This window comes from Microtus pennsylvanicus, chromosome 1, assembly GCF_037038515.1.
Source record: "Microtus pennsylvanicus isolate mMicPen1 chromosome 1, mMicPen1.hap1, whole genome shotgun sequence".
NCBI lineage: Eukaryota > Metazoa > Chordata > Mammalia > Rodentia > Cricetidae > Microtus > Microtus pennsylvanicus.
Window position 1 is genome coordinate 145,469,551 of NC_134579.1, and position 72,089 is coordinate 145,541,639.

The following is a 72,089-nucleotide window of genomic DNA, read 5'->3' on the forward strand; positions in this document are numbered from 1 at the left end:
CTGCTTGGCCCATTTATATTAATGTGTGCAGCACCATGAGGTGGTGACTTACCAGGAAGATTCTAGCCTACGTCCATCCTGGGATGGAGCTTCATTGCATCTGCCCTGGAGAGGGGAGGCATGGAGTCTGCCTCACTTCCTCTTCCTCCCAGCATTCTGTTCTGTTTACTCCACCGCACCTATGTTCTAACCTATCAGGCAAAGAAGTTTCTTTATTAATTAACCAATGACCTTCCTCCATCATTTTCCCTTTTTCTGTTTCAAACAAAACAAAATAAAAGGAAGGCTTTAACTTTAACATAGCAAAATTACATATAACAAAACAGTTATCAAGCAAGAATTATAATTACAATATTTATATCTACTTTATCTTTTATCATAACTAAGGAAAGCAATAACTATCTATATATTCTTCAACTCCATCAAAGACTCTCGATGGATATACTATTACTTAAGCAAACAAGAAATAAGCAACATCCAAACTCTAGAAATGACAGAGACATCTCGCTGCCTGGACAGTCATCCAAAGTTCGTCTGTACCTTTGGGGCATCCATCTTTGGCCTACAGGCCCATAGTATCCAGCAGACATTTCAATGAAGCAGGAAATTTCAAAGGCAGTTCAGTCACTATCTGCTGTGCCCCGCAGAATGTCTCGCAGACTCTTTCATGAATCAGGAACCCCAAAAGACCATCTTACCTTTATTAAAGTTCAGCAGTCCTCTTTCTGTGGGTTCCCTGAGTCCAGTTTATGCAATACTCCAGGCAAGGGCAGTTTCTTGCCCAAATGGCTATCAAACTCCATAAGGTGCCTCTTCAATGCCCATCATCTTCTCGAAGTAGATTGGTGCTGTCAGGAGCAGACGTGTCTCATTGTCATGAAAAACCCTAAGTTATTAAAACATTAAATGTCATATTCTGTAGTCTTTGAAAGATATGAAGAATGTCTATCTAAAATATATCTATGTACATCAGACAAAGCCTATTCCTGATTATGTCTTGTACCTGGATAAACAATGAAGTCAACTCTGTGTCATCTGCTATAAATTCAGCAGTTTCAATATGCATGATAACTCTTTCTGCATATTGTGAATTTGTAACTATATTAAAAGGTTCTTTAAAATCCCTTATCACCATAAGAATGGCATAAAATTCTTCCTTCTGGACAGAATTATAAGGGCTTTGTTACACCTTACTCAATTCATCTGACTTGTAACCTGCTTTCTCTGATTTATTTGCATCAGTATAAAATGTATGGGCTCCAGTTATTGGAGCATCACGTACAATTCTAGGAAGAATCCAAGAAGTTCTCTTTATGAGATTAAGTCTACCACTTTTGGGATAGTTGCTATAAATTTCTCCCAAAAAAATTAGCACAAGCTCTTTGCCATGGTTCATTTTCTTCCCATAACTTTTTCCTCAGTAGTAAAAGGCACTATAATTTCAGCTGGGTCTATACCTGCTAGTTGACGAAGTCTCAGCCTACCTTTTATAATTGAATCAGAGACTTTTTCCACATAAGTTTTTAATTTTCTGCTTTGTTTATTAGGTATAAATATCCACTCTAAAATAATATCTTCCTCTCTTGTGTGTTGTGTCTGTTTGTCTTCAGCCAACCTCATGCCTTCCAGAACACCAAGACCCTGCTTCTCCCACGGTTTGAACGGCTCCACTGAGCTGGTCCATGGCATATAACCATCATGGGTAGACCTGCACAAATAAAGACAAATAATGGTCCAGCATATGTATCTAAGAAAATGAAACAGCTTTTTCCCCTATTATATTATAAAGCGTATTACAGGTTTACCAAACACTCCTACAAGTCAGGCAGTTATAGAAAGATCAAATAAAATTATAAAGGATATGCTTACCAAACAGAAAGGGACAGAAAATATCCCCAGAAATAGATTGCAAAATGCTTTATTAACCTTGAATTTTTCACACTAATGAGAAAGGAACAACAGCAGCAGAGAGACATTGGATAATAAAAATATCTTCTGAATTAAATCTGCTGGTGTATTTCAAGGAAGTGTTGACCTCACAATCGAAAGCAGGAGATGTGCTATGTTGGAGAAGGGATTTTGATCATTTTTCTACAGAAGAAGAATAGCTATTTATACCATCAAAATTGGTAAAGATTTGGTTTGAAAAAGAGAAACCTCTTGAGAAAGAGAAATGATGGCTTATCCACAGAGGTGACAACCATACTAGTTGTAAGGAAACCTTATACGGGTTGGACAGGGTTCTCGTCTTGTCTTTGCAGGAAAATACTCATCTTCAATAAGTCAAGAGACCCTAAACATTTGAATGCCTAAAGAAGGAAAGATAACTATCCAGAGAGGATCACCAAGCAAAGAGAATTATGACTCACAAAGACAGATCATCTGACACTAAAAATCACTAGATAGATGAGAGAGAGAGAGAGAGAGAGAGAGAGAGAGAGAGAGAGAGAGAGAGAGAGAGAGAGAGAGAGAGAGAGAGAGAAAGAGAGAGAGAGAGAGGGAGGGAGGGAGGGAGGGAGGGAGAGAGAATTCTACTGGGCAGCATGCATTCATATATGCATATATGGAGAGAGAATAATAGTCATGAATCACTTAAAAATCAAGTTGGCTTTGGAATTGGATGATGGCTCTATCCTTCTCTAAATCCAAGCATATTGTTAAAAGAAAAATTCAGAGTTTCTCTCATGTCAGGTGTCATCTGGTATGGGATATAAAGAAGAAAGAATTTGAGAAAATTTTTACTTTTCTCCATACCAATTTTTGTCTCTGTCATAACTTTGGTTGAATATATATCTATATAAATAATGTTTAAGTCTTTAACAATGAAAAATAAATTTTCCTGCAGTAATCTTTGAAATTTCCAGGAAGAAGATGGGGCCCCACAACAACTACTCCACCTGGTTGATACAACATCATGATACTGACAGCACTTTCTATAACACTGGTTTTGGGTACCAGATGTTCAAGAAGATTCCAACTTGGTTAGTTGAAACGGTGCACCTTCTTCCAATGTTCTGTCCAGAACTTCAAATAGGAACCTCAGAAAAACTCTATCGAATACTCAGACTATTTGCAATTATACCAGACAGTAATCTTGAAACTTAACCATCATTTTACATTTACAGATCCCATAGAAAGAGCATTGCCCCATGACAGCTGCAAGTAATTCCAGGAGACAATGTCCCCTCTCCCAACATAGTTGTCTTCAGGATTAGTTACAACAATTAGGGGATGATTATAACTGGTACAGGGTTGGGGGTTGGGGGGGAATTTATGTAGGCTCAAGGATCTCTTTGAAAAAAAGGGAAATTAGATGGAATAATAGGTAGATTAGTGTGAGCTTATTCACACAAATAATAATAGTGAGGAATAGAGTAAATACTTGTGAGATATTATTTTAAGGCAATTCACGTTGCTATAGATTTTTGCACATTGATACAAATTCAAATTATATTTGTTATATTGAATATGCCCCTATTTACCATTACAATATTTGTACACCTAGACAAAGTTATTTTGTCATATGGTATTCATGGCACTTCTACCTCTGCTTAAGACATTTTGTATATTGATATAATTTTAGGATATATTTATTATATTGCACTATACATTTCTAACTCCGACCAAGATACTTATACATTGTTTACATTTTAAGGTCACTGTCCTCATTTGTTGCACAGTTGCATAAAGATTGTTTAATATTCTAATATAAAATCTTAGTCTTTAAGATACGTAGGTATTAAGAATTATAGGTCAAAAGTCATACATGTTTATCATACTTATAATCAGACTAATCAGTTTTTTTAGATACATAGAGACTATATTCTGCATAGATGAGGTAATCTTAAACCACTTCCAAGAGCTGTAGAGTATGACATTTAAATAGCTTAGGGTTCTCTTGGTGTGAGACACAATTGCTCCTGGCAGAACCAATCTATTCCCAGGAGAATGTTGAACACTGAAGACACTCAACTTGGAGCTTGTCTTTTTCTTGCCAAAACTGGCCTTTGGGCAAGAAAATGCCCATGCCTCAAACACTGACAAAATGCATAGCGTCTGGACTGGACCAACAGCATACAAGAAAAAAGACTGTCAAATCTTGCCAAGACAGAATAAGATGGTTTTGAAAAATTTCCTGCCTCTGAAAACAGTCTGTCAGTTACTCTAGGCCTTAGCCAAAGTTGGTTACTCCAAAATTGCAAATGAGACTTTGGATGATTGCCCAGGCAGCCAGTTGTCTTTGTCATTTATTGCACATTTTGGAATTGTTTGATTGCACTTCTGTTTACTCAAGTAACATTTTTTCCCTTCTCAGATCTTTGATGGGGTTGAAGACTAGATAGTCATAGTTACTTTCTTCTCATGACCTGCCCAAGCTATTTCTAATACAAGATTTAGACAACTTAGAATAGGATAATTATTGAAACATTTAGCATATGTTTCTTTTGTTTCTTACCATATAATGTTTATGCTAGTTATAATTCTAATTTTTATACATGATATTCGTTCTTATTTTATTTAGTTTTGTATTAGGCTTAGAACTCTCTTATTTAAACAGAGCGAAGAGGTCCTGTATTAGCCAGTAAAGTTTAAGATAACAGCCCACTTGGGCATGGCTTCTTATACTATAAATGCTGATGTAAAGTAAGTGCTCACTCTCTTCTGGCTGACGTATTTGGTTTTTGTGTGTAGAGGACTGTGATCTGTGAGTCTACCCCCAAATAAATAGCCCTTTATTATACTCAATTCTGAGCTATTGTGGATTATTTTATAACTTCCATCATCAGCCTGGCCATTGACTGCATAGACATGTCTTCCTTGCAAATGAGATTTTTTTTTTGTTATATTTCACACTATAGATGGGGTTGGACACAAAATCACAGTGAATCCTTATCTTCTACCTCCTTGGTGCTGAGGTTGGTCACCCAATTTCATGGGGAAGGACCTGCTCATCATTAGAACTACCTGTCTCTCACTCTTTCAGCAGTGGTGACCCCAACCAATCCATCTACCAGAATCATTCATCTAGAATCTCAGTCTGCTCCTGCAAGTCAATGGAATCCCAGGTATTCAGAGATGCCACCTGGAAAGAGCTACATGCATAGGCCTGATGGTAGCTTAGATTCTGTTCACAGATTGGCCCCAAGCTAAATGGGTATTTAGTAGACAAGACTGTTGGCTGTGTGACGAACTGACCTGCATTTAATCAGTAACAAGGAACCCTCAGTTCACTTCCCAGGGTAAAGCTACTCCTGTTTTTAGAAATACAGATTCACCAACTGACTTTTTACTTATTCAGGAAGTCTGTGTCAGTACAGACCAAGTCCCAGAAAGCTATCTTGACATCTACAAATGATGTGAATTAACTACAAAGTCTGATGCAAACTTAACCAAGCAGTCCCAGGTGAGACTCATTGACAAAGCATTTGTTCACCTTCTTAAAAGATCAGTAGTTAAGCCCATTTAATGATTCTACACACCAGGTTGTTATAGCATGTCTGTATTGACAGAAGTGGAGAAAGAAATATCAGGACTTGAAGGCCAGGCCTGCCTACAACAAAGCAGCTCCAAAGACTGTCTGGGTTACGGGAGACCTTACCTTCAAAGAAAACAAAAACATCAAGAAACAAGAGACAAAAATATTTATGTAAGTATCTCGGTGTTCAAATGAGAAGAATAATCCCACATTCTTAACATTATCAAAGGCTACATAACAGTCAGACCTGGGTCTAAAGACCTGTAATGATAGCTACTTAGGAAGTTGCACCAGCAGAGATGCACCTTCAAAACAGCCTAGGCTACAGAGTGACTTTGAGGTCAACCAGAGAATTGTGACCAAAATTGTCATTTGATAAAAGAAAGAGTGCAGATGTAAAATTTCTAAGTTGGATACCACTTACCATTTTTACTACAGACAGGTATCTGGTTCAATCTCTAGTCTTGAGGAGACAAAGAGAAAGGAGAGAAAATGGCATAAAATTAAGTTATTATGTGAGGAAGTAATACCTTATGGCAATAGAGGGCACATATCTGGTGAGTGTGGAAATGAATCTTCAGGCCTCAACCTTGTTCTCATGAGTGAACCATACACCTCAGAGACACACCCAGTATGAGGGGAGTAAATTAAAACTTTAAAATTATATTTTATCTCATGTAAGCACTGTGAATTCACAAGTAGATGACAGTGAAAATTTGCAGAATTATTTGTTCTGCTAATGCTGCCACCTGATCAGTCCGTTTGGGTTACACAGAAAAGTAATTACTGGCTTTAGAGAAAAAGATTTTATACAATATATTTTAATAACCTTGGCATATGGTTTACTTTTAATCATAAGATTCAAAAGACAGAAGCATTAGGAACTCTTTGACATTCTAGCTGCCATTGTCTACATGAACCTTATGCGAACAACTGGAGCTACACAGAAAAAAAAGTCCCTAAATACTCACATGTGCATTTAGAGATGTGTATATATGTAATTTCATTCTTCCAGTCTCCCAGTTCCTCCCCACATTGTGTTCCCAGTTCTTCCCTAAACTGTGGTCACGCAACTTTGGGGTTTTTCTTCTATATAAAAATAAGTAATTGGGTATTGCATTAATAAATTCCACACACATACACATGCAAAATCATATGGAGTACAGTTAAGCCAACTACTTTTAACTTGAACATTGTGCCTACATTAAGTTATGATTATTTTTTCTTCAGATTTAGCAACCTGTAAGGGTCAGGTAGTAGTAGCACACACCTTTAACCCCAGCACTGGAGAGGTAGGCTGATCTCTGAGTTCAAGGCCAGACTATTCTACAGAGTGAGTTCCAAGATAGCTGTTGGGGACAAACCTCAACAAAAATATCTCTTTCCAGGGTAAAGGCACAGGGATTTAGAAAATATTAGTAAAGAATATGAAGATCCTAATGTAAATAATAAAATGGAGAAACATATAGAATAGCATCAGGAGGGAGTTCCAGTGAGTACTGGAATTCACCCGTGTTTAATTTCCAATTGCTTAAAATAACCCTGACCCCAAAAGGTAGGAGTAAGATAAAAACTACATTAACATTATACAAGAAAATGAACAAACCAGTGGAGTTGCGGGCTACATTCATAGTTAAACATTCTGTTCCTAGAACAAATTAAGTCCTGCTCATACCCTAGACCAAAGCATTCTACAGGCAAACCATGCCCTAGGTGGAATCCAAAGTTATCTCCTTAAGGGAACTGAAACTTGTGTGGGTCCTTATACTTTTGTTTGAGGTAGTAACATATATATTTCTATATGCTCGAAATACAAGCTCTGGCTATTAGCCACATCTGTTGACAATAACCTTGAGAGAGGAGAGCTCTCTGATCTAAATCTAGGTGGGATCTTTGTATGAAGTAGAAGCACTTGAAGAACAAGAGGTAAGTTCAAACTCTCTGATCATTGGTCAGTGTGGAAACATGCTCACATTGTTGGGCCTCCACAGACAGTCAGAGTTACACAGAGAAATTCTGTCTCAGGGCAGAAAAACTTTTTATGGGATGTTAAGAGTAGAACTAATCTTCCAGTTCAATTCTCCACACCGACGGTATCACCCAGCAGTTGGCAACTAATGCCTGGAAATCAGGCTGACTTCCTAGAAAAAAAAAACCCACAAACAAAACACCAAAATATTAAAATTAACTTATCTTTAAAAGGTGGTGAAATTTTGCTGTAAGGAACTCCAATAAAAGTCCCTATTCACAATTTGGATTTTGGTGGTACTGTGCTCTTTTTCTGTCACTAGTTCCAGGCCTGGAGTGAGAAGACATTGGTGTGCTGCATCTCTACAGGAAAAGTGTGGTCACAGAGAAAGATCTGACAGTAAGGTAAAATTTAAAATATCAAACAAAGTGGTGCACACCTTTAATGCCAGAACTCAGGGAGATAGAGGCAGGTGAATGGTGTGGGATTTCCCTCTCTATGCATAAATATGTTTTATTACCATTGGTTAATGAATAAAGATGCTTCAACCAATGGCTTAGCAGAGTAAAGCCAGGTGGGATATTCAAACAGAGATATAGAATGTAAGTAGGCAAACTCAGGGAGATGCCATATAGCTGCCAATAAAGAAAGACATGTGGGAACTTTACCCAGTAACCCACAGTCTCATATTAATATGCAGATTAATAGAAATGAATTAATTCACGATATAAGAGCTAGCTAGAAATATGTCTGAATCATTGGCCAAAAGAGTGTTATAATTAATATAGATTCTATAAGATTTTTCGGGGCACGAAGAACTTTGTGAATTGAGGCCGGCCTGGTCTACAGAATGAGTTCCATTCCAGGACAGCTAGAGATACACAGAGAAACCCTATCTTGAAAAAAAAAATAAAGAATGAGCATCCATAAAAAAGTGTGGTAACACAAAAAGCTTTAATCCTAGTACTAGGGAGGAAGAGGTGAGTGGATTTCTATGGGTTCTATGCCAACTTAAGAGTTCCATGACAGCCAGTGATACAAAAAGAAAGCCAGTTTAATGAATAAAAGAAAGAAAATGAAAAGTCAAGTTTTAAACCTAGTATAGTACAGCCTTGGATTAACAGGCTGGGTGTGGTGGTTAACACTTGAATCCCAACACTCAGGAGGCAGAGCCTAGAAGATCATTCTGAAGGTCAGTCCATCCTGATCTACACAAAGATCTCTGTACCAGCCAGGTCTATTTGTGGAGAGGTTTATCTCAAGACAAACAATAGGCTGGGCAGTGTTTGCTCACACTTTTAATCCTAGCACTCAGCAGACAGAAGGAGGCAGGTCTCAAGTTCAAGTCCAGCTGGGTCTACCTGGTTTATGGATAATTTGCATTAGTATAGATTTTGCTTTATTGATAGAGATTTACGGTCAATTTTGTTATATGTATGAATGTTTCTGATGTAATTTTTACTTGATAACTGTTTTGTTATATGTAATTTTGCTATGTTAAGGTTAAAGCCTTCCTTTTTTTGTTTAAACAGAAAAGGGGAAGTGATGTGGGAGTGTCATATCAATCTGTTGATTTCTTTGGCTAAGCAATAAAGAAACTGCTAGGCCCATTTGATAGGCCCACCCTTAGGTGGGTGGAGTAAACAGAACAGAACGCTGGGAGGAAGAGGAAGTGAGGTCATACTCCGCAGCTCTGCTCTCCGGAGCAGACGCAGGAGAGACGCCATGCTACCTGCTCCAGGGAAGACGCACGCTATGAAGCTCCGACCCAGGATGGACTTAGGCTAGAATCTTCCTGGTAAGCGCACCTAGGGGCGCTACACAGATGATTAGAAATGGGCCAGAGCAGTGTTTAAAAGAATACAGTGTCTGTGTAATTATTTGGGGCATAAGCTAGCCGGGCAGGGCAGGCGGCTGGGGTGTTTGGGGACACAGCCCCGCCGTCGCCACTATTACTACAAATGACGCCCAGACGTGTGGCTAACTGAGTCCACAGAAAGCCTGAGAAAGCTTGGGAAAGAGTAAAGCATGTTTTCTTGATTGTGACAATTTCTCTGGTCTACTCTGCTTGCCAGAGGCAAGCAAGCGCCTCATCTAAGAGAGGCTTCCTGACTCAGAGCTCCCCGCCTGCTCCTGGGCAGAAGGCAGAATAAGGCTTAGGCAGGCAGAAGAGCATGGCAGGTTCCTGCCGCCATACAGGGACGTGTTTTCAGACTGCGCAGTGCTCTGCATGTCAGATTTGGATGTAACTTGGATGGAAAGAATTTCTGTGCTGCACGCTCAGTCTCAGAATTAAAGTGCTGAGTGCCGCTCCTACCTGGCGGCCCCAGAGCTAGCACAAAATGGTACGTCTTCCATTTTGAAATTTTCCTGACTCAGCTTCAGCTGCAAAGCCTGCAGCTCATTAAGAGGTCCTGCCACAAAACACTTAAATGGTGTTGATAAAAAGCTGAACGCATGCTTTTCGGTTTTCAGCCGTAGCAGGAAAAAAGCTGTGCAATTTAAAATGCCGGCTTTCTGGGCTGTCCTGCCAGGGCAAACTCTGACTATTTGAGGCAGGAGAGCCGGCTACCGAGAGAGGATTTGAGTGTTGTCTGTTGTAGCTTGCTGGCTGGCAGGGACCTTGAAATGCCAGTTGTGGCTATAAACATGGCTACAGCCAATACCTCAGCCATGAGGCTGGAAAGCTAAGGATCCAGCCGGCAAAGCCACGCCTTTAGTCCTACTGATATTGCTCAGTAATTTAAAGGCTCTTGTGGTCAGAAAAAGAGAGATATACAGTAAAGAGAGATTCAAAGACAGAAAAATTTCTGAATGGTTTACTGTGTGTTAAAAATATATGCAGACTAAAAGTTAAAATTCTTAAAGTAAACCTCTGTGACTTCAAGGTGTGGTAGCACACGCCTTTAATCCCAATGCCTGGGAGGCAGAGACAGGCGGATCTCCGAGAGTTCAAAGACAGCCTGGTCTACAGATATACGTTCAAAAAGCAAAAAGTTAACCTAGGAATGTCACATCTTAGATTCTTAAGTGCCTAGTGATTTAAAGGTGCAAATCAAAAGTGCTCCTGGATAGTAAAAAATTGCAGATTCACAATAGGACAGATTCAGACCACTAAATGAGTCACACTGTTGGATGAATGTACGTTGGCTTGGGAGAGAGAAGAAAAAGAATATAGAGAATAAAGTTAATGGTTTAAAAAGAAAAAAGTAAAAGTAAAGTCTTTAAAGAGACAGAGTACAGATAGTTATAGATATAAATAAAAATAAGCCGCGTAAAAATGGAAAATTCACAGAGAGTCTGGATTATGTACATTGTGTTTTCTTTAAAATTTTTGACTGTGAAGGAGCTAAGTACAGAGAGACATTTCATTACATGGGCTGCCAAGCTAAACCAGAATGGATATAAGGGTATTACGATTTCAGAATTTGGGTCTAAGGATATGATGCTTTGGAGAGAGTCTTCTTTTGTTTTCACAGAGGATGAGACTCTATGGATTTCTTCTATTCCGATTTGGTATGATGGACCACGTCCTCCTGAAGGGTTGCTGTGAACATCTTCAGAAAATTGCTTTGCTCAACTGCCAACTGAGATAAACCTGGCACACAGGTTACACCCTAAATAATCTGATTAACGACGCCCCCATTCAGCAGGAAGCAGTTTGGAGTGAAAAAACTGCGCCCATGTTCCCAAATATAGTTTATAAATGTTCTTTTACATTTAAAGGGGGAAATGATATAGACATGGATAATTTGCATTAGTATAGATTTTGCTTTATTGATAGAGATTTACGGTCAATTTTGTTATATGTATGAATGTTTCTGATGTAATTTTTACTTGATAACTGTTTTGTTATATGTAATTTTGCTATGTTAAGGTTAAAGCCTTCCTTTTTTTGTTTAAACAGAAAAAGGGGAAGTGATGTGGGAGTGTCATATCAATCTGTTGATTTCTTTGGCTAAGCAATAAAGAAACTGCTAGGCCCATTTGATAGGCCCACCCTTAGGTGGGTGGAGTAAACAGAACAGAACGCTGGGAGGAAGAGGAAGTGAGGTCATACTCCGCAGCTCTGCTCTCCGGAGCAGACGCAGGAGAGACGCCATGCTACCTGCTCCAGGGAAGACGCACGCTATGAAGCTCCGACCCAGGATGGACTTAGGCTAGAATCTTCCTGGTAAGCGCACCTAGGGGCGCTACACAGATGATTAGAAATGGGCCAGAGCAGTGTTTAAAAGAATACAGTGTCCGTGTAATTATTTGGGGCATAAGCTAGCCGGGCAGGGCAGGCGGCTGGGGTGTTTGGGGACACAGCCCCGCCGTCGCCCCTATTACTACAGACAGTCAAGGCTAAACACAGAAAGCCTATCTCAAAAAATAGATATACACCATATTGTGCAAAAAGGCCAATGCAAATTAATACCATTTTGAGATTTTACCTTACCTAGTCAGAATGGCCAAGATGAATTTAAAAAAGACATCCTATGCTGGTAAAGATTCTAAAAATAGAAGCTATTGTAGTAGGGGGAAAAAACACAGAAGCTCTTCTAATTCCTCCCCAACACTCAGCAGCTAGTAGTACAGCATTAAGGGGAGAAAAAAAGAGAGTTCAGTAAAATGGTCATCCATCCATGCTGAAATAGAGTTGGAATTAATGTTAGAAAATAACTGATATGCATGCAGTAGCAACTTCTGCTTTTTACCCTACTGTCTGGAAGGGTAAGGGAGGAGAAACAGTAGCTCTAGGAAAGCCCCATCCATATAAAATAAATAAAACCTCAGTGAGTAATCAATTAAGTCATAAGGTAAAAATTTTCTAAAGTACAACTGAGCATTGAATCTATTTACAAACCAAAACAAAAACATGATCAGTAGTATTTAAGATACAGGAGCACCCAACCATCAACCCCCACACATTCAGAAATCTCCTGAGCCTTGAATACATGACTGCCTCTTCCTTAAAATCAAGATTTTTTTTAGCTAGAACCAAGGGTTCTTTTTCCATGGGTAAGAGGGGCTGTGTGACGCCAGAAAGTAACTCTAAGTCTGCAAGTCCCATGAAGGGTTCAATTTTCAAAGGTGTGTTTCTAGAGCTGCTCAGAAGATGGTTCAGAAAGGCGAGCATCCTTCTTGACTGGTTCTAGAGCACCTGTTGCAACTGGAGCTTCAGCTAATGCTGGATCTTCAGTTACTGCATGGGACAGTTGGAACTAGAGTTGTTTCAGGTTAATCAGGCTCTGGAGCTGCAGATGGGTCTTTAAAATCAGGCAGGTCCCTCTGGAGACAATACCTGGTACCTTCCCAGGTCTGATCACCATAGAGAAAAGTTTCCAGGCTGTGGTTCACTTTGGAAATAGAGCCCAGAGAGAATGTGTCTGGAGACATGGACTCTACACTGAGAGAGAAAGGGACACTTGAGCAACCACAGGGACAGATTGACCCAGCAGCTGTTTGTGAGCTTCCACTTATCTCTGGCAATCATTACAGAACCTTCTGGAAATTCTTTTGTTTGTAATTATGCCTTGGTTCCTGAACTATGTCTGCAAAACAAAAAAAGACAGTGGAAGACCTGAGTGTCCCAAACTTGGCCATAAGTTGAATACTGAAAAAAAAAAAACATGGTTACATCAATACAGACACACACACACACACACATACACACATACATACACACACACACACACACACACACACACACACACACACACACACACGTCTGGAGCTCTTGATGCCAAGAAGGAGGTAGGAAGGAAAGTTGAGTAGGACTTGACACCAAAAGTCTAGGGAAGCTTCAGCTAGAAAATTTGGGGTTTTCACTTGTATCTCTGATGTCTAGGTCCTTAATACTCTATTGAGACATTAATGTGGATCCATTTGTTTCCCCATTGAAGAAGAAAACTACTACAGCCTCAGATGCACATTGTTCAGTATCCCCAACTGTCCCAAGCTGCCTTAAGCACAGTAGATATGTTCAGGGTGGGACATTATAAATGTTCAGATGACTTATGGAGGATATCTATTTCAACAACAGGAGAAAGGGACTAGAGACAGACCAGGGTCTGGTACTCCATCACTCAAACTTTCATACAATTTCCACATGTTTCTTCAGGCTAGAGTACATGCAAAAATTGAAATATTTTTGCAGGAGGAGCTTTTGTTCTTAGTTGTACACACTATGCTACTTTTACTGTTTCCTAGACTTTTGAAAAAACTTTCCAAGTGCTCAGCTCAGAATACATTCACATACAAATAGAACTAAATGGACTCAGTATGTTATAATAGCATGTGATTATATGCTTGTTTCAATAACTATTAATGAACACATAAATATGGGTAATAAAGGGATGGTTGTATGGGGAGAGGGCAAGGGTTGGAGTCATATATGCAGCTGAGGAAATATGAGTTTCTGAAAAGACAACCACTATTTAAAAAAGAAATTGCATGTTGCAACATTTTGTATGATCTCTGTAATTTTTTGCACATTTGAAACCACCCTGAAAGCTAAATTGAATTAGAAAGCATGATAAGTGAGTCCCATTTCTATGACCTAGCACTTATTATTGAGTTTCTGGTTTGGAGTCATGAACTCAGGCTCAGAAATCCTGGAGAATGATCTCTGTATGAGTTCACAATTGCTTAATACAACAACATTTGACTTACGGTTACAATATCTCTTTCTTCCTCTCAGTAGTTAGTTTTGGAATGAACTATGGGCTGTTAATGATTTCTTTTCGCTGTACTATAAATATTAGCTCTCAACATTAGCTAGAAGCTGTACAGGTGGCTAAAGGTGGAATCCTAACAGCACCCACAAAGAGCTCTTGGCCATGTCAGACTACCTTTGGTATGAAGGAATACCTTTTCCTTCATTTGGGTTTGAAAAAGAAATACTTGAAGACATCGGTGATAAGTTTGTGGTTAGAGATGAAGACACAATCATATTGACTTACCCCAAATCAGGTAAGGACTGTTAGTGAGAATGATCTTGAACTGTATGAGGAAGATTGGGACATTGATCATCATTAATTTAGGCAATGAGTAGAATGTCCTGTATAACAGATGTTTAAAATGCTTTGTGGGTAGGAGAGCTTTCTGTCAGCACATTTGCACTCAGAGAAAGACTTTAGCTTTATCTTTGAGTTCGAAGATCAGTTAAGGCAGGATTATTTGGGGGTGGAGTGGGAGTGTGTGTGAAGGAAATGGTAGGAGGGGAGGGAGTGGGAATTTTGGTTGGTATTTTTTTAAAACATCTAAAAATTATTTTTTTAAAAAAAGAAAGAAAGAGAGCAATGTCAATGGATCCTAAGGCAGACTCTGGCATTGTTGTGTCTCTGTGTAGAAGAGTGAGTGAAAGAGGGAGAATCATGAGAATAAAGAAAGGAAATAACATCAATAGAAAAAAAGGCATGGACATAAGAATATGTGATGGAGAGTAAAATGTCATGGAGAGAATTACCATGGTTCTTGTTCAGGTTGTAGAAAGAGTCTCAAACTCAAGGAACCAAAAAGAAGCATCAAGACTTTTTGGGAAGGGATGTTTACTGGGTGGAGGAAACATTGACCATTAGGAAAGTAATAGGTTCCTGATAAGGAATGTGCAATAACTTGGAAAGTGAAGAACAGTGGAATTCAGGATAAAGATTCAGACAATTGCCCAGGGAAGAAAGGTAGATAAATATCCACTGATAAATGAGCATGCAAACATGGATAGAGTGTGTGTGTTAAATAGACAAGAGGGCATTTATTTACCTTAAGGACAAGAGGTACTCACAGACACACTGAAGGATGGATGCATCTCAAGGGCATTGTATTAAAAGAAGGGAGCTCGTCTAGATTTTTTCGTGCAGGCTAGAACAGATTTTATAATTTCATCCCTGTGAAATATCTGGGATATTCAAATTCACTGCATCAGAATGTAGACTGATGACAGTCCAGGACTGCTGGGTATGTTTAGGAGGCAGGTGAAGTATACTGAGAATAATCTCTGTTTTTCCAAGTGAAGCATTGGGGGTGAAGCATTGGGGGTGTGCTAGATCAATATACTTTGTGCTAACACCATGTAGACATTGTGAACACCACATGTCTGTGTACTTGGAAACAGCTGCACTGTAAGTAGTGTGACTGTAAATTCTACTTGAGGCTTTTTTAACAAATAATGTTGAAATTACTGACCATCAATTTTTCTTCTTGTTCAGGAACTAACTGGCTGATTGAGATTGTCTGCTTAATTCAGACCAAGGGGAATCCCAAGTGGATTCAATCTGTGCCTATCTGGGAACGCTCACCCTGGGTAGAGACTCAAATAGGAAGTCCAATTTTAATCAATCAGGAAGGACCACGCCTCATCAGCTCTCATCTTCCCTTCCATCTTTTCCCCAAGTCTTTCTTCAGTTCCAAGGCTAAGGTCAGTATCCAGTGATTGAGAAATGCTTGGTCAAATGCTCATTGAACTTATTCTACCATGACAGACCCTGGAGCTCTTGTTTAAATGGACTCTGATTTTTTTTAGGTTGAGGTAGGAAAGCCGGAATTCTCATGCACTAGGTGATATTGATGTGTTCCCTCCTTAGACTAAATCAAAGTACCATGATATCAATCACCATACAGTGATCCTGGCAGATATATGACAGAAAGTGGAACAACACATTAGAGCATCAAGGAACTATATATACAGGTCAAATAGAGTTAAAATTATAGTGTACAGTAGATATTACTGTTTGTCTGTCACCAAAGTAGTTAATTAATTAATTAATTAGCTAAACTTGATTCTATAAATACCCCATGCACAGTGGGTGAAACACCCAACACATACTACCTCATAGGTGAAACAACATGAACAGGCATCAAAACATGTAGATGTTCAACAGTTATGGCTCATCTGTATCCATTGTGTCTTGCTGGGTCTAGCTGTCCATTGAGATCCGTAACCACAGGAATCACCCATGTTCCGGATAGAAGAACTAGAGAAAGGTTCAGAAATATTCATTGCTTCTTGTTAGTAAGAATGTTTACTGGTAGTCTTTCCACCACAGAACTTAATATTATTTTATGCTTAAAAAGCAAAGACACTCTTAGAGGAACTATCTCTCCTAAAAATACCACAATTGAGTTGTGACCATTCAAAAATATGTGTTTGTGTCTTATCCGAATTTGGCAAACTCTTGTCTGGAGAAATTGAGCCATAAAGAGATATATTCTAGAATAATTCCACAAATGCATTGGTTCAAAATATAAGTATCCTTTTATTAAATTTATTCACTTTTAACTTATTTCTTTTATTTTTGAGATTACAATTTAATTGTATACTACACTCTCCCAACCCCTTTCTCCACACTCATTTATATAGCTCTCATTTTCCAGATTTATGGTATCTTTTTCATTGATTTTTATTACATATGTATATTTATACATATCTACATATGTATAAATACTTAAGTATAATCAATCAGCTCTCTTTGTACAATGTTCCTTGTCTGTATGTTTTCTGGGATGAGCATTCAGCACTATGTGACCAATAGTTATGCTTTTCCCAAAGGAAATTGTTTTCTCTGACTCTTCCTTACTTAGTTTCCTGTAGGTCTTTGTTTTCACCACTGGTTAATGGCACATTGGCTTTAAGCTCTGCACCATGACTGTTTTGAGGGTTATATTTGGTAGTTATAGTTACAGAAACCAAAAAGTTTTTCATATCACAGATAGATTGGGCACAGTACTCAATATTCTGTGTAGATAAGTTACTCTTTCACAGCAGGTGGATGATATTTCACACTGTGAGATATTGTTTTTGACAACTATAGAATCAGTGTTAGATTTTTATTATTGTTTTTGTTTTTTACATTAACAGTGACCTCAGTCATTTGGCTGTTATGTATTTGTAAATCAAATTAAAGTCTGAAAGAGGATCTTGATTGTATCGTACTTAAGTATGGTTTTTCCAAATAAAATTAATAAATGATTTTAGAAATGTCATGATATTTGATTGACATTTCATATAAATTGTAACAGGTAAAAGTGAAGAATGACTGTATTGACCCTCATATACATGTTTTTCCATTTTAGATGATCTATGTCATCAGAAATCCCAGAGATGTTCTTGTGTCTGGTTATTTTTTCTTTCATAAGACAAACCTTGTTAAGAATCCAGGTTCCCTGATAGAGTATTTTGAATGGTTCCTCAAAGGAAATGGTGAGTGTCCTATTAAATATAGGAGTTGCTATTGGCTCAAAGGCATTTCTTTCATTTTATTACTTTAAAAATTTCCCCAAATTTCCACTTCCTCTTCTCCTCCCACTTCCCTTCCAGTCTTCCACACATCCTTCTCTCACCTTCTCCAATATTAAGAGAGGACAAGGCACCCTGACCTGTGGGAGGTCCAAGTCTCTCCCCACGACATCCAGCTTGATGGCAGTATACATCCAAAGAGAAAAAAATCCCAAAAAGCCAGTACATGCAGTAGAGACAAATCCCAGAGCCATTGTCATTGTTTCCTCAGTCTGCCACAACTGTCAACCACATTCAGAGAGACTAGGTTGATCCCATGCTCATTCGTTAACCGGTCAGTTGGAGTTGGTGAGGTCTCATTAGCTCAGGCACATTGTCTTGGTGTGTGAACTCCTCGTGGTCTTGACTTCCTTCCTCATACTCTCCCTCATTCCACTCTTCAACTGGACCTTGGGTGTTCAGTCCAGTGCTCTGATGCGGGTCTCTGTCTCTGTTTTCATCTGTTGTTGGACAAAAGTTCTATGGTGATATTAAAGATAATCATCACTCTGACTACAGTGCAAGGAGAGTAGAGAAACCCTCTTTATTGCTTCAGTCTTAGTTGGGGTCATCCTTGTTGATTCCTGGGAAATTTTCTAGAGCCAGGTTTCTTGCTGACCCCAACATGGCTCCCTCAATCAAGATATCTCTTATCTTTCCTTCCTCCATCTCAACTATGTGATTCCCTCAAGCTCTCCCCAAAACCCCCCTTCTCCGCTCCTATTCCCCTTTTTTCCTTCCTTCTACTTCTTTCCCTCATGCTCCCAAATGTTGTCAGGCAATATTGTCTGCTTCCAATTTCCAGGTGGATCTATATATGTTTGTCTTTGGATTCACCTTATTACTTAGCTTCTCTAGGATCATGAACTATAGGCTCAAAGTCCTTTTGTTTATGGCTAGTATCCGCTCAGGAGTGAATACATACCATATACAAATTTTTGTCTCTGGGTTAGCTCACTCAGGATAGTGTTTTCTATTTCCATCCATTTGAACACAAAATTCAAGATGTCATTTTTTTTAACGCTGAGTAGTACTTTAACGAATAGATTGCCACACTTTCTTTATCTGTTCTTCCACTGAGGAACATCTAGGTTGTTTCCAGGTTCTTGCTATTATATATAGTGTTGCTATGAACATAGTTCAACAAATGATTTTGTCATAGAATTGAGCAACTTTTGGGTACATTCCCAAGAGTGGTATTGCTGGATCATGAGGTAGGTTGACTCCCAATTTTCTGAGAAAACAGCACACTGATTTCCAAAGTGGTTGTACAAGTTAGCATTCCCACCAGCAAAGAATGAGTGTCCCCGTTACTCCAAATCCTCTCCAGCATAAACTATCATTATTGTTTTTTTTTTATTTTGCCATTCTGACAGATGTAAGATGGTATCTCAGAGTTGTTTTGATTTGCATTTCCCTGATAGCTAAGGAAGTTGAACATGCCCTTAACTATTTTTGGACCATTTGAAATTCTTCTATTGAGAATTCTGTTTAGTTCAGTACCCCATTGTTAACTGAGTTATTTAAATTTTTAATATCTAATTTCTTGAGTTCTTTTTATATTTTGGAGCTCAGTCCTTTGTCTGATAAGGGGTTGGTGAAGATCTTCTCCCATTTATTAGGTTGCCTTTTTGTCTTATTGACTGTGTCCTTTGCTGTACAGAAGCTTCTCACTTTCAGGAGGGCCCATTTATTCATTTTTGCTCTTATTGTGCTACTGGGGTTATACTTAGTAAGTGCTCTCCTGTGCCCATGCATTGAAAGCTACTTTCCAATTTCTTGTCTATCAGATACAGGGTGGTTGAGGTCTTTAACCTATTTGAACTTGAGCTTTGTGCATGGTGATAGATACGGATCTATTTTCAGTCTTCTACAGGATGACACCCAGTTCTGCCTGAACCATCTGTTGAAGATGCTTTCTTTCTTCCATTGCATCCTTTTAAATCCTTTGTCAAAAATTGGGTGTTCATTGGTGTGTGGATTAATATCCAGGTCTTGAATTCTATCCCATTGGTCAACGCCTCTGTTTTTTTGCCAATACCAAGCTGTTTTGATTACTGTAGCTCTGTAATAGTGCTTGAAGTCAGGGATGGTAATGCCTCTGGAAGTTTCTTTATTGTATAGGATTGTTTTCGTTATCCTGGGCTTTTTGTTTTTCCATATGAAGTTGATTATTGTTCTCTCAAGGTCTGTGAAAAACTATGTTGGGATTTTGATGGGGATTGCATTGAATCTATAGATTGCCTTTTGTAGAATTGCCATTTTTACTATGTTTATCCTTCCTATCCAAGAGCATGGGAGAGTTTTCCATTTTCTGGTATCTTCTTCACTGTCTTTCTTCAAAGACTTAAAGTTCTTGTGAAATAGGTCTTTCACTTCCTTGGTTAGTGTTAACCCAGGATACTTTATGGTATATGTGCCTATTGTGAAAGGTAAAGTTTCTCTGATTTCCCTCTCAGCATCTTCAGCCTTTGTGTATAGGAGGGCTACTGATATTTTTGAGTTGGTCTTGTATCCTGCCACATCACTGAAGGTATTTATCACCTGTAGGAGTTCTCTGGCAGAATTTTTGGGGTCACTATCATATCATCTGCAAATAACAAATGTTTGACTTCCTCCTTTCCAATTTGAGACCCCTTGGTCCCCTTATGTTGTCTAATTGCTCTTGCAAGAACTTCAAGAGATATGGAGAGCGTGGACAGCCCTTACTTGGTCCTGATTTGAATGGAATTGCTTTGAGGTTCTCTTCATTTAATTAGATGTTAGTAGTCAGCTTGCTGTATATAACATTTATTATATTTAGATATGATCCTTGTATCTCTAATCTCTCCAATACCTTTATCATGAAGAGGTGTTAAATTTAGTCAAATGCTTTTTTGCCATCCAATAAAATGATCGTATGTTTTTTTTTTCTTTCAGTTTATTTATATGATGGATTACATTGCTAGATTTTCATATGTTGCACCAGCACTATATCTCTGGAGTGAAGCTTACTTGATCATAATGGATTATTTTTTTATGTGTACTTGGATTCGGTTTGCCAGTATTTTTACTAAGAACTTTTGCATGTTCATGAGTGAAATTGGTCTGTAATTCTCTATTGGTTGAATCTTTGTGCAGTTTTTGTATCAGGATAATTGTATTCTTCATAAAATGAGTTTGGGAATGACCCTTCTCTTTCTGTTAAGTGGAACGCAATGAGGAGTATAGGTATTAGCTCTTCTTAAAGCCCAGGGCTCAAAGATATTTTAAAGACAAGATGAGATATAGTTTTGGCTGGTCTTGAACTCTCTATATAGTCAGGGGTGACCTTGAAGCTCTGTTCCTCCTGCATCTACCTCTTGAATTCTAGGACTACAAGCAACTACACCCATGTTCTGTTTATTGAATACTGTGACTCAAAACCACAGTGTCATGCATGTTATCGAACTTGGCTACATCCCCAGCCTTTAGTATATTATTTAATATTCAGATGGCTCCATCTTATTCCTCAAAACACAAACAATCTGTGGCTTCCAGACTCATAACCATCTTTATCATGGTGATGTAGAATTTCTGTTCTCACACACCACTGCATAACAGGGTTCAGGAAGAGCTGGTCCCATGAAAACCCATTCTGGCATCATTTGGAGAGTCTGGTCTTCCCAGCAGGTATTATCCTATGTGGTGAATGAATTAGAAATGATCCACATGTATAATGGCATTTGAACACTTGTTTTCCAGTTGATGGCAGTTTCAAATTTATGAGACACAGCCTTCTAGGAAGTAATACATCATTGAGTGTGGGATTTGAGAGGAAGTAAATTCTTTTATAATTTGCTCATTTACTTTATATCATGACCACAGTTTCCCCCTCCTCATCCCATTCCCTCTTCCTACCTATCTCCCAACACTACCTCCCAATCCACTTCTCCTCTGTTCAGAAAGTGACAGGCCTCAGCATGGGTGTCAACATAGATTGACATGGCATGTTGAGGTAGGACTAAAATTCTCACCTTATATTAAGGCTGAGCAAGGCAACCCACTATGAGGAATAGGTTCCTAAATATCAGCCAAAGCAATAAAGACAGGCCCAACTTCTACAACTAGGAATCCAAGTAAATCAAGCTACACAGTGTCAAACATAAGAGGCCCTAAGTCAGTTCCATGCAGTCTCTCTGTCAGTCCATAAGCCTATAAACCCATATAAGTCATTTCTGTGGATTTTTTTGTGATAACCTTGACCCACCTGACTCATCTAATCCATCTCATTCTCTTCAGGTGAATTCCTATAGTAAAGCCAGTGCTTTGCTGTAGGTCTCTGCATCTGTTTCCATTCATCACTGGATGATGACTCTGATGACAAGGTGGGCTGTTATTGTCCTGATTACAAGAGGTGGCCAGTTCAGGCTGTCTGTCCACTGTAGCTAGTCCTTGATTTGAACATCCTTGTAGAAGCATGGGAGTTTCCCTAGCAGTAGGTTTCTATCTAACCCTAAAATACCCCCATCAAGATGTATCTCAAATACTCTCCCATTCCATACATTCTCCCATTAAAATCTGTCATGTTCCCACCCCTGCCAGCACCCAGTTAACTCAGGAAATTTTTTCTATTTTCCCCATTTTAGGGACATATCCCTTTTTGCAATCCTTGCTACCTTGCCTCTCTGGGGCTGTTGATTGTTGCATGGTTATCCTTTACTTTACAGATAATATTCACTTATGAGTACATACATACCATATTTGCCTTTCTGAGTCTGGGCTTCCTCACTCAGGATGATTTTTTTTAATTCCATCCATTTTCTTTCAAGGTTCCTGATGATGTTGTTTTTACCAGGTGAGTAGCATTCCATTGAGAAAATGGACCAAATGTTCTTTATCCATTCTTTGGTTGAGGGGCCCCTAGGTTGTTTCCAGATTCTGGCCATTATGCAAAATGCTGTTATGAATACTCGGGAGAGGATTGAAAAGGTGGGGCATTTCTGGGTCAGGTAAATCCTTGCACAAGAGAATCTCACAGGAATCTATAAGGAAGCTCCAGCTTACACTCCTAGCATATCAGATATGTAGCCTGAACTGGCCATCTCCTATGACCACACTGGTTCCTAGCCCGACAGTAATCAGAGTGACATCATCAAGTAACAGATGGGAACAGATGCAGATCCATAACCAAACATTAGGTGGAGTTCAGAGAATCCTGCAGAAAATGATGAGTAGGGATTGTAGGTGCAAGAAGGGTTAAGAACACCAGAAGAAAGCTCATAGAATCAACCTAGTCTCATAGAACTCACAGACACTGAACTGAAAACCAGGGTGCCTAGAGGGGATTGACAAAGGCCCTCTTCATATATGTTACAGTTGCGTAGAGTGGCTCTCTTATGGAACTGCTAACTTCTTATAGAATGTCTCTGATTCTTTTACTGGTTCTTGGGGCCCTCCTCCTTGTACTGGGTCACCTTGTTCATCTTTAATACGTGGGGAGATGCATAGTCTACTATAACTTGATATGCAATGTTTTGGGAAGTTTTGGGTTTTTTTTTTTTTTTGGTTTTTCGAGACAGGGTTTCTCTGTGGCTTTAGAGCCTGTCCTGGAACTAGCTCTGTAGACCAGGCTGGTCTCAAACTCACAGAGATCTGCCTGCCTCTGCCTCCCGAGTGCTGGGATTAAAGGCATGTGCCTGGCGGATGTGCAACGTTTTGTTGATATTCATGGGAGACCCTCCCTTTCCTAAACAGAAATAGTTGAGGAATGCTTGGGGATGTTAATAGAGGAGTGGGTGAGGGACTGGGAGGAAATGAGTTAGGAAAAACTAAGGCTGGAATGTAAAAGAAAGATAAACTTATTTTAAAAACAAAGGAAAAGCAAACAAAAAATCAAACTATTTCACCCATCCCTCTGGGCAAATCACCTGCTCCTCTCTCAAAGCCGATCCTCGCTCATACCCATCACATCTGCTGTGTCCAGTTTCATCATACTTGTAGTACTTTGCTACTCCATCATTCTCACCTTTCCATATTTGTTCATCATAATAGCATTGGGAGCTAAGATATGTCATGAAGTATACCCTTTTGCCCAAACAGCTTTACCTATAAATATTCATTGCAATGAGATGTGTTCGCATTCAGGGTCTCTGGCTACTGCTACACCATCAATACTGGACCCTCATCTAGACGTGGATGAGGATATTATTGGATATCTTGGATATTCTATTATTGCTCAGACTTATGATTATCCAGTGGCTATTGTTCCACAGTACCTGTCCTTTCCATCTTCTCCAGAGCTTACTGATAGTGTCTATGTTGAGGTAAACCACTCAGTGCCCTGGATCTGGACCTCAATTGTAGCTGAGTTGTTCAGTCCTTGTCTTTGCTATTCCTTTCCCTAATCCAAAAATGGCAGGCAAGGGGCAGGGTCAGGCCTGATTAATTTTAAGGTTCATTTTATTTTCTCTGTAGATGTGTTTTGCTTGCATGCGTTTGTCTTGCTGCATATGTGTCTGATACCCACAAAGACTGAAAGAGTACACTGACAACTATCATGTAGATACTGAAAACTGAATCCTGGTCCTGTAGAGAAACAGTGAATGCTTTTAACTGCTGAGCCTTCTCCCTACATATACCTGTTTATCTTTTAAACATTTTAAACATTGGAGCACAGGACTGAGCTCCCAAGGTCCAAATGAGAAGCAGAAGGAGGGAGAACATGAGCAAGGAAGTCAGGACCGCGAGGGGTGTCCCCACCCACTGTAACAGTGGGGCTGAACTATTGGGAGCTCACCAAGGCCAGCTGGACTGGGACTGAAAAAGCATGGGATAAAACTGGACTCTCTGAACATGGCAGACAAAGAAGGCTGATGAAAAACCAAAGACAATGGCACTGGGTTTTGATCCTACTGCATGAACTGGCTTTGTGGGAACCTAGCCTGTTTGAATGCTCACCTTCCTATACCTGGATGGAGTGGGGAGGACACTGGACTTCCCACAGGGCGGGAAACCCTGACTGCTCTTTGGACTGGAGAGGGAGGGAGAGAGGAATGGGGGGAGGGCAGAAAAGTGGGGGGGGAGGAGTGGGGCAAGGGGGGAGAAGTTGGGGGAGGGAGTGGAAAATGGGAAGTGGGAGGAGGCAGAAATTTTTTCAATAAAAAAAATATTTCCATATGCTTTAGATTTTCCAGTTTGGTGGAATTTCTTAAGGTAAATTCTAATAATTTTCTGAATTTCACTGGTGATTGTCATAGTGCTCCATTTTCATGTCTTATTGTATTAGTTTTGGAAATTGTTCTTCCCTTTGGTTAGTTTACCTAAGGTTTGTCAACATTGTTTACATTTTGAAGGAATCACATCTGTTTCATTGACTCTCTGGTTTGTTTTGCTATTGGGATGCTTTCAAATTTTTTATTTCATTAATGTCTGTGCTTACTTTACAGCTGCTGATTTTGGCATTTGACTTTTTCTTTTTCCAGAGAGTGCTAAGGTGAACCATTAACCAATTTATTAGATATCTAACTGATTTCTTTATTAGATATCTAAATGATTTCTTAATGTAGGTACATTGACCTTTAAACATCTCTCTTAGGTTTGTTTACATTGCATCACACAGATTTTAAACTCTGTTGAAATCTCAGTTCTAACAGACCTTCTATTACGTTAGACTTGGTGTTTCTCTCTTGACAATTTCAATGTGCTTTCTTTGTTTACTTATACAATTCTGAGGGAAGATTCTTTTTTGGTCTTTGTGGTGACCCACTTTCCAACTGTATCTGAGTTGGCTTCTGTTCCAACAGAAAGCAACTTATAGAGATGTTGTGGAATATTATTTTAAGATGTGTTACAGTAATTTATGTTGTAAAACATTTATTATAATGTTTCAAAGATGTGTTGCATTCGTTTATGTTTAATTTGTTTAACTCTGTGAAGCTGTGAAACTTTGCCTGTCTAAAACACATGATGATCTAATAGAGAGCTAAGCAGGCAATATTGAGGCAGGAAAAAAGGATAGGCAGGGTTGGTAGGCAGAGAGAACCTAGTTGAACACAGCCACTAGGTCTCATAACTTGATATATATAAACTAAAGTGTAAGAAAATAATATATCCAGGCTGAGTAACATGGTAAAAGCCTTCACCCATGACATTTATGGGATGGATACAGTGGATCAATAGTTCAAGTAATCCTTTTCTACAAAACAGACAGAGACAGCCTTCTTGACATTTACTTTGTAATCCCAGCCTCCAAATAAACACATTATCTTCAAAAATGACCTCTAAAGCAAACCAAATGTTAATTATCAGCAACATATATGTTATTGGCTTATTTTTGATGCTCTCACTAACATGCTTTTGGTTTTTTGCTTATTTTCAGACATGATCAGGTGTATCTCAAATTGGCCACTAATTCACAATGTAATGGAAAATGACATTGAAGCTCTAGTCTTCTCTTGACTCTAACTCTGAGTTTCAGTATTATAAATGTGTGCCACCACTTCTGGCTTGGCTTTTAGCCTTTTTTGATGGGCATAGGTGTGTGTATCCATGATTGTACGGGAACAAATGTGTGACTATGTCTGTTCTTGTGCCAAAGCTTGAATGTGGAAGACCAACAACAACATTACGTGTTGAACCTTAATTTCTATTTCATTCAATAGTTCCTGAGGATTCAAACTCAGGTGCTCACACTTACAAGGCAAATGCATTCCACTGAGCCATCACCTGAGACCAGCTTTCAATCTCTTTAAGTGACTTAATTCTGCCATTTCTTGTGGAATTCACTTTCTCTCTACAACTTCCCGGTAGGCCATTTACCCTCAGTTTTCAATTAAATCTTAGAATCCTTGAATTCATATATTCTACTGCTCTTACCCCGACTTCACTCTTACCTTCTTTCCTGATTTGATTCAGTTATTTCTTCAGATAATGGGTAACAGTGCAAGTGTGAAATGGAGGCTGAGACAAGAAGAGAGTGCACTAGACCAGGATCTATTGTGAACACATCACAATAGCCTTAGGAACGTAAATGAAGTTTGGATGTAAAGGTGGCTGTCTATGCTTGGAAGGTCTCTACTTGTCTATGTTTTGGAGGCTTGGGTGTTGAAGAGTGATATTGAGTAGTGGGGGTAACTTAGAGGGGGAAACCAATCGTAGGTGATCTCCCTCATAATTACTTAAGATAGTTCTTCAGACCAAGCCTAACCATGTCCAGAAACCTCTGGCTTACTGTATTGGTGTGATTGCTTTCCCCAACACATGCCTCAGTCATTGATACCCAACAGGAGGATGTCTCCTCATGGCATCAGTGGTAAAGCAGTGGGGTGATGAGCTTACTAGAGTTTTTGATTTTATCAGCTCATTGTAGTGTATGTATCATTTGTTACATTGAATATTGTAAATGTCAGTTTGATTTTTCTTAATAAAGGTATCTACCATTTGCACAAAAGTGAAGAATATCAGGCAGTGCTCACTTTTATTCTTTGTAACCAACACTTTCTTCCTCCCTTCACACAGTTATATTTGGATCATGGTTTGAGCACACCCGTGCCTGGCTGTCCATGAGAGAAAGGGACAACTTCCTGCTTTTGAGCTATGAAGACCTGAAACAGGTAACCAACATTCTTATTTCAACCACAAACCCTCTCACAAACCGACCCATGGAGCACCTCACATTCCTCAGTGTTGGCATGTCAGTGTTAGGCTCATGAACACTCAATAAAAGTTAGATTATTGCTTATGTTCTTTATTGACCTGCATCTGACATTTCCTCTCCAGCCTCCTAGTCCATTTTCCGTGTCTTCTTTATCCTACTTTATCTTGAGAAAGGGAGGGGTAGTTCACACTTGCACTACAGGTTTTTAATTGTATCTAGGCAGCACATTTGATACATCTGATAATGCAGTGGTCAGTGGTTAGTGGGGATAGTAATGTTATCCTACTGTTGTGCCAAAATGTATGTCATATACCCTTGACTGCAAAGAAGAAAACTGTCAGTGAGTTCTGGGAGAATACAAGTGCTGGAGTGTAGGGGAAACCCTGCCCAAGGGAGGGCATATTCGCCTCGGGCTAATGTTTACATATAAATATGGTGGTTTTTGCCCCACTGGCCCCTCTTTTTTGTATCTCCTGCTCATCGCTGGATCCCTGGTGTTGTAAGCTATTCCTTCATTAAAATTTGCTGTTTCATATTAAGGTAGTCTGGTAATTACACCGTATACACTGGAGTCACATGAACAGTACAGAGTGCTACACAAATCAGATTGGACATCTACAGGGTGCAGACAGTCAGGAAAGATGTTGTCCTGTGCTCTGCAGTACAGGGGGTTCTTCAGGATGGACTAGATTACACTACAGATTTCCAAAGTGCTAGTAGAGATCATTTAAAATGTTTCACCATTAAGTAATGCCATATATTTAAATAGACTTGTAGACTATACATTTACCTGATCATTGGAGGTTTCATTTCATTAAAATGTCCAATTGATGGTATAAGTATGTTTAAGTACTTTGGGTGTGTCTCAAATATCTCTTATTTTAAAAATTAAAAAAATACCTCAGCAGTGTGTCACTTGACTGAAAACCTAGCTCTGAGACATAGAGTCAGATTCAGGGGTTGTAGATCATCTTTACTTATTTGTATGGTTGGTTTGAGATCAGTGTTGGCTACAAGAGACATTGTTTCAAAAGACCATTAAGAAAAAATAATTTTGTGTATGTTATGTTCATTTAGTTAAAAATACTCCCTCTTGATGATGGAAGTTACAAAATAATCCCACACTAGTTCAGGATTATGTATTATAAATGTTTATTTATTTAGGGGTAGGATCACAGATCACAGTCCTCTGCACTAATGGGAAACAGGAACTGAAGATAGGAGACAAAAATGAGAGTCCAAAGAGAGAGAGGCAGCGCACTCCTTACAGTTGCATTTATACTATGAGACCATGCCCTAGTGAGCTAGTATATTAAAGGTTATTGCATGAAGGAGCTCCCAAAGTACCTCCCCCTTTTGTTTAAATAAAAGAGTTCCAAAACTAATACAAAACTAAGTACACTAGGAACAGATATCAAGTATAAAATTAGAATTACAATCAGCATAGACAATATTAAGCAAGGAACATATCCTAATGTTTTAATAAACGTTCTATCCTAAGGAGTCTAAGATTGTAGTAGAAATGGCTTGACTAGATCATAAGAGGATGGTAATAATGGCTATCTAGTCTTCAACCCCATTGAAGACCGGAGAAGGGAGATAATATTAACTTGAGTAGGCAGGAAGCACAATCAAGCAGCTTCCAAAATGTACAGTAGATGACAGAGACAACTGGCTGCCTAGGCAGTCACTCAAAGTCTCATTTGCAATGTTGAATCTGCCAACTTTGGCTAACACCTAGAGTAACTGACAGACCATTTTCAGAGGCGGGAAATTTTCAGAACCATCTTACCCTGTCTTGTGAATGTTCGGCAGCATTTTTTCTTGTATCATGCTGGGTCAAGTCTGGTGATTGTGCACTTTGTCATTGATCAAGGCATAGGCAAAAAGCCAGATTTGCCAAGAAGAAAACAAACTCCAAGTGGAGTGTCTTTGGTGCTCAACACTCTCTCAGGAATAGATCAATGATTGCCAAGAGCAATCGTGTCTCACATTAACAAAATCCCAAGTTATTTAAATACCATGTTCTACACATCTTTGAAGTGGTTAAACTTTAGGTAGCTATGTGGATAGATACAATCTATCTCTATGTATCTAAAGAACCTGATTAGTTTAACTGTATGTAGAGAAACATGGATGACTATTGACGTATAATACTTAACACCTGTATAACTTAAAGACTAAGACTTCATATTAGAATATTAAACAATCTTTAAACAACTCTACAACAAATGAGTACATTAACCTCAAAATGTAAACAATGTATAAATATCTTGATCACAGGTAGAAATATATAATGCAATATGATAAATATATCCTAAAATTGTATCAATATACAAAATGTCTTAAACACAGGTAGAAGCATGCATGTATACAATCTGACAAAATAACTTTGCATAGGTATACAAACACACAGACAAAAATACAGTTAAGCAGAAATCAGAGCATATTCAATATAACAAATAGCATTTGAACTTATATCAATATACAAAAATTTATACCAATGTAAATTGTCAGTAAATAATAGCTCTCACGTATTCACTCTATTACTCACTATTATTATTATTAGTGTGAGTAAGTTCACACTAATCTACCTATCATCCCATTCAGTTTTCCTTCTTTATTTTTTTCTGGATTTTTTTTAATCTTTGAGGCTACATAATTTCCACCCCAACTCCTCACGCTATATGAATTATAATCTTCCCCAAAATGGTGTCCCTAACCCTAAGGACAAAGTTTCTTGGGGAAAAGGGATGTCATCTTCTAGAGTTGCTTTCAGCTTTCATGGGGGCAATGTTCTTTCTAAGGGATCCTGTAAAAGTAAAATGACAGTTAAGTTTAAAATTACTCTTTTATATAATTGTGTAAGGTCTTTGAGTAGTAGATAGGGTTTTTTTTTAAGTTCTTATTTGAAGTTCTGACCAAAGCATTGTAAGAAGCCTCACCATTTCCACAGCTGGTCCCCCAAAACTGGTCTCATAGTAGCACTATCAGCATCATGATGTCTTAATTAACCAGGTGGAGTCATTGTTGTCAGCACCATCTTCTACCTGGAAGTTTCAAAGGTTACTGCAAGAAAATCTAGTGTTCATTGTTGAAAATTTAAATATTATTCATATAGACATGTATTCAATGAAAGATATGATATACACAAAATGGGCATGAAGAAAAGTAAAATATTTCCTTCAAATCTATCTTCTTTCTGTCCCATACCAGATGGCTCCTGACATGAGACAAAAATTCCGAATGTTTTTTTTTTTTGCAACATGCTTGGATTTAGAGAAGGATAGTCATTGTCCAATTCCAAAGCCAGCTCTTATTTGTAATTAAAGATGTACACATGTCTGGATAATCAAATTTTACCATGCAAATGATGTCAGATTTCTCTTCGCATGGTGATTCTTTCTGCTTAGATATCTTTTCATCTATAGGCATCTAAATGTCTGAGGTCTCTTGATTCTATGAAGATGAGTATTTTCCTTAAAGACAAGAACAGAACTCTTCCCCAATCCTTATGAGGTTTTCTTATGATTGTCACCTCTGTGAATGAGCTGTCATTTCTCTTTCTCAAGAGGTTTCTCTTTTTCAAATCAAATCTTTATCAATTTCAATGGTATCCATAGCTTTTCCTCTCCTGTGGAAACAAGTGCAAAAGTACTTCCCCAACGTAGCTCCTCTCCTGATTTCCATTGTGAGGTTAGCATATCCTTGAAATATACCAGCTGATTTAATTCAGAAGTTTTTTCTATCATCCAATGTCTTTCTGCTGCTGTTATACATTTCTCATTAGTGTTAACAAAACTCAAGGTTAATAAAGCATTAGGGAATGTATTTCTATGGGTATTTTCCACCTTTTTCTGTTTGTTTAGCATATCCTTTATAGTTCGATTGTAGGAGAGAGACCACTTGTTTGTCCCGGCTGCCCAGAACCGAAATAATCACACAAAAACCATATTAATGAAAACACTGCTTGGCCCATTAGCTCTAACTTCTTATTGGCTGACTCTTACATTCTTAATGTCCTACATTCTTAAAACATTTTAAGTGCCATATTTTGTTGTCTTTGAAAGGTTTAAAGAATACATATCTATCTGAAATACATCTCTGTACATCTAGAAAATCTAACTATCATGACTACAAGCTTAACTATTATAGATGATTATCTATTAGCCTATATTTCTTAATTATACATTGCATTTTTAAAATGAGCTGGACAAACACAATACCTTAATCAAGATCAGAAATACATATACACCATATAACAAAATTGACCTTAAATTTGTATCAACGAACCAAGATCCATACCAATGCAAATCTCTATAGCATATCCCCCTTTAAATGTAAAGACACATTTGTAGACAATATTGGGAATATGGGCATAGTTCTGTCTAAACTTCTTCCTGTTGTTTATTGGATGAAGTAATTTTTTGAGGGGTGTTTAAGGCAACCTTTGAGGGGTTTTGGTTCATTAAACAACATTAGCCTGGAATGAATTCACAGGTTCTCATCCTCTGTGGAAACAAAAGAAGAACTTTTTTCCAAAGCAATATATCCTTAGACCCAAATTCTGAAGTCAAGATACCTTAATAATATAATTGCCGATTTAGCTTATCAGCCTGTACAATAAATGTCTCTGTGTATTTAGCTCTTCACAGTCAAAAATTTCAAAGAAAACATAGTAATATACATAATCCAGATTCTCTGAGTATATTCCATCTTTTTGTGGTTTATTTTTACTCTATTACTTTTTCATTTTTATTTTATTATCTTTACTCCTTTAATCTATGACTATATGTACTGTCTCTTTAAATATATTGTTTTATTTTTTTAAAAACCATTTACTTCTTTTTATAACTCTCTATAGTTTCTTTTTTCCCCAAGCCTATGTACATTTATCCAACATTGTGGTCCATTTAGAGGTCTTTCATGTCTGAATGTGTGCTATTGTGAATCTTTAATTCTCTGGTGTCCAGGAGAACTTAAAATGCTAAGTGCTTCTTAAAAACTTGAGCTGCAGCATTACTAGGATATATAGAGTACTTCTGGATTGCTCAGTACAGAACAAAAATGGTAGAAGTCCTTTAGTGCCTGAGACTTCCAGGTGGGAGCCATCATCACCACCTCAACTCTGATAACCAGTTGGCCATGCTGCCACCAAGTAACTTGCAGTACACTATCCACAAACCCCATTTAAATGCTCAATAGTCAAACTTCCCAAAAGAGGCAGAGCTATTCATGCTGGCAAACTAGGAACCTGCTGTTTGTTGGTTTTATTTTAAAGAAGTCACATAGATTTTACTGGTCCCCACGACACCTTACTCACTGCAAGCCCATATAGAAAAAAAATGTGGATACTAAGAAACTGTGCTAAACTCTGTTCTTTTATGTTGAGAATTCCTTTTAAAGCTCTCTCAGGTTTTTAAGTGGATTTAGTCTGCCACGTTGGTGCACCAATTTGTAGGAGGGAGGCTGCTTGTTTGTCCTTGTTGTCCAAAACTGAAACAATCACACAGAAACCATATTAATTGAAACACTGCTTGGCCCATTAGCTCTAGCTTCTTAGTGGCTGACTTTTGCATATTAATTTAACCTATTTATATTAATCTGTGTATTGCCACATGGCTGTGGCTTACCAACTAAAGTTCCATCTGGCTCTAGTAGGGCTACATGGCTTCTCTCTGACTCTGTCCTTCTTTATCCTAGCATTCAGTTTAGTTTTCCCTACCTAGCTAATTTCTTTCCTGCTTTAGGTCCAAAGCAGTTTTTTTATTTGTTAATGGTAATCACAACATACTGAGGAAAATCCCACATCATTCACTTTGACCTTTCTATAACTACCTGACCTGTAGGATTGTTTGATATACCCATAATATACTTTATATTATAATAAGCAAAAAAACCTGTTTCATTCCTTAGAGACATATCCTGAGTCATTATCTGTCTTTATTTGTACATGTATACTAATGATAGTCATAGCTTCTAACAAATGTGTGATTACTAAAGAAGCCTTTCCTGAGCTAAAGGCAGTTGCCAATAGAAAACCTGAATAAGTGTCAATGGTGTGGTGTACATATTTTAATTTTCCAAATTCTGTAAAGTGGAACACATCCATGTGCCAGATCTCATTCCTTTGAGTACCCTTTGTGTTACTCCCTGCAGGTAATGGTATTTGGTCATAGAAAAAGAAATTAGGACATGTCTTTATAATCTCTGTAACTTGTTGACATGCAATAGAAAACTTTCTTTAAATCTTTGCTATTGACATAATGTTGCTTGTGAAACTCTGAGGCATACAGCACACTTCTAGCCAATAATCAGTCAATTTCTGCATTATTACCTTGTGCTAGAGGACCTGGCAGACTAGTATGAGATCAGATGTGTGTGATGTATATGGGACAAAGCCTATTCCCGATTATGTCTTGTACCTGAATGAATAATAAAGACAGTTATATGGTATAAGTTCAGTGGTTTCAATATGCAAGACAACTCTTTCTGCATACTGCAAATCAGTAACTATATTAAGAGGTTTTTAAAAATCCTTTAGTACGATGAGAATAGCATATAACTCTGCCTTTTGGGCAGAATTATAAAGGCTTTCTTCTAACTTACTTAATTATTTCTGATTTGCAACCTGTATTTCCAGATTTATTTCTAATTTATTTATTAAAATTTTCCATCTCCTCCCTTTTCCCTCCCACTTCCCTGCTCCCCCTCCCTCTCCAGTCCTAAGAGAAGTCAGGGAGCCCTATCATTTTAGAAGTCCAAGGCCATCTCCCCTCCATCCAGGTCTACGAAGATGTGCCAAACAGTCTAAGCTCCTAAATGCCAGGAGAATCAAAACCCAGTGTCATTATCTTTGACTTCTCAGTCATCCCTCATTGTAAGCCACATTTAGAGAGTCCAAAATGATCACATGTTCATTCAGTCTCAGTCGAGCTGGCCTAAGTCAGCTCCCATTAGATTAGTCCCACTATCTCCATGGGTGGACACACTCCTCATGGTCCTGACTTCCTTGCTCATGTTCTTGCTCCTACTGTTATTCTTCTACACCTTGGGAGCTCAGTGCAGTGCTCCAATGTGGGTCTCTGTCTCTATCGACATCCATCGCCAGAAGAAGGTTCTATGGTGATATGCAAGATATTCAACAGTGTGCCTATGGGCACCCTCTCCTCTGCTGACCAAGGACCTAGTTGGGGACATCTCTCTGGACGCCTGGGAACTGCTCTAGAGCCAAGTATATTGCCAACCCTAAAATGACTCCCTTCATTAGAATATCTTCTTCCCTGCTCCCATATCCACCCTTCCTCCATCTCAACCATCTCATTCCCTCAAATTCATCCCAAACCTTTCCTTCTCTCTTCTCTCTCTTCATCTCCCCTTCCCCAGCCCTACCCCCACCCCTGTGCTCCCAACTTTTGCCCGATGATCTTTTCTACTTCCAATATCCAGGAGGATAAATATATATTTTTCTTTAGGTTCACCTTATTATTTAGGTTGTCTAGGATCATGAACTATTGGCTCAATATCCTTTGTTTATGGCTAGAATACACTAATGAATTAGTACATACCATATTGTTCTTTCTGGGTCTGGGTCATCTCACTCAGTAAAGTGCTTTCTATGTCCATCCATTTGCATGCAAAATTTAAGATGTCATTGTTTTTTGCAACTGAGTAGAAATATTATGTGTATTTGTGCCACACCTTCTTTTTCATTCTTCTATTGAGGGGCACCTAGGTTGTTTCCAGGTTCTGGCTATTACAAATAGTGCAGCTATGGACATAATTGAACAAATGCTTTTGTAGTATGATTGGATATCTCTTGGGTATATTCCCAAGAGTGGAATTGCTGGATCCTGAGGTAGGTTGACTCCCAGTTTTCTGAGAGACTACCACACTGATTTCCAAAGTGGTTGCACAAGTTTACAATCCCACCAGCAATGTATGAGTGTTCCCCTTACTCCACATCCTAACCAGCATAGGTTATCATTGGTGTTTTTTGATTTTAGCCATTCTGACAGGTGTAAGATGGTATCTCAAAGTTGCTTTGATTTGGATTTCCCTGATTTCTAAGGAAGTTGAACATGACTTTAAGTATATTTTGGCCATTTGAACTTCTTCTGTTGAGAATTCTCTGTTCAGTTGAGTACCCGATGTTTAATTCGGTTAATTAGAATTTTAAAATCTAGTTTCTTGAGTTCTTTATACATTTTGGAGATCAGACCTTTGTCTGATGCAGGGTTGGTGAAGATCTTCTCCCATTCAGCATATTTCCTAGTTGTCTTAATAACAGTGTCTTTGCTTTCCAGAAGCTTCTCAGTTTTAGGAGCTACCTTTTATTCAATGTTGCTTTTATTGTCTGTGCTACTGAGGTTATATGTAGGAAGTTGTATCCTGTGCTCAAGTGTTGCAATCTACTTTCCACTTCCTCTTCTATCAGGTTCAGTATGGTCAGATTTATATTGAGGTCTTTGATCCATTTTGACTTGAGTTTTGTGCATGGTGATAGATATGGATCTATTTACATTCTTCTAGAAGTTGGCATCCAATTATGCCAGCACCATTTGTTGAATGTAAACCCGCCCAGCGGGTCAGTTATTCCAGGGTCCCGAAGAGGCACTATCTGAAAAAGACATGGGCTGGAGGAAGAAATGGAGACCAAGCAAGAGCCACACAAGAAGGTTCTGTTCTCAATTTGTCAAGGTCTCACTTTATTGTTGAAATGGTTGTGGTTTACCTAGCCCTTGAATGAGGAATTTGGCTTGGGGTGGGGGCAGGGATATGGCAAGGGCAGGAAGGGATCTTGCCGGGGCAGCAATGGTCACGAGTCTACACTCGGTCACGAGTCGACACACCTAGTGTTCTCTATGCAAGCAGAATCATTCCTTTTGTGATTCCAACCACAAACAATTCTCTAGATAGTTGGGATGTGGGGTGGTTCTGCTGACAGATAGCTCTCAAGATAGTTGGGTGTAGGTGACCCCGTAAACATTCTTAGGACAATAGTCCCTGCTATACTTTTGGAGGAAATGGCTCCTGACAGTTAAAGATGCTTTTTTTCTTCCATTGTATAATTTTACCTCCTATGTGGAAAATCAGGTGTTCATAGGTTTCTGGGTTGATGGCCAGGTCTTCGATTTGATTCCATTGGTCAACATCTCTATTTTTATGCCAATAGCAAGCTGTTTTCAATACTGTAGCTCTGTAATAGAGTTTGAAGTCAGTGATGGTAAGGCCCCCAGAAGCTCCTGTATTGTATAGGATTGTTTTGGCTATCCTGGGTTCTTTGTGTTTCCATATAAAGTTGATTATTGTCCTCTCAAAGTCTGTGAAGAATTTTGTTTGGATTTTGATGGGGATTGTGTTGAACGTATAAATTGCCTTTGGTAGAATTGCCATTTTTACTATGTTGATCCTACCCATCCAAGAGCATGGGAGATCTTTCCATTTTATGGTGTCCTCTTCAATTTCTTACTTCAAAGCCTTAAAGTTCTTCTCAAATAGATCTTTCACATCCTTTGTTAGAGTTACCCCCAGGATACTTTATGTGATTTGTGGCTATCGTGAAAGGTGAATTTGTGATTCCAGCTTAAGGGTATCTGAAGCAAGAAGATTATGTATGTGATGGATATATGAGTTATAGCCTAACTCATGATAACCTAACTCAAAACAGAATAAAAGCTTTCTGAAATACCCCCAAGTAATGAATATTGACATCATTCTTATGAAAGTGCTACAAAACTATATTATTTTAGATACCCATAAGAAACAGTATTACATGGTGTAAACATGAACTTCTCTCAAAATCTTTGTGCACACTGCCTTCATTCCTATGTATCACTATCTGAAAGTAACTCTTGAAGTCTCTTTAAATGCTCAGGCAAGTGGGGTATGGTGGTGAACACCTTAAATGCCAGCACTTAGAAAGCAAATTCAGGTGGTGGATTACCTATTTGAGCTTGAGGTCAGTCCAGTCTCCATATCAAGTTCCATCCCACCAAACAAGGCTGCATAGTGAGACCCTATCTAAAGGAAAAAAATATCCCAGTGCATTTAGTGGGCGTATTGGCATGCATCTGTAAACACAACTTTACAGAATTAGAAACTGGAGTATCACATGTTCCAGGTCTTCATCTACTACAAAGTAAGTTTAAGAACAGCCTTGTTATGTGAGATGCTGTCTCTAGTATCCTCTCCTCCCTAAAAGAAGTCAGTCTCTGTCTTTTAGGTCCAGACATCAGACACATTGCCAGCCCCACTCATTATAAAATGCTGTGTGTGTGACTTCTGCCATCTGTAAATGCCCTGTTTCTTTCCTCAAATCTTTCAATGCTCTTTTCATTTCATGGTGTCATTTCTTTCTCCATGCCCCCTTTCCAGTGTCCATCCACAGTTAACTTCTCTGCATCTGTTCTCTCAGATCTCTCTGCTCATTAGCATCTTTTTTGTTTCTTCTATTTTAGGACACAAGAGGAACTATAGAAAAGATCTGTGACTTCCTAGGAAAGAAATTAGAGAAAGATGAGCTGGATCTTGTCCTCAAGTACAGTTCCTTCCAAGTCATGAAAGAAAATAAAATGTCCAATTTTAGCCTCGTCACAGAAGATGTGGTTCCTAATGGTTTGCATCTCATGAGGAAAGGTGAAGAAAAATACATCTAACTTCAAAATATGTCAGAATATGTAGAGAGCTTGTTGTTTCAATGAGACTATAAGAAAGTTGGGAATGTTTCAAAAGTCATTGCTTATTACAACATAGTTTCATACAGACCTTACAATTTGAATCTTTCCATGTTGATGATGTGGCTTTCAGGAACTCTGAAAAAGAATTGACTTGTTGTGGGAGAGTATCTTGGCATTGCATATGTCCAGTACCCTCAATATAAAATGAAGTGCAGACATGTTGCAATGAGGCTCTGTAAGGCTCCCTATATCTTAGAACTTAACTCTAAAAAAAATTTCAATGCATGGGACCAAAGATATATCTGGGATGATAAACACTGAAATCACTTCCTTCAAAATGATTTGAAAAGCTGTTGAATATGTCAAGATTGCTGACTCATAGCAGGCTGACTCCAGACCCCATAAAGACAATGCAAATTATTCACCACTGCTACAATATAATGGTTTTTTCCAACTTAAATTTGAATTGTTTCAGACTCAGGGCTACTCAGTTGGTTCTGAATTATCTCTCTTGGAATAGTAATATCCATCTTCTCTATGTCTGTGCTACCTCTCTGTGCTGGAAAGAGATTGTGGGCATGGTTTCATTGCTTTAAAATTAAGGAGTAACTTTGCCAGAGTGAATAACACCTGGAAACTCACCTACACCTTTCTAGCAAATAATTGGTGAGATGGGAGTCAGTGTTGAAGAAGAAATGGATCAGATGTCAGGTCGTTGGAGATGAGTAAAGAACTAGGGTATATATGCAGGAAGCAGAGAACAATGGATTTCATTTTCTTCTACCAATAATTTAGATACTTCAGCCTTAACCTTCAGGCTTCCTCTATCATATAGTGGTGGGGCATGAGACCAAAATAGGATTTTTGCTTATTCTATTCCAAAATATAGTATGGCTCATGTATCATATGTCTCAGTAGGATATTTTTATATTCATTTACATACACATATATCAGTGTGATTGTATGTATGTATATGTGAGTTTGTGTATGAATGTCTAAGACATTAATCTTAGACAGAGACAGAAAAAGACCTACAAGAACAAAGAAAAAGAACTTTTAGAACAAAAGCTTGTTCAAAAAGTGATGATAACAAACAAGCTAAGAGTAGAAAAGGATACTTATAAGTTTCCACCATAACAGATGGCAGTATTATATCCATATACTATAGTGGTATATTATTTGAATATGGTATATCAATATTTACCATTTAATTATGAATTCTTTATATATTCTTTAATAAATACTACTAGAGGCTTAAAAACTTACATGATTCTTCCAGAAAATAATGTGATGTTCTGGAGATATGACTCAGAAGTTAAGAACAATGACTGTTCTTCTAGAGGTCCTGAGTTCAATTCCTAGCAACCACATGGTGGCTTGCAACCATGAGTAGTAAGATCTGGTGACCTCTTCTGGCTTGCACAGATACATGCAGGCAGAATGATATATACATAATTAAGAAACAAACCTTTAATAAAGAATGTAATATGATAAGGAAAAGGCTGACCTTTATTGCAAATCTTTTTCACTTCACAAGAATTCATCTATATTATGTTGGGTAAAATCTCAAGGACTCATTGTTCTGCATCTGCAAAATGGAACAAAGCCAATAGCTTCTTCACTCATTCAGGAATGCTTTCAACAAACCCATGTTGAGTATGCTCCCTTTGCCTGATGTGCTTGATTAAAGGAAAGATTTTACAATTTACAAATCATTTTACATTTCAGATATATTAGATTTTGTGCATACATACAAAATAGAAATGAGTAGAGCAGGTCAAAGTATCACAACTATAAAATAAAATACAACAAGGATAGGGGATTCAGAGTTCTGCTTGGAAGAAAGGAAGAAATGATTACAGCGTCATTACTAAAAAAACAAAAGAACAAGACATTATTGTATGGAATATATGAGCACTCCAGTGTGAAGGTACACACTATACAGTGTGAACAGTTGGACAATTTAACATTACAACTAGAGACATCTTATAATGCAGTTATCAAAACCAAAGATTGTATAAAGGACAGAGGATGAAATAATGTAGGTGTGCATACATTACCAAACACCATACTGATTGAAAACAGGAGTCCTGGGACATTCACTGCTGACTGTTTCTGTGTCTCTTACATCTTTACTGTCATGTAGTTCACAACTGTGTGTATCTCCAGCTCCAAGAGATACGCTGCCTCTAACTTCTGAAGGTACCTGCTTTCATGTGCACCTATACACATAATTAAAATTAACTTTAAAAGATGTTTTAAAAGTTGCTTGCATGCTTTTCAGAACTTCTCTAAGTAAACAATATAATGTAGAAAGAACAATTGAAGTCAGCTTGGATAATTAAGATAAAAAACTCTGTTGGGATGAACAGTGTGGGGCAATCAGGTATAGTGGGGAGCAGAAATAATTTGGTCATCTAGAGTTTGAGCTAGTGTTGATGCTGTTAGATTTTGTAGTTGACAGGATGGGACAGAATAAGGTGGGTCAATATTTCCACAGAGGTAGAAGTCTGTTTGCATATTATTGCAAGGCATAAGAAGAATTATCTAGGGAGTCACTGACAGTTTTACTTTATATACTGTTTGTTCCTTGTCAAGTATGTGAAGAGTGGATTGAGGGATATGTTAAGCATTTTAAGTTAAGGAGTGATAGTGTTAAGATCATCATTAACCCATCTTTGTGTCTGCTTCACATTTTCCAGGCACAACTGGAGACTGGAAGAATCACTTTACTGTAGCCCAAGCTGAAGCCTTTGATAAAGTGTTCCAGGAGAAAATGATTGGTTTCCCACCGGAACTGTTCCCATGGCAATAAATTCTTAAAACTTTTTAAATCATGTATTTGTACTGTGAATGACTGTGTGGTCAAAAAATAAATCCTATAATTGAATTGTGTAGTTCTTTAATAAATATTAGTAGCAGTAGTGATAATGGTAGTAAGAGTAAAGTAGTGCTAGCTTTATTGTGTGTGTGTGCTTACATGTAACATGATCGAGGCCTACTTGTTGGGGTTTTTGTCCCTCCTGGTACCCAATAAACAGGAAGCCCCAAAGAAAATCTCACAGAGATCTCTATACGTTATAAAGCTGATTGGCCGTTTAGGTCAGGCTAATTAATAGCTCTTGTAGCTTATGTAAGCCCATTATCCTGATCTATGTTATCCATGTGGGTCAACCTTTTTCAGTGGGGCAGACCACATCCTGTAGCTTAGGTGGTCTGGGCAGGAGTGGGATGGATCAATTTCCTCCTTCCCAGAATTCTCCTGCTCTCATTGCATCACCTCTACTTCCTGTCTTGTTTTCCCACCTATGCTTCCTGCCTGGCCAATCAGCATTTATTTATAACATGATTGACAGAATACAGACAATTCTCCCGCACCATTTACACATTTCTGTGTGTAGTGCATTCCGAGGCAAAAAGAGTGCATTGATTCTCATGGAATTGCAGTTACATGATGCTGTTAACCACTAGCTTTGTGACCTAGCAACTGAAATCAGATCCTATACAAGGGTAGTACAATGCTCTTGACCTCTGAATCATCTATGCAGCCAGGAATCTTGGTGTCTTGAGTCATCAAATAGCTGTTTTTCTCCATTTATTACTGGTCTGTTATACATTGTCAGCTAACTCCAATGTGCTTCATGTAATTAGCTTCAAAACAATCCTTGTAATATTTTAAACATAGAAAACCTACAATAAACTGAACTTTTTACTCTCTGACATTTAGGCAAAAGGAATAAATAAGTTGTATTTATATAGATTTTCAAACCTCATTCAAATAGTGTATGGTATAAGACTTTTATAAACTTACATTTACTTGGAATATCATATTTGAATTTCACTTTTTCTTCTTTTTGATGAAAATGTTTAGTGGGCATATAAAATTATTGACTTTATTATGAAACTCTGATATATACATGCACAACATTGTAATTTATCCAGTATTGCTCCTCCACTGTCAAGTCCCCTACTTTTGTTCCTATCATTATATTCTCTTCTCACACAGTGCCCTTCTACTTGCATGTCATAAAGACACTTATATTTAAATCAGAATGTGAAAATGGGTGAAAGAATACAATATTGTTTTTATATTTTTATGGTTAACGGGAAGTTTTTCCTGATAGATAAAATGGAGAATACAGCAAGAAGCGTCTGGGAAAGTCTAGAACAGGGAGAGAAAATAGTAGACTAAACATGACCAGCAGAATTGGCCAGGACATGATTTGGGGAGCAAGAAAGGAAGATCAACAAACAGAAAGCCAAGAGAGAAAGAATCACCAAGAAGAACAAGAGAGTCAAGAGAATAACAGAGTTATATAGGAATCAGAATCTGGGGAAAGGAAATGTATAACCTGGAGAAATTTGGGGTAGAGGTTAGAGTAAGAAGACCTGAAAGGAGCCAGGACACTGAATATCTCTGTGGACTCTCCAACAGGCACTTGGCCAGAGAGCTTGGAGGTCAGCATGCACTTTGGTATGCTAATAGGCACTACAATTCCTTATTTGTCCTGTATGTATTTTGGCCTCATGTACCAGTTTACTGTTGATGATAAGGGCCAATGTAATCTATTCTGTAACTTGCAGAAATTAGGATGTTGTCTGTACCAGGAAAGTTTGGAATTTGTTTGACCTGTGACATGTGAATCCAAGTCATGACTCCTTGAAGCTTCTATGAATCTTTTTAAGTTTCCAAAAAGAGGTAAAGGTTTTAGATATATTAGCAATAATACGGTTTATAGTTTGTACTGAAAACCTGGGTCCTGAGTTCACCTGGAGAGATGAGTGACTGGGCTCCTGGCTGGAGGGTCCTTCTCATTAATCCCTAGCCCCCAAAGCAGATCCCAAACCCAATTCCAAACACTGAAGACCCAGAGACATGCTAGCAGCCTCCCCCAAACACCCCCCCCATTGTTATCTGCAACCACCAGAGCCTTGACCTTGACCATACCTGGAAAATTGAGTGTCTGGGTTCCTGGATAAAGAGCCCTCCTCTCTATGCCGTAGTTTCTTCTGCACCCCACTCCCACCCACCAAAACCCCAGAGACCTTCAGCCTCCCCATGACCTGAACCACCACCACCACATCTGTGATTTACAGAGCCTTGTCCCTGCCTATATCCGGAAAGTTGAGTGTCTGGGTTCACAACTTGATGCCCCTACTTTCTACTCCCTAGACACTAAAGCCACATGCCAACCTCCACCTCTACCCACCAACACCCCAGAAACATTGGTTCTGCCTCCTTATGCCCCAAAGCATCCCCCACTACAATTGTGACCACAAGAGAATTGACCCTGACTGCACCTGGAGAGGTGAGTGTCTGGGTTCCCAGTTGGAGGGCCATCCTCTCTAGGCTCTAGCCATTGGAGGCACACTCCAAGCCCCACTCTCAATCATCAAAGTCCCAGAGACCTGAGAAAAATCAAAACACACTTCCAACAATCCCTCACCACATCTGTGATCACTTGACTCTAGGCTGGCTCCTACACTTGGAGGAGCAACCCTGGGGCCTTGGCCCTGCATACACATGGGTGGGTGACCACCCGAGCCTTGTGTTGTAATTGGAGCAGCGGGGCTGTGTCCCAAGCACCCCTGCCTCCTGGCTAGCTTATACTCCAAAATAATTACACAGACACTGTGTTCTTTTAAACACTGCTTGGCCCATTATATCTAGCCTCTTCTCTGCTAACTCTCGCACCTGGGCTAGCCCATTTCCAATCATGTGTGTAGCACCCCAAGGTGCGCTTACCGGGAAGATTCTAGCCTTCGTCCATCCTGGGTTGGAGCTGAATCTCATTTGCTCGGGAGAGGGGAGCATGGTGTCTCTCTGAGCTCACTTCCTCTTCCTCCCAGCATTCTGTTCTGTTTATTCCTCCCACCTATGTTTTAACCTATGAGGCCAAGCAGTTTCTTTATTACTTAACCAATGACCTTCCTCTATCATTTCCCCTTTTCCTGTTTAAACAAAAAGGAAAGGCTTTAACTTTGACATAGCAAAATTACATATAACAAAACAATTATCAAGTAAAAATTACAGTTACAATCTTTATGTTTATTTTATCTTTTATCATAACAATGGAAAACTATAACTATCTATCTATTCTGCAACTCCATCAAAGACTCCAGAAGAATACAATATTACCTAAGCAAACAAAAAGTAAGCAATTTTCAAAACTCTAGAAATGACAGGGACATCTTGCTGCCTGTACCCAAAGTTCCTCTGTACTATTGGGGCATCAATCTTCAGCCTTCAGGCCCATAGTATCCAGCAGACATTTTCATGAAGCAGAAAAATTCAAAGTCAGTTCAGTCACTATGTGTTGTGTCCTTCAGAATGTCTTCCAGTCTCCTTCATGAATCAGGAACCCTGAAAGATCATCTCACCTTTAGGCAAGTTCAGTAGTCCTCTCTCTGTGGGTTCTCTGTTTCCAGTTCATGCAATAGTCCAGGTAAGAGCAGTTTCTTGCCCAAATGGCTATCAAACTCCATAAGGATCCTCTTCGATGCCCATCTTCCTCTTGAAGTAGATTGGTGCTGCCAGGAGCAGAGTGTCTCATTGTCATTAAAAACCCTAAGTTATTAAAACTTTTAAAATGCCATATTCTATAATCTTTGAAAAATATGAAGAATGCCTAAGTAAAATATATCTATGTACATCTAGAAAATATTAACTAACATGACTACAAGCTTGACTATTATGATTATTAACAAGCTATATATATTACATTTTAAGTGAACTACACAATCAGAATACCTTAATCAAGATCAAAATACATATACATATAACAATATTGACCTGAAATTTATATCACTAAAGAAAAATCCATGTCAATGCAAATTATCCCTACCTATATCATATCCCACTTTAAATGTAAAAGAGCATTTATAAACCATATTTGGGAACATGGGCGCAGTTTTTTCTCTCCAAACTGCTTCCTGCTGAATGGGGGCGCTGTTAATCATATCTTTCATGGGGTAACCTGTGTGCAAGGGTCATCTCAGTTGGCAGTTGAGCGAAGCAATTTTTTGAGGGTGTTCACAGCAATCTTTCAGGAGGGCGTGGTCTATCATACCACATTGGGCAAGAAGCGATCCACAGACTCTCACCCTCTGTGAAAACAAAATAAGAAACTCCTTTCCAAAGCATCATGTCCTTAGATCCAAATTTCAAACTCAAGGCATTTTCAAAATATCTATGTTGGATTAGTTCAGCAGCATTTATAAACAAATATCTTTTAGCAGCTCTTGCTCCTTCCTCAGCATTCAAACAATTCAAACAGAGCATAATAGCATACAGTATCAAGATTCTCTGTGTATTTTCCATCTTTGTGCATTTTATTTTAACCTCTATTATGTTTATTTTTATTTTTTGCTTTTTGAGACAGGTTCTCTATATCTTTGAGCTGGAATAACTCTGTAGACCAGGCGGTCCTTGAACTCTCAGAGATCCCTGCCTGTCTCTGCCTCCCAGGCATTGGGATTAAAGGTGTATGCTACTACAACTTGAACTCACAGAGATGTGTTTGTCACTGCCTTCTAGGCACTTGGATTAAAGGCTTGTGCTACCACACCTTGAAGTCACAGAGGTCAATCTCCCTCTGCCTCCCAAGTGTTGGGATTAAAGGTGTGTACTACCCCCACCGAACTACTCTCTTTCTTTCATTTTTTACTTTTAAGAACTTTAACTTTTAGTTGGCATATATTTTTGACACACTGTAAAGCATTTAGAAATTTTCCTTGTCTTTGAATCTCTCTTTACTGTATATCTCTCTTTTTCTGACCACATGAGTCTTTAATGTACCAATCAATAACAGTAGGCCTAAAGCCGTGGCTTTGCCGGCTAGATGTAGCCCATTCCTTAGCTTTCTGCCATTCCAACCTTGTGGCTGAGTCCACAGTGTTTCAAGGTCCTTGCCATCAAACAAGCTGCAACAGACAACACTCAAGTCCTCTCTATGTAGCTGGCCCTCCTGCCTCAAACAGTCAGTTTGCCCTGGCAGGACAGCCCAGAAAGCTGGCATTTTAAAACAACACAGGTTTTTTTCCTGCTACTGCTGAAAACAAACAAACATTCAGTCGGCTTCTATCAACACCATTTAAATGTTTCATGGAAGGACCTCTTAAGAGCTGCAGGGTTTTGCAGCTGAAGCTGAGTCAGGAAGCCTTTCTTAGATGAGAGTGCTTGCTTGCTTCTAGCAAGCAGAGCAGACCCGAGAAATCGCTGCTACCAAGAAAACATGCTTTACTCTTTCCCAAGCTTTCTCAGGCTTTCAGTGGATTCAGTTGTCCACACATCTGCGTGCCATTCTGTTATAATAGGAGCGGCAGGGCTGTGTCCCCAGCACCCCGGGCCACCTGCTAACTTATGCCCGAAATAACAACACACAAACTGTATTCATTTAAACACTGCTTGGCCCATTTCTATCTAGCCTCTTCTAGGCTCACCAAAGTCCCAGAGACCTGAGAACAATCAAAACACACTTCCAACAATCCCTCACCACATCTGTGATCACTTGACTCTAGGTTGGCTCCTACACTTGGAGGAGCAACCCTGGGGCCTTGGCCCTGCATACACATGGGTGAGTGACCACCAGAGCCTTGGCCCAGGATACACGTGGGAGACCAAAAGCTGCATTGATGACCACCAGCAAGGCCGTGGATTAACCTGGAGGAACAGCAGTCCCCTAACCCACAGGCCCCAGCTGTACCCATTGGAAGAAGAAATGGGTAGACAACAATGTAAAAATACATTCAGCAATATAAAGAGCTATATGGCACAGTCAGAAACTAGTGGCTCTACACCAGCAAGAGCCGAGCATCCCAATACAGAGAAAGCCAAACAAAATGAGCTAAAATAAAACTTCATGAAGATGATAGATATCCTTAAAGTGAAATGAAAAGTTCCCTTTAAAAAGTAGAAATAAGAGGAAAAGACAAACAAAAAAATATTCAAAGAAAACAGTAGATCTTTAAAAGAAAGTCAAGAAAGAACTATCAAAAAGCTGAAGGAAATAGATCAAGATTTGATAACTGAAATACAGACAACAACATAAAAACACAAACCAAGATAATTCTGCAAATGGAAAAAAGATAGCATCTTCAACAAATGGTTCTGGTATAACTGGATGTCACCACGCAGAAGAATGAAAATAGATCCATATCTATCCCCATGCACAAGATTCAAGTCCAGATGGATTAAAGACCACAATATAAATCCAACCACATTGAAGCTAATAGAAGAGAAAGTGGAAAGTAGCCTTTAATGCATGGGCAACACATGGGCACTTTCTAAATATAACCCTAGTAGCACAGGCACTGAGAGCAACAATAAATAAATAGGACCTTTTGAAACTAAGAAGCTTCTGGGAATATTGCATATTGTGACCATTAATGAAAGGCCTTGTTGGACAAAAAGCAGTTGACCATGGGGCGTCCAGCTCAATGTACATATAAAACATATATAAAAAATTAAGTTTAATTACACATATATGTGATTACTAAAATCCAACAAAATAAAATATTCAATAAACAATAACAAGGGCATTGGTGGGGACATGAATATGTGTTCTGATGCACTGACATCTGACTTCTTCTCAATTCCCTGGCATTCTAGATGATCTTGGGGATGGTCCTGAGAGTATCTTGTCCTCTGGTCCCTGAACCACACCTGGAGGGAAAAAGAAGAATTGGAGAGGTCAGGGAAAGCTGCATCACACACAAGTCTATGACCCAGATATGAAGAATCCAGCTGGGGTTCACTTGGGGAATGGAGCCCACAGTGGCTATGCCTGGAGACATGGACTCTATATTGGCAGAGGCAAGAGCAGATAAGTGAACACGGGAATAGGCTGACCCAGGAGCAGCCTTAGATCTTCTGCTAGATTCTGGCAGTCTTTCTTGAATTTTCTGCGTATTTTTCTGTTTGTAATGGCATGGTGGTTCTTGAACCATGTCTGGAAAAACACAAAAGCTGTTAGAAGACCTGTGTGTCTAGGTGGAAATGCTGTGCGGAAATCTTGTCTTTAGCAACTATGCACATCAACACAACGGTCCTGGGCTCTAAAAGAAGATAGGAAGGTAGGAAGGTTTACCACTTGACACAAAAGGACTAGGGAAGCTTCAGCTAGAATTGCTAGAAGCCACAACATTATACAGTAATTGTTCAGCCATCTTTTCATGAGCACCAAAGGATCTGGTACTGGCTAAACCAAAAGGCAAGACTTTTGAGCATTATCGCTTTGGGAATAAAGTGGCTGTCCTTTGCTGTAGATTTTTCACTGTGGCTAACTCCCATTTCTGTTACATATTTGGGAATTAATTCCCACAGTTCAGAACTGTTTCATGAGAACAGTTTCCCACTGCTAGCTCTTGTTCCTCTCTCCTTGGTAAACACAAAGATCTGCCTTTCCGCAATTATCTTTATCAATGCTTAGGATCCAGGCATAGAGCACCCCATCTAAGATAGAGATCTCCAAGGACATAGAATTACTACCTTCCCAAGCTGCTGCTCTGATTTTAACCCACTCCTTTTGCTCACTTTCACCTCAGTTTACTGGTGATTTTAGTTCAGGACTCTCAAGGACAGCAGAAGAGATCATTAACTGTAAAGCAGAAAAAGACTCCCAACACCCACGATCAGAATGGCTGATAACAACATAGTCCGGAACTGATAATTTAAAGGCCTGGGTCTCTTCTTCACTTCGAGCAGTAAGTCTACCTCCAGACCTAGGTCCCTAGAAACTATCATCTGGTGCTATCTGATCAAGAGCCATCAGCTCCCCTTCAGTTACCTGGTTACCTGGTAGCTTCTATACCTCATAGAAGAGAAGTGGTGCACTGATTTAAAGAACAATCCATGCCCTATTTATGATTTTAATGAAAATAAAACTTTTAGCTCTTTTATCTACCACCTTATGAAGTAGCACACTATTCCCCATTAAGAATCCCAGTGATTTATTTCTTTTCTTAACTATAACGTTCCCCTTTATGGAGTTCACAGTGTATGTACTAGCCACTCCCATGGATCTGGTGTGTGTGTGTGTGTGTGTGTGTGTGTGTGTGTGTGTGTGAAATCCCTTATCTGTTTTCCAGTGGGGTGAAGGAATTCCTTCCTTGGGACATGTTAGGGCTGGGGAATTGCTGGTTTATGACTGGGAATATTTGTAATGTTTAGGACAAGGAAGAACAAATAGAACTAAGGACAATGTAGAAGCATGTAGAACTAAGAATATTCTAAAACAAGGAGAACAAGCTATGGGTGGAACAATGAGTAGTGAGGGATTGAAGAGAGAAGAAATAGACATGGACAGACGATTCCCATTGTAAGTAGAATTCTTTACCCTTAGATTTCTAGACCCAATTTAGCTATTTGTGGCATCTTTACTTGAGCCCCATCACAGAATATCTGGGGTTGTACAAAGGTTCCTTTTGTCTGTGTCCCTGAGACCCTGCCAAGGTGACAGATAACATGGCTCCATAGTAGTACCCCTGATTGAAGCAGAATAAACAGGTTCAGGCATGAATGCACATAGATCCACCTTACAAAACTCTCCCAAATTGCCCTAATCATTGAGGAATTGTGGAGAGTGTGGGATTCTGGTAAGGACTGAGCTGCCATGGCTATTCTGGGTCAGGAGACAGAGACGAGAGAGGAGACAGACCTTGATCTCATACTTGGTCACACCAATCTCCAGTGCCAGCTCCACACGTTCCTTCAGTCTGGGGTATATGCACTGATCAAAATGTTCTTGGAGGAGGAGCTTCTGTTCCTTACTGTAAACTGTGTGTTCTTTCTGTTGCCTCCTAGGACCTTCAAAATTGCTGATAACTATATTTATTTGAAGTAACATAGAGTTTAGGGAACCTTCACAGCCAGAACTCACTGAGGAGATTGAGGGTATTTGTTGAATATGGTACACTGAAACAGTTCTCAGTGTTTGGGAACATGGATGCACCGGGAGATTTGGTTCTGGTGATGGTCCTGGGGTCACCTGGGGACATAGGCTCCTTTCAGTGTCTGAGTGCAGTTGGAGACTTGACTGCATTAGCTTTCCTGGAGGAAGTAGCGGACATTGAGACATTTGAAAACTAATTTTGTTTACATAGGATGGTTGATTTTAGAGGCTTGATTGCATTGGAATTCATAAGTGCACTAGAGGACTAGAAGACATATGCAGACTTAATTTCCTTGCAGGATCATGAGGCATCTGGAAAATTGTTTCCAAAGGTGTATACGAATGCAATTGGAAATCTCAATGTAATTTGTGGAACTGGGGAATACAGAGACTTATATTTCTTGGTTTGTCTGGATCTTTTTGAAGAACTCCAGGCACTGATGAATGTGGAATCATACCTATGTTAACCTATTGAAGTACTGACCTCTACTGGAAAGCCTAGGAAAAAGAAAATGGATAAAATAACTTTAGTGAGAGTAAGAGAAAATGTATTATAATTTTTTAATTTATAATTTCCACCTATTATCCATTCCTTGGTGATTGAGAGTCCTGTTGTTGAGCTTAAACTTTGAGTATATTAGGCTGGAGAGATGGTTCAAAGGTTAAGAGCATGGACTGCTTTTCCAGAGTTCCTGAGTTCAATTCCCAGCAACTACTTGGTGGCTCACAACCATCTGTAATGAGGTCTGGTGCCCACTTCTGGTGTACAGGAAGACATGCTGTGTATATATAACAAATAAATAAATCTTTTTTAAAAAACTGAGTATATTGCATGTATTTCAACATGAAAATTTAATAGTCAGTAACACTATGTGAACATTCCTTGCTGCATATTCTGGTACTCTTAGATTGTTAGCCATGAAAAATAAGTGTATGGGACTACATTGAAAAATAAGAAATACACGCATGGAACAATTTCCCATTTTCCTTAGCTTCTGAAAAATGCCTCATGTTGTCATAGTAATTATTTCCACTGATATGACAATATTTTGATGCCATGAGTAATGTGGATGTTGGCAGAAATTCTGCACCTTTTGTATCTTATCCTTGGTGACTTTTTCTCTTCTGGCAGAAGGAGCAGCTGTTAATAGTTAGTAGTAAGTGACTGTACAGTGTGATGTGATTTATGCCCATTAAAAGGTACACGACTGCCTTAGCTTACCCTTTGAGCCTTCACCCAGCCAATTTCACTCTTTTCATAAAATCTATTATTTGTATCAAGACTCGAATTCTATGGACCTACATTAAAGTTAAGTAACCTTAAAAATGATTGTTTACACTGGGTTATATATTCAACTTCCATAATTATCTGTATACCTACAGAAATGTTAAACTATGTGTATATTAAATAAAATGTATGAACAGTGAAAAAAAATAGCTCCACAGTTCCTAGGGTTTAGTCATCAAATTTGCCAGCATTTGCAAATTAGTTCCGAACTTCCTGTGCAGCAGGGATAGTGCCTTATACTTTCTCTCTACCTGTCATTCTGTTTGCCGAACCACTAGTTTTCTAAACAGTGAAATAAATATAAAAACAACTACTGTGTTAATGCAAAACTGTCAATCCAAGTAGGCTGGCAATGGAGAGGAGGCTTACACAGAGTATAAAAAGTCAGGTGTCCAGGTGTCCAGGAAGATGTTCCCTGTTAGTTCCTTGGGCAGGTGAAGAGAGGGAACCTGTAATGGTCCTATAATATAGCCATACTCATGAATATCTTGCATATCACCATGGAAACTTCATCTGGTGATGGTTGGAGATAGAGACAGAGACCCACATTGGAGCACCGGACTGAGCTCCCAAGGTCGAAATGAGGAACAGAAGGAGGGAGAACATGAGCAAGGAAGTCAAGACCACGAGGGGGGCACCCACCCACTGAGACAATGGGGCTGATCTACTGGGAGCTCACCAAGGCCAGCTGGACTGGGACTGCTGGATCACGTGATCAGACCAGACTCTCTGAACGTGGCTGACTATGAGTGCTGCTGAGAAGCCAAGGACAATGGCACTGGGTTTTGATCCTACTGCATGAACTGGCTTTATGGGAGCCTCGCCTGTTTGGATGCTCATCTACCTAGACCTGGATGGAGGGCGGATGAACTTGGACTACCCACAGGGCAGGGAACACTGACTGCTCTTTGGACTGGAGAGGGAGGGGGAAAGGAGTGGGGAGAGGGGGAGGAAACTGGGAGGCGGGGAGGAGGCAGAAATTTTTTTAACAATAAAAAAAAACCTCATGTCCTCTGTGTTTTTCCTGGTGCCTTCTGTCTCCAACCAGAGTGAAGTGACCCAGGGGCATGCAATCACAGACTTCCCTAACACTCACCATTAACACCCTGGACATCAGCAGGCTCTCCCATTTTGACCAGATCCCTCCAGGCGTTTGAACCTCTACTCCCTGAACCTGGCATTAAATGTCTTCTCCATCACAGCTCCTCCACCACCCTTTATCCCATCACAGCCAGCAGACATCCCACACTATGGCCAAACCTAAGGATCGAATTGAGGACATCTTTCATCAGGTGGACAGATAAACTATATGATAGATTCCCAGGGAGCCTACAAACTACAGGGCCTTGGCCAAACCATGGGAATGGAGCTCTCTTGAGGATCCAGTCCAGAAATTAACTGGCCTCCACTTACTGCTGTCCTGTTCAGGAGATGTGTTTCTACTTAGGAGTCCTCCACTTTCCTTCCTATTGCTGTCATCCAACCATTCATTCTTTACATCTTGATTGCTTCCTTATTTCCTTACTTCTTTCTTTATTTCTCTCTATGTGCTCGCTTGCTTCCTGGCTTACCTACTTTCACCCTCCTTTCTTTTTTCTTGTCTAATTGATACTAGATTCCCCTGCATAGCCCATGCCGCCCTGTATCTCACTCTATAGACTGGGCTGCACTACAAGTGAGAGAACCCACTGCCTCTGTCTCCTTTGTTCTGAGACTGATCACCAAATTTTGATAGGGAAGGGCCTGTTCAGCCTTAGACCTTCCTGGCTGTCACTATTTCAGCAATGGTGACACCACCCAGTCATCTACCTGGGTCATCTAGGGCCTCAGTCTGGTCCCCTAACACAACGGATTTCCACCTACCAAGAATTGCCCCAAATCTCCTGCAAAGAGCTTAATGCATAGGTCTGACAGTGGCTTAGTTCCTTCCATTCACAGATTGGCCCTAGGCTAAATGTGTACTCATTAGACAGGGCTGGTGTCTTTGTGTGAGGAACTAAACTGCATTTAATCAGCAGCAAGGATATCTCAGTTTAATTCCCGGGCTACTGCAACTTACATCTATAGAAACACAGAAATTCCAACTGACCTTTTAGTTGTACAGAAAGTCTGTGTCAGGGAAGACATCTGTTTCCTGGGCCAAGACCCAGGAAGATTTCTTGACACCTAAAGGTAATTTATATTAACTATTAAATCAAATGCAAATTTAGCCAAGCAAGCCCAGGTGAAACTCATTGTTGGGATACTTGCCCAGCTTTTTGAAAGATCCTGGCATCAACCACCAACACCAAACGATAAAGAAGAAAAAATAAAAAATAGATTGATTGATTGTCTTTTGTTGCATGTGTAATTGGTCACAAGACTGCCAGGGTCAACGTGCAGAGGTAAAAGAAAATGTTTGGGAAATAATTTCCCCTTCTGTCATGTGAACCATAGAAACAAAAATCATGTTCTCAGGCTTTGTGACAAAGGCCTTGGATGTTCTATAATCCAAGTTTCTGTGATCTTGAAGGGTTCCATCTCCAGAAAGAGTAGAGGCTAACACCAAGCATCTCATTTGAAATAAAAACATAAAACGTGGGCTGTAGGCACTTCCAACTAAATGTTCTTTACAAATAATAAGTAGCTCTTTGCATCATTTTAGTTGTTGGTTCCATTTAATGCCTCTAAACACCAGCCTGATACAGCATGCCTGTATTGCCAGGGGTGGAGAAAAAAAGAATCAGGACTAAAAGGCAGCTCTGACTACACAGCAGCTCTAGTGACTGTGTTGATTACAGGAGATCCTGCCTCTGAAGGGGGGGGGCATTAAAAAAATCTGCAAGAGAGTATCTAGGTGTTCAAATGTGAAAAATAATCGTCACACTTAATATTATCCAGGGTTACATAAGAGCCAGACATGGGAGACACAGACCTATAATCCCAGCTCCTAAGGAAGTTACACCCCAAGAACTGCAAATTGAAGGACAGCCTGGGCTACACAGTGACTTTGAGGTCAACCAATACGTGAATAGAACTTTTCATTCAAAAAAAGGGGATGGAGACATGAAATTTTTAAGAGTAGGGCACCTCTTCCCATTTTTACTATGAACAGGTCTCTGATTGAATCTCAAGTCTTGAGTAGACAAAAAAAAAGGAGGGGAGGAAACAGCGCAGGATTCAGTTATGTGAGGAAGTCATGGCTAGAGGTAAATCAGGGCAAATGTCTGGAAAGTGTGCAGATGAATCTTCAGGCCTCAACCTTGCTCTTGGAAATTCACTATGAGCTTCAGAGAAACTTCCAGTACAAGAAGATTACTTTAAAATTTTAAATTACATCTTATATCATGTAAGGGTTGTGGAGTCACAAGTGAATGAGAGTGGACAATTATAGTTCTTGTTCTACAAATACATTTACCTGGTCAGCCAAATTTTCTGATACACTGAAAAGTGATTACTTGCTTTTGAGAAAAATATTTTATACATAATATTTTAATCACTTTGGCATGGGGTCTACTATTAAGCCTAATACTCAAAAGGTAAGGATAATGGAATCTCTTGGAGTTTGTGGTTACCCTTGTCTACATAATACTTTCCAAGAAAACTGAGCTACACAGAAATAAATGTTCCTAAATACTTATATGAGCACCCATGGATATATGTATACTTTCTCATTTTTTCCCCAGGTTGTGGCCATGCAAACTCGGGTTCTTCTGTTTCATAGAAATAGATAAATATTAATCAATGTCACATACATATACAAATAAATTATTATGGCATCCAATTAAGACATTTATTCATGACCTGACCTTGGGGCCTGCACTACCTTGTGATTATTTTACCCAGTTTTAACAACTTGTAAGTGCCAGGTGGTGTCGATGCACACCTTTAGTCCCAGGACTCTGAAGGCAGAGGTAGGTGGACCTAGGAATTGCAGGCCACTCAATTATAAAGAGTGAGTTTCAGGAGATACAGTGATATGCAGAGAAACCCTGTCTCAGGGGAAAAACATTATTTGGGCTGCTCTTACAGAGAACCTGGACTCAATTCACAAAACTCACAATACACTTCACAAATATTGGTTTGGGGGACCTAACACCAACACTCAGACATAGACACAAGAAATACACCAGTGAAAATAATCACATAATTTTTAAAATAGTTTTTAAGAAGCTGTTAGGAAACTGAAGAAATTGTATTTTGGGATATCTGTTCTTTATTTCTGTCACTGGTCCTCTAGGATGAGTAGATATTTGTGTACTGCATCTCTACAGGAAAATGTTTGTCAGAGAGTAAGATATGCAACATTGGGGTAATATTTAGAATATACAACAAAAAGTTTAAATCAATTGTAAGTACAAACATACTTTACATGGTGTGGTGACATGCATACCTTTAATGCTAACATTAGGGACAAGAAGGCAAGTGAACCTCTGCGGTCTGGGCCAGTCTGGTCTACATAAAGAGTTCCAGGAAAGCCAGGGATACTAAAAGAAACTTGATTTAGATATGAATACATTATAGAAAACTAGTAGTTAAAAATGGAGTATAAAACTAAGAGAAATTGTCAAGAAATAGAACACAAATGCCTGAGCAAATATTTTGGACTCTGTTAAACAGCCTTGTGTGGTAGTTTACTCCTTTAATCCCATCACTCAGCAAGCAGAGGCAGGCACATCTCAGAGTTCATTGCAGCCGGGTCTACCTAGTTTACCAGACAGCCAAGACTACATACAAATCCTGTAGCCCACCAAAATATGCATACACCATATTGAACAATAAGGTCAATACAAACTAAAACTACTTTGAGAGTTGATTTTACCTAGTCAGAGTGGCCAAGATCAATAAAATAATGACAGCTCATGCTGGTGAAGTTATGGCCTAAAAGTAACACCTATTTCTTGCTAGATGGAGAGCTTACTGGTACAACCACTATAAAACCAATGTGGATATTCCTCAAAAGCTGACAATCCAGGACTTGGGTTGCAGGTCAACAGGTTTATCTTTTATTAACAGTATAAATTACTGTTTATAATGTGCAATAAAATATTAATTTATACACATTTATGTATATATATATATTACACATATATGGATTTGGAAAAGATCAAGGAGCGGTATATGGAAGGTTTTGTGGGAAGTAGGAACTGGGGAGACAATGTAATAATATTGTAATCAAAAAATAAGGGGAAAAGTATCCAGAATTGGAGCCATAGTACAGTGGTAAGACATTAGGGTCAAATACATAAGGCACAGTGTTAAAGCCTCAGTAATCACAGATAAATCAATAAAAATGCCATCTGGAAGTGAGCATAATGAAAGCTAAGCATTAGAAGTGACTTTAGAAAGATGTGCTCAGGGCAGTCAGAAAGAGGTCTATGGTGCGGAAGGACCCAGAGATAGAGGTTGGGGCTCATGGTAAGAGTCAATAGTGACTAACTATGAAATTACCATACTAAGGGGCTGTAGAGGGTGTGCTTCCAAAGGACCTGGGTTTAATTCCCAGTATGGAAGATCATAAATTGTAACTCCATTTCCAGGGAATCTGATACCTTTGCACCGATGCGCAAAAAATACACTTAAGTTAATAAAAGAATAAATAAAAATGAATACCATAATGAAAATAGTACTTTGAAATTTGGTTTTCTTGTATTGAAACAATCTCCTATGACATTGCCCTGACTGGCCTGGAACTAGCTGTGTAGTCCAGGTCGTCCTTGAACTCACAGAGATCCCCCTGCCTCTGCCTCCCAGATGCTAAAATTAAAGGCAAGTATGAGGCCACACCCAGATCCTTTTTTTTCCACTAACTAAGTCCAATCAGTGCTGTCTCTGTGTTAATAGTGAACAATAAATTACTAAAAACAAAGTTTAAAGATAAAATAAAGCCATGGGGGAAGTGTAGGACCTTGAAGGATATAAGACACCAATCACACAAAACTTTGTAAAAACTAATGTAATTTCCTGTGGTCTGCTACTATCATCCAATGACTTGGGAAATGTAGGAGAGACCCAGCCAATCACCTTACTTGTAGGGCCGGGTCCCCCAAGGATATTTTTTACTTATAAACATTGCGCGCACGCTCCAGGCCACCCCTTCCGCTTTCCTGTTCTCCTCTGGAACATCTGGTTCTATAAGTCCATTTCCCAGTTAAAGATGTATATATTTATTACAATTTCTGTCTACATTCATTTACGCCAGTACAGGGAAATAGAGGCACGCAGAAACAGGAGGAAGATGAAATAAAGGTCATCCTCAGTTTCAGGGTGGCAAGTCTGGGCTGCCTGAGACCTTTTCTAGGAAAAGACAATGAGAAACATTTAACTTTTTTAAAAAAATAATTTATTTTAATTTTATGTGCATTTGTATGAAGGTATCAGATTTCCTGAAACTAAGCTACCCACAGGTGTGAGTTGCCTGTGAATGCTAGCAATGATTGAACGTGGGTCCTCTGGAAAGGCAGTCAGTGCTCTTAACTGCTGAGCCATCTCTTCAGTTCCACAAGTAACTTTTTAAAAGGAAATTCAAATATTCTAATAAAACAATACATCTCATAAAAATGGTGTTATTTATTTTTTTAGTTTCTCTTTTTCTTTATATTTATTTTTTGTCCAAAAATGTCCTTAGTCATCTCTCCAGACAAACGAATATCTTTTAAAGAAGATATTTTAAAAACTAATGATTTGGGTGGATGTTAGAGAACTCTCGTGTAAACCCATGACAAACTCTCTATATGGGGAGGATGAACCTTAAATTTTTGATCCTCTGGCCAACTGCCCAACCTCACACAGGATTGGATCCAGGACTGACCTGGAAGCCTCCTCCCTAAGAACTGCTTTGCAAAGTTGAAAAGTGCTGTGCAAGCTGCCAAGGGAGGAAAAGAGGCAACAACAGTTCTAGCCAGCTGTGAAGATACTGAGCATAGCAATGTTCAGCTGTTGGGTACCAGTGTCCTCTACCAGGGTTCTCACCTGTGGGTTGTGACCACCTGTGGGGGGTTCAAATGACAATTTCACAGGGGTTAAGAAAACACAGAGTAGAACTTTAAGACAATTCTGAGACCATTTCTGGGCCCTCTAAGCCTCAGTGCCTTAGTGTTCCTCCCCCACCCCTGGGAACCAAGGACCTAACAACTATACATGCATATACTGAAATGTTAGGAACTTTCCATCTCCCAGAGTCTTTGTGAGTGTTCTCCATATAGAGCTCCATTCCTGGAACTGGGACAAGATAACCCACAGATGTTTGGACTCAGTCCCTGGGAGGGGAGGCAAAGTGACCCTCAGATGTTCCCTCCTACCTTACCTGATCTGGCAACTGCTCTCCTGCCAATTATTAGTAATAGCCCTTTGAATAAGCCAATCATAATAGTTGAAAACAACCCCCGGGCTCCCCTCTTGTTTCTGTGGCTTTTTGCATTAAAAGTAGCCTTACCAGCCATTCGGGGTCTTTCTGGCTTCTCAAATGCTGAAAGGTCCTGTTGCAACAGAATTAACTAAATCCTCATGCTTTTAAATCAACTGTGGCATGTGGGTGGTCCCTTGGGGTGGCGCCTTCTTGGTGATTGGATTCCAGGGTCCAACAAAAGATCTTTGCATTATAAACCATAACAGTAACTACCAATGAAAATAATTCTATGGTTGGGGGTCAGGACAGCATGAGGAACAACATTAAAGGTTCACAGCATTAGAAAGTTGAGAAGCACTGCTTCAGATGAAAACCTTCTGTCTTGAGGAAAACTCGTGACAGAGAATGATAAAAGAAAGGAGAGATAACGGGATTCAAACAGGGGAAGTGACCAGAGTTGAGGTGCATGACTTTCATCCCAACACCCAAGACAGAATTTTGTAGACGTTGGAGGTGAATATAACCAGTTCCAGGCCAGTCAGATCTATATAATGAGACATTGTCTCAAAAAGGGTGGAGAGGAAATGGAATACTAGGATGTTTGAAGGAGAGATGAGGTTCCCAGCCTGTAGGGAAGTTTCTTAAGCTCAGTAGAGTGACATATCAATAGCTCCCTAACTCACTAAAACTGACCATATTTACTAGGCTTATTCATCTCCCAAGTAAGATTCAAAGTAAGTACTGCTTAGAGGCACTCAGACAAGTCAAGCTCCCTGGAAGAAGCACGGATCACCTGAGACACCAGGACAGGACCCTGTTGTGAAATATTCATTTCACTATGTAAAAGTGTGTTGCATTGGTTAATTATGTAGAGATGTGTTGCTATTTTAACTTCCCTGGCTATATCACTGTCCATTAGCAAAGGAGGAGATAGAGGTGGGACTACTGGGCCAGGAGAGTAAGTAGGAGAAGGAATAAGCTATGGAAAAGAAAGAAAAAGAGATGCCAGGGTCCAGACAGACAGACAGGCATAAAGGAAGCAGGAAAGTGGGATATACAGATTTTTTTTAAAGGTAAAAATCCTGAACTAAAACATAGATGAATAGAAAGAGGGTAAACAAAAAGAACTACTGGGAAAAGTCTAAGCTAAAGCCAAGCATTCATAATTAACAAGTCCCCATGTTTTATTTGGGAGCTCGATGGAAGCACAAAGGAAATTGCAGCGACAGGAAACTCTTCACACTGTCAAGCACTGCCTGTGTGCTATGCAGTGCACTCCAGGTTTTCAGCTTTCATGAGCTGTCACAGCAGCTGGGGGCAGCTGGGCGATATAGCTGTCTTGAGTTTTGAGTGATTTCTGCTCTTGTAAGAAAACCCCTCACCCATATTCCTGTGAGTATTCCCAATAGAAGTCATTGACAAATCGAGCTAGCCTTTGGTGATACCTGCACTTTGGTTATTTGTCCATACCATGGGTGAGGAGACTTTTGTTCATATTTCTTCAGGAAGGGTGTCACATAACACAATCATGGCAAGATATCCCTAAGGATGCAATAGTGAGTCTTCAACTTCGGGAGAACCAAACAGCCTTCTAATTCGACTTAAGATCTGAGAAATAGGAGGATATTGATGTCTGGGTAAACCTAACAATTTATCCAAGGCTGCTGAACTCATAGACCCTAGGAGAACTTATTCCTGCCACTTTATTGGTAATGCCTAACTTTATTCTAATTCCTATACCCACTAAAAAGTTAGACTTTCAAGTCTCAAACATTTTGCAATAAATCGAGACCACTACAGAAAAACCACAACTAATAGAAATACTGAGAAAGAGAGACCATGAAGTATACAGACCCAGGGAATCCATCTTTAACACAACTCATACACCCAAGGCCCAGGGAAACAGTGCAGACTGAGACCATAATGAAAGCCACAGGTGTTCAAAATGTGGATAACAGGGTTCAAGGGAGTGCCCAGCTCAATGTATATATGAAATGTGAATGACGAGGTACAATGGAGTGCCCTGCTCAAAGTATATATGAAATGTGAATGACGAGGTACAATGGAGTGCCCAGCTCAATGTATATATGAAATGTGAATGACGAGGTACAATGGAGTGCCCTGCTCCAGGTATATATGAAATGTAGATGACGGGGTACAACGGAGTACCCAGCTCAATGTATATATGAAATATAGATGACGATGTACAACAGAGTACCCACCTCAATGTATACATGGCACACGTAAAAAAATGTAAAAAAAAAATTTGCTGGCCGGTTGTGGTTCTTGCCTTTAATCCCAGCACTCGAGAGGCAGAGGAAAGTGGATCTCTGTGACTTCCAGGCCAGCCTGGTCTAAAAGAGCTAGTTCCAGGACAGGCTCCTGAGAAACAGCTACAGAGAAACCCTGTCTCAAAAAAACAAAAAAAAAATGATTTTAATGACATAAGTATGTGAATAATAAAATTAAACAAAATGAAATATACAATAAACAAGAAAAACCAGCCAGGACAAGAGTTATTACTTAAACTACAAAACTTAAAAATTGGGAACTAGGGGATAAGGTGGGATAGGGCAAAGGGGAGATGGGGAGAGACCAGTGAGAAGGGCAGGATGGGGAGAGCTTGGGGGAATGAGATGGTTGGGATAATGGAAGGATGGATATGGTAGCAGGGAAGTATATATCTTAATTAAGGGAGCCATTTTAGGGTTGGCAGGAGCCTTGACTCTAGAGGGGTTCCCAGGCTTATGGGAAGTAAACAAAATTGCCGGGGAGAAAATTGGGATCTTGGGGATGTGGTGGGATGGGGAGAGAAAAGGGAGAAGGGGAGCATGGGGGGAACTTGGGGAAAAAGGAGGATTGGGATAAAGGAAGGTTGGATAGGGGAGCACGGAAGCACAATTCTTAGTTAAGGGAGCCACCTTAGGGTTGGCATGAGACTTGATCCTAGAGTGGCTCCCAGGAGCCCAAGCCGAGGTCCCCAGTTAGTTCCTTGGGCAGCTGAGGATAGGGAACCTGAAATGACCCTAGCCTATAGAAATACTGACGAATATCTTGCATATCATCATAGAACCTTCATCTGGTGATGGATGGAGATAGAGACAGAGACCCACACTGGAGCACTGGACTGAGCTCCCAAGGTCCCAATGAGGAGCAGAAGGATGGAGAACATGAGCAAAGGCCAGCTGGCCTGGGTCTGAAAAAACATGGGACAAATCCGGACTAGCTGAACATAGAGGACAAGGAGGAATACTGAGAACTCAAGAACAATCGCAGTGGGTTTTTGATCCTACTGCACGTACTGGCTTTGGGGGAGCCTAGGCAGTCTGGATGCTCACCTTAGGAGACCTGGATAGAGGTGGGCGGTCCTTGGGCTTCCCACAGGTCAGGGAACCCTTATTGCTCTTAGAGCAGATGAGGGAGGGTGACTTGATTGGGGGAGGGGGAGGGAAATGGGAGGCGGTTGCGGGGAGGAGGCAGAAATCCTTAATAAATAAATAAATAAATAAATAAAAAAAAAAAAAAAAAAGAAGTCGGGACCACGAGGGGTGCACCCACCCACTGAGACAGTGGGGCTGATCTATTGGGAGCTCACCAAGGCCAGCTGGACTGTGACTGAAAAAGCATGGGTTAAAACATGGCGAACAATGAGGGCTGATGAGAAGCCAGGGACAATGGCACAGGGTTTTGATCCTACACAATGTGCTGGCTTTGTGGGAGATTAGCCAGTTTGGATGTTCACCTTCCTAGATATGGACAGAGGGGGGAGGACCTAGGACTTACCACAGGGCAGGGAACCCTGACTGCTCTTTGGACTGGAGAAGGAGGGGGAGAGGAGTGGTAGGAGGGGGAGAAGGGTGGGAGAAGGGGGAGGGAAATGAGAGGCTGGGAGGAGGTGGAAAATTGTTTTTTTTCTTCCTTTTCTTAATAAAAAAATTTAAAAAAAAACTTAAAAATTGGGAACTGGGGGATGGGGTGTGATGGAGAAAAGGGTAGATGGGGAGAGACATGTGAGAAGAACAGGATGGGAAGAGCTTGTGGGGAATGGGATCGTTGGGATAGGGGAAGGATGGATATGGAAGCAGGGAAGTATATATATTATTTAAGGGAGCCATTTTATGGCTGGCAAGAGCCATGACAATAGAGGGGTTCCCAGGCGTCCAAAGAGTTGTCCCCAGCTAGGTCCTAGGGTAGCTGAGGAGAAAGAGCCTGAAATGGCCCTATCCTATAGCCGTACTAATAAATACCTTGCATATCACCATAGAACCTTCATCTGGAGATGGATGGGGATAGAGACAGAGACCCACATTGGAGCAATGGACTGAGCTCCCAAGGTCCAAATGAGGAACAGAAGGAGGGAGAACATGAGCAAGGAAGTCAGGACCGTGAAGGGCGCACCCACCCACTGAGACAGTGGGTCTGATCTATTGGAAGTTCACCAAGGCCAGCTGTACTGAGACTGAAAAAGCATGGGATAAAACGGGACTCTCTGAACATGGCAGACAATGAGGGCCACTGAGAAGCAAAGGACAATGACACTGGATTTTGATCCTACTTCATGTACTGGCTTTATGGGAGCCTAGCCAGTTTGGATGCTCACCTTCCTAGACCTGGATGGAGGGGGAAGAACCTTGGACTACCCACAGGGCAGGGAACACTGACTGCTCTTCAGACTGAAAAGGGAGGGGTAGGGGAGTGGGGTGTTGGGAGTGGGGGGAGGGAGGAAAGGGAGGCGGGGAGGAGGCAGAAATTTTTAATAAAAAATAAAATAAACTATTTCTGAGTGACAACACTAACCAGCTAAGGAAACCCACATATGAGGACCTGGTTGAGCGCTGGGAGATATTATCAGCAGGAAAAGCAGCTGTGCCCACCCTCTTAATAGCTGGTTCAAGAAATCCAAGCACTTACTCCCATGGCCTTCAAATGAAATTGGGACATTCATGGCCGAATGTTAACATCAACTGGTGCTAATTCTAAGAAAACAGTGAATAACCACATACAGCAAGTTGGACACTGGTGGATGCAGAAACATAAACAAAGCCAGGGCTCCATTCTGTAAACTTCAGGACTAAGCTGGCACCACACATAACCATTCCTTCTACAGAAACGTCCTGGGCCCACCTTTCTGTAATTCCACCTCTTCTTTGTACACTAATTTCTTGCCAAGGAAGAAGTTGCTCCTAGAAAAAAAATCATCTTGGAATAATTAGGACTGTGCAAATCTGAAAACTGCATACTTGGAAAACAATACAGTACTGTTAACTAGGTCTGAACCCTGATGTGGTCTGGGAATTCAGGTGTGCTGAAAGCAACGTTTCCATGTAGGGATGGGACTGTGGCTACAGGCTGCACCTTTGGTGAGAGCTTGAGGTGCAGCTGGATCTACAAAGGGGAAGGGGCTTTATAGCTTTGGCTGGAACTGCATTTTATCACTGCAGATGAGTGTGTGGGGTGCCTTGCCCTTTTATGGTATTGGAGGGGGAGGGGTAGGAGTTTGGGGAGTGGGAGGAGGGGAAGGAGCGGGAATTATGATTGGTATTGTTCTAAGTAATAAAAAAAGAAAAAAGAAAAATAAAGAAGTCTTACCTCTACCAAGTTGGGCAACTGCAGTCTAAGAAGACTAAGCAGACTGAACTAACTAAGCCGACACAGCCTCTCTCTCTTCCTATTTTATATTCCACTAGTGCTAGGAGAATAGATATGTGACTCCCTAGAATGGGGATTAAAGATTTGAGCCACCACCACCTGGATTTTTTTCTGCCTTGATCTTGTGCAGGGTAACGTGGCCTTGAATTCACAGAGATCCTTCTGCCTCTGTCTCCGAAATCCTGGGGTTTAAGGTATGTGTCACTCCCTGAACTCTTTTGGCTTATATTTTCCCTTCCGATATTCAGACAAGCCTTATGTATTGAAACAAAAAATCACTATTTGCAATTAATCATAAATGCTGCCAAACTGAGCAATATAGGGAGTCTGAATTCTTTCTGGCCTTCAGCACCAAGAGGGCAAGGTCCTCTTAGTTTCCAATTTTCAAAGAACTCTACCATGCCATAATAATTTGGAAAACAATCATTAAACCAACCAATGACCTTTTGGCCCACTCCTTAATGCTACTACTCAGGAGAATGAAGCAAGGTAATGTCTGTGAGTTTGAGTACATCCTGATGAACATAGTGAATTTTAGAATAACCTGGGCTAATAGAAAGACACTGGCTTAAAACAAACAAACAAACAAAAACAGTTTGATTGAATTAGCAGGATTAGGCCAGTGTGATGGCTCTAGTTCTGAGGAATGTAAAATGTTGGGTGTGGGTAAGGGATTAGAGGGCCTGCAGGGTAGGAGGAGCCAAGGAGTGGGTGGAGTTTATTAAGTTTTGACCTTGGAGAAGGTATTTAAGCACTGGTCCCTGGAGTAGTGATCACACAAAGACAAGAATCTGGCAAGGTGCAACAACCTACAGATTTCTTGGTGAGTTGAGGCCACAAGGAAGTGTGTATATGATTTGTAGGTTGGGGGGCCGCCTTGGTGAGGGAGAGAAGAGGTTAAAGATGGAAGAGCCTTGGTAACACTGGAGAGCTGGTATATATGCTTAGAGTTTGAAGTTCCTCACATTTACAGCATAATGGGTAGAGAGAGGCTTCTTTGAAAATTCAGGAGCTGCTTGCAAGTTTACCTCATAGATGTGACCACTGAGAACCAGATGAGTGCACAGATTGGGGAGGCCAGGGAAGAGTGCCGGTGAGACGCCAGGGTGCTGGGCCAGCTACTAAGCTTTTAGCAGTGTCCTCCAGCAAAGGTACAGGCCAGAGCACAGTGATGGATAACAAGCCTGAAATAGTGATGGAGCTAGGGACTGTGGGGATTCTCTGATCTATGTCTGTTTTTAGTCCCAGTTTCTCTAGTGAAGAAAGATCTAACAATCAGACCAAATCCCTCTGTTGACTCCAGAATCTCAAATTTCCCAGTGATTACCATTGGTACCTGGTATGAAAATGATGGGAGACTACAGTGTCCTTCCAAGTAACGAGAGCTCTAGTTCTCCAGTGAACCCAGACTTTCACGGTTCTTCAAGTACCTCGGTTCTACCATGTCCACAAGGTCTCCTGAATTCTCAAGGCCCTCCAAGGTCACAAGCTTCTATCAGTGACCTGAGGAAGCAACTGAGAAAACGCACGGTATTTAGCCAGGAACAAAAGCTGGTCCTGCAAGAACATTTTGATGAATGCATGCACCCAAGCCAAGAGCAATGCATGGCACTGGCTCAAAGACTTGGCTTGAAGGAGTCCCATATCAAGGTATGTCCCTTTCATGCCTCCCTTCCTCTAGTCAGACAGCCTCTCCTCCAGAACACACCTGTACACTTTTCCTGACTCCTGGACTTCTAGTTCCCTCCATGATTGGAGGTCCTTAGCCCAGTAGCAGGTTGTAGAAGGGTAACAATGGTGCATTCAAGGTTGGATTCAAACTGCCCCTAATCTATATATGCAGAACCCTGGAGTGATGCAGAGGGATAATGTTATCCATAAATGTGTTATCTGCCTAGACATTTGGCCTCCCCTCTAAACTCCCACCTTCTAGTAGAAGCTCCTTTAGTCTGTGTGTTTCTGGTCCAGCTCATACTGCCTTCCTTCTGGGGTCTAGGAACCTTCAAGATCTATAATAGGTGCTGGGTAGAGACCAAGGTTCGGGCTCTTCACCCATCAATTACAGATTTAAGACATAAATGGAGCACCTGGCCTATCCTGACCTTTTCTTTCCTTTGTCTCTCCAGATTTGGTTCAAGAACAGACGAGCTAAACAGAATCGGAAGAATTCTCAAGAAGGTCCTGGGGAGCCTGGCTCTGGATCTCATGATAGGCCTGCCTGCCCTCAAGGTTCTGTCCCTCTTGGAACCTCTGCCAGTGCAGAATCCTTGCGCCAGAGCCCTGAGCTCCAAAACCACCCATCCACTGTAAGCGAACTGAGTCAGCAAATGTCTCAAAGTCCCCTAATTCCACCAGGAGTACTAATGCAATCAAGTCTCCAGAGGCACTCAGATCATGAAAGAATTCCACGTCCCCATGTGTCCCCAGACCCATCAACGAAACTGAGTCCCCAATTGCTGGGAACGGGAACAGCATACCCTAGACACCAGATTCCCTTAAGATCCTCAGTGAGTTCAGGTTGTAAGGGTTCCCAAGTCCCTATTGCTTCTTCAGATAAATGTGATGACCAGCAATTTCACCATGAAGCTCCAAGGAAGCAACGGAAAGAACGCACCGTATATTCCAAGGAACAAAAGTTTCTCCTCCAAAGACATTTCGAACAGGACAAGCACCCAAGCGTGCAGAAACGCATGGAGCTTGCACAGATGATTGGTGTGACTGAGTATGAGATTAAGGTTTGTATTGCTCTTGTTCCTGTTCCTTGCAGTCAGAATAGCTTTGGTAGCTGTGCACTTATCAAAATCCCGCTCATTCAGTGATTCCTCAATGCTTAGGGCAGCATGGGACAGTTTTGTGTAAGGTGAACCCTTTTGCAGCCATGGCTATAACTTTTTATTATGTTGTTTATCAATCGAAGGTACTGCCATGGAGCCATGCTATCACATGGCAGCGTCTCAGTGACCTAGAATTAAGGGAACCTTGTAAAACCCCAGACAATGTAGCTTCCCTAGTCATATCCTGTCTGCTCTCCTCCTGCCTTTTTTTCAATATAAAAACTGGAGATTGTACGAAGATCCTATGCATAGTAAAAACAGAAAGAGGCATCTGTCCCACTCAGATAAACTTCCAGTGTTTATTCCTTTTGTGTTGCTCTTTTTTGTTTTTTGAGACAGGGTTTCTCTGTAGCCTGGGAACCTTTGCTGGAATTAGCCTTTGTAAACCAGGTTGGCCTTGAATTCACAGAGATCTGCTTGCCTCTGCCTCTCAAAGGCTGAGATTAAATGCATGTGCAATACCACCCAGCTCCCTATTTTTCGTTTTTTTGTTTTTGTTTTTTTTAATTCTAATGAAAAGTTCTGGTCACGTATCCGTGGCTGATCTCAATGTCACTCTGTAGCCCAGACTGTCCTTGAACTTGCATTTTTCCTAGTGCAGTTTCCTAAGTAGCTGGGATTACATATCTATGGCCCCAGATCTGGCTTTTCCTCTTATGTAGTTCTTGACATCAAGAGTGTATGATTAATTCTTCCCCTTTGCACACCTGGAAGCTCATGGAGAGATTTTGTCTGCTGGTGCTTGATAGTTTCTTCCTTTTGATATAAGGTCTCCTGTAGCCCAGGCTGGTTTTGAAGCTACTATGTAGTCTAGGCTGGTTTCAAACCCAGATTCTACTTTTTTCATCTTCACTAAAAACAGGGCTTCTGTCACAACTTGGCATGTAGAAGCAATAGTGGTTTTAATTTCCATAACTGTTTCAAGATCTGGCAATTTCTGCATGAATAATGAAAACCCAGAGACAGATATTGAGGTTCAACATAAAAACAGAAAAAGTAAAACAGACAAGCCACTATAGAAGTCTTACCTCTACCAAGTTGTGGCAACTGCTGTCTAAAAGTCTAAGTAGACTATGTTAACTAAACAGACACAGCCAATCTCTCTTCCTATTTTATATTCCCACTAGTGCTGGGATTAAAGGTGTGAGCCACCACCACCTGGATTTGTTTCTGCATTGATCTTGTATAGCCCACCATGGTCTTGAACTCACAGAGGTCCATCTGGGTCTGTCCCTCAAATCCTGGGATTAAAGGTGTGTGCCACCACTTCCTGACCTTTTTGATTTAGCTTTGCCCTTCTGATATTCAGGCAAGCTTTATTTATTAAAACAAAAACAAAACTTCACTAGTGTCAATGAATTGTAAATGCTGCCAACCTGGGCACGATAGCCACAAATAGCCTAAAGTATCTTGGGGTAACACTAACCAAGGAAGTGAAAGATCTGTTTGACAAGAACTTTAAGGCTTCGAAGAAAGAAATTGAAGAGGACACCAGAAAATGGAAGGATCTCCCATGCTGCTTTTTAGGTTGTTGGAGGAATTCTTACATTGGCACCTACCTGTCTCTTCCTTCAAATTACGCTTGCCGTATGTTGCATCTTGGTCCTTGCAGTGGCTTATTGTTTGGCAATTTTTCTTGGTCTGCACTGTACTGTCAATGTCTGTCTCCAAAAAACCCCTGAAGTCTCTATACGTCTACTCTCTTGGTCTTCTCTCCTGGTTAATGCTCTTGGTGCTTTTCCTTGTCCCCTTGGTGTTGTAGAGAGCCATTGGACCCCTCAGTATTGTAGCAAACTCTGAGCTCTTAGGCAGGCTGTGGATAATAGCTTGTGGTGTCCAGAGGATGGGATTGAGTTATGAGGGATCCTACCCATAAGAAACTCCCTGCTGGCTGGCTAGAAAAGCCAAAGGAGTTGGGGGAGAGGGCCTGGGGTTTTGTCCCACTGTGGAGGTCCTAGAGAGTGGAGTGTCCTGCTGTGTGGTTTTTCACTCACCTCTTAAGTCCCCTCAGTATTGGAGCAAGCTGTGTTTCAGAGTTCCACCAAGGTTGCAGAAGGATAGGGTGGTTGGTGGTGGGATGAGGCTAGTCTTTTATGTATTCTTGACAGCATTAAGTGTTAATGATTATTCTTGCTTTTAATCCCTAGAAACCCTTGGAGAAAATATGTTGTTGTTTCATGCTTGTTTTCCTTGTGAGCCACACCCTCAGTAGTGTAAGCAGGATTTGGAGATTCTGTGTAATTTGTCTTGTCTGGTCCTAAACTCCTGATCTGCCTTTGTGCTCCTCTAAGATCAAATAGCCCTGTTATCCCAACCTGGCATGTAGAAATAATAAATGCTCTTAAAATAAATAACCTTTCAAAGAATCAGCATTTAATTGCAATGGCAAATAAGCTGGGCAACATGTCAAGCCCCAATTTCTTCTGTTTTAGCACCAAGAGGGTGCCTTAGTATTAGTTTTCATTTTCTACAAAAAGCTGTCACTCGATAAGCTTTCAGAAAACAATGACTAAACACTTCGTGGTCCAGGTTATCAACAACTTCAATGGTACCACTCAGGAGGGTAAGGCAAGACAATCTCTCTGAGACTGAGGACTGACAGCCTTGTCAACATAATGGATTCCAGATTAGCCTGGGTTACTAGAGTAATCCTGAGACAACAACAAATAGGACAATTATGATTGAGTCAGTAGGGTTCTCAGGTGTGAGGCTGAAATCTGAGTGGCACCAAAGCATCAGTAGTGGAAGAGTCAAAGAGTGGGTGGAGCTTCTTGAGTTTGGAGAAGATATTGAAGCCCTGGTCCCTGGAATAGTTAGTGTTCAAACAAAGAGGGATTTGAACAAGGTGGAAACGTTAGGCTTGAGAGTATGACTTCTATCCTAACACTCTTTCCTCTAATCAGATGGTCTCTCCCCCAGAAGCCATCTGCACAATTTCCCAGATGCCTGCATGTCTTGTGCCCCTCCATTACTGTGACTACTTGGCAGAGTAAAATGTTGTTGAAAGCTGGTGAAACTGTTTCCGAGGTTGGATTATCATTCTCTTTAGACCCCTAGTACAGTAACATGATGTGATGTAGAAGGATAATTGTGCCCATAGTGGCTTAGTTGCCTCAACCTCAGGTATCCTTTTTAAAAATCCACCTTCTATTAGAAGCTTCCTGAGTCTCTAGGTTTCAGGTCCAGCTCAACCTGCCTTCATTTTTACTGTGTCTGTAACTCTTACAGTTCTCCGATGGAGGTCCAGCCTTTTCTTCCAGCATCTTCAAATTTATGATTTAAATGGGACACCTGGTCTCTAATGATCTCCTTTTAATTTTGTCTCTGCAGATCTGGTTTAAGAACAGGCGAGCTAAAGAGAATCTCAAAAAGGCTCGAGAACTACCTGGAAAACCTGGCTATGGATCTCATGACAGAACAGATTGCCCCACAGGCCTTGTTCTTCTTGTTCCATCTGCCAGTGCAGATTCCCAGTCTCAGAGCCCTTGCAGAATCAGCTCTACCGCTCACCTTAGCTCCTCAATTAACTCCTCAGACCATGAACCCAACTTCTCCACTGCTGATCAGATGTTTGAGGAGGAATGCTTCGAGAAGAGCCCAGTTAGGGAGACGCAGCAGAGGCAGAAGGATATAGAACTAGCTGAGAAGGGAGGCCACCCATCACATGGGATGTATGGACTTCTCGAATATTGTATCCTTCCTGATGCATCAGCCACCTCAGATTCTAGGCCTGAGACACAATCGAGTGTCAGTGCTCCTCCTGTCCTCAGCAATTTTAATATTGCCCCACACTCAGAACCTACCTTCTCCATGTGCCAGAGACCATCACCTGGGACCCCTCCTCCTCAGTTGAGTTCTTTGAACCATTCACTAGACCAGGTATCCATTTTCTCCAAGATCGACAGGGCCTGTGAGGAGATCTTGAAAAAGAATCAGAGATCCAGGGAGCAGACGCCGCAGAGGAGGAAGGCTAGAGAACTCCCACAGCTGGGAGGCCAGGATTCTCATGCTGAATGTGCCAGCCCCGATGGTACTGTCCTCATGGCCTCTGTTTTTGAGAATTCCTCATCCCAGAGACAAATGGGTGTCGATTGTCCTCCTCAAGTCAGCCCCTCCATTATTTCTCCAGACTCAGAATCCATGTTCTCCATGTGGGGGAGCCCATTCCATGACAGCTTTCCTCGTCCTCTCAGCCCAAGTATTTTCCCAGACCCAGATTGCACCTTTTCTATCAATCAGACCAAGGAATGCCTCTTACCTGAAACATTGAAGTACACACCAGCTGAACAATCCCCGGCAGCTGAAGACAGAATCCCCGGTCAGTCTGCCAATTGTGCAACATCTCCCCATCTGACACCCGCCCAAGATCCAGACCCAGTCTGTCCCCCAGTTTCCAGCACAGCTTCAACAGCAGCTGCAGAGGCAGCCACCAAGACCGCTGGAACAGAAAGTGAGACAGAATCAGCTGACCCCACTCCAGTCCCCGAGAATGATCAAAGCTACAAGGAGAACGCAGATCAACTCTTTATTGAAAATCTCTGTAAACTGGATGCCCTCCTAGGCCATGTGCCACAACCTGACTTATGTGACGACTTTCCAGTGCTTGACTTCTTCTAAGAACTCCTGATCCTGATGGTGCTTACACCTGTGCCTTCAACTACCACAGAATGGAGATCACACACAGCTTCCAACACCCAGTTCAGTTCTCTTTGCTGAGACAACATTCTAACTCTATGTATCCCAGGTTGACCTTTAATATTCAGAGAACTGCCTGATTTCATTCCCACAATTCTGTTACTGCGATTTGAGGCTGAGAATTTGGACACAGCGTATTAATTGTTCAGTGTTTTTGTTTCTGTTCGGGGTTAACTGTTTATTATGCATATGCAATATGTAAAAGTTGTGCAGATATTGTGAGAGAGCATTTCTTCCCATGGCTCAGGATTCCTAGACATTCTGGTTATCCTCTTTCTGCACACCGAATTGTGAGTTTCTCAGTTTGAGCTAATACACCTGGCCTATGAGCATCTCATGAATTAGCAGGTTATATTAATCTATTGTGTTATTCATACCTTATCTTTAAATCAATAAATTGATTTTAG

General features: G+C 40.2%; 1 protein-coding gene across 1 annotated transcript; it reads left to right on the forward strand.

Annotated features, from left to right (window-relative positions):
• Nucleotides 1-14,225: 14,225 nt before the first annotated feature.
• Nucleotides 14,226-40,825, forward strand: LOC142841882 (sulfotransferase 2A1-like). The gene is made up of 6 exons (XM_075958966.1): nucleotides 14,226-14,402; nucleotides 15,638-15,846; nucleotides 17,502-17,628; nucleotides 27,181-27,275; nucleotides 37,780-37,957; nucleotides 40,701-40,825. Exons 1-6 carry the CDS (start codon nucleotides 14,270-14,272, stop codon nucleotides 40,811-40,813), a joined length of 855 nt encoding a protein of 284 aa, XP_075815081.1. The 5' UTR covers nucleotides 14,226-14,269; the 3' UTR covers nucleotides 40,814-40,825.
• The last annotated feature ends 31,264 nt before the right edge of the window (nucleotides 40,826-72,089 follow it).

Excerpts from the sequence above, each read along its gene's own strand:
- LOC142841882 (XM_075958966.1), top strand. The coding sequence starts at position 14,270 with ATGTCAGACTACCTTTGGTATGAAGGAATACCTTTTCCTTCATTTGGG. Across the intron at positions 15,847-17,501 it reads TCTTCAGTTCCAAGGCTAAG|ATGATCTATGTCATCAGAAA; the intron begins GTCAGTATCCAG and ends TTTCCATTTTAG. Across the intron at positions 37,958-40,700 it reads TTTGCATCTCATGAGGAAAG|GCACAACTGGAGACTGGAAG; the intron begins GTGAAGAAAAAT and ends CACATTTTCCAG.